The sequence below is a fragment of the Rhineura floridana genome, chromosome 3 (genome assembly GCF_030035675.1).
Source record: "Rhineura floridana isolate rRhiFlo1 chromosome 3, rRhiFlo1.hap2, whole genome shotgun sequence".
NCBI lineage: Eukaryota > Metazoa > Chordata > Lepidosauria > Squamata > Rhineuridae > Rhineura > Rhineura floridana.
In genome coordinates this window covers 194805802-194877890 of record NC_084482.1, presented here as the reverse complement: position 1 = coordinate 194877890, position 72089 = coordinate 194805802, and the positions used below count along the sequence as shown (strand labels likewise).

Below are 72089 nucleotides of genomic sequence, written 5' to 3'. Positions count from 1 at the left end.
AACCATTGAACTCTGTGCATGTATGGTGGATTTGACAACATGACTCCCTACCTGAGGGACTTTGTAAATATTTAATATGGTTGCCATCTGAAAAAAGGTTTCAAAGTCCCCTCCTTGAATAACAGCCAGGAGATTTTCTTGCCTTCCACACTGGAAATTAGGGACCATCCAATGCCCAGTGGAGAGCAAGTCTACTGTGGCTTCATAGGCTTTCCTGACACTGAAACAGTTTTCATAGATGTTGTAGCCGAGGGTGATATTGGGTAAGAGCTTGGGATTTTCATTGATCTCATTAATAGCAGACAGGATGGCCAGGATGTGCTGGTAGTTCCTCTCCAATATCCTGGATGAAAAGCAATTGGAATATTGACCAGGTAAAATATTATGTTCCAAGTTCTGCTTTTTCCACAAAAATGCCAGTGACTATGGGTTGGCTACTTGATGAAAAAGACCTACAGACATTCTATACCTCTTGTTTAAAGACATTAAGAGTCAGACCAAAGGTCTATCTTCTAAATGTTTCATAGGAAGAAGGGAAAAGCCCTGCCCTGGCTCCAACCCATTGCCATTTGGCTCCTACCCTCCTAGAATTGCCTCCTGCAGTGGCCACAATACCTTAATTTATTTGTCTTACCTTTTTGCTTTTTTACTGAGTCCTTTCAATGCAATAACTGTGAACTACCTTGAATATGTTGGCAGAAAAGTGGCATATAAATGTGACAAACGAAGTACAATCTGCTATAAAGACTTTATATGCCTTTGCTGCAAAAGTGGCTTATAATACATACTAAGTAACACAACATTAAAGAGCAACACCTCTCAGCAGTTCAGTTGCAGCAACAATCCAGTTAATAGACATGATACATAATAATAGAGAAACAATAACAGAACCGTTTCACTACGAGATATCAAAACATTGCACGTTTCGTCTCCCTTCCGCAACCAGATTACAACAAAAGTTGTGTTTAAGTAAGAAGTTAACAAAAGTTATGGGAGTCAAAATTCATTTTAAGTAATCCCAAGCTTCTCAGGTTGCTAATATAAATATGTTTCAGTTGAAATTATAGTTGCCTTTCATAATACTGTATAAAAGTATCACACTTTTAACATAAGAGCATAACGAGAGCCTGCTGGATCAGGCCAGTGACCCATCTAGTCCAGCATCCTGTTCTCACCGTGGTCAACCAGTTGCCCATAGGAAGCCCACAAGCAGGAACTGAGCACAAGAGCACTCTCCCCTCCTGCGGTTTCTAGCAACTCGTATTCGGAAGCATACTGCCTCCACCCATGGAGGCTGAGTGTAACCATCATGGCTAGTAGCCATCGATGGCCTTTTCCTCCATGAATTTGTCTAATTCTCTTTTAAATCCATCCAAGTTGGTGGCCATCACTGCCTCCTGTGGGAGCAAATTCCATACTATGTGCTGTATGAAGAAGTACTTTCATTTGTCTGTCCTGAATCTTCCAACATTCAGCTTCATTAGATGTCCACAAGTTCTAGTGTTATGAGAGAGGGAGAAAAACTTTTCTTTATCCACTTTCTCCATACCATAGTCTTCTAATGTCACCTCTGACTTGACTTTTCTCTAAACTAAAAACCCCCAAATGCTGCAACCTTTCCTCAAAGGGGAGTTGCTCCATCACCTTGACCATTTGGCTGCCCTTTTCTGAACCTTTTCCAACTTGACAATAGCCTTTTTGGGGTGAGCTGACCAGAACTATAGACAGTATTCCAAATGTAGCTGCACCATAGCTTTGTATAAGGGCATTATGAATTTGGTAGTTTTATTTTCAATACCTTTCCTAATGACCCCTAGCATAGAATTTGCCTTTTTCAAAGCTTCTGCACAATGGCTCAACATCTTCATCGAGCTATCCACTATGACCCCAAGGTCTTGTTCCTCGTCACCTCCTACCCACCCACAAGCATGAGGAAAGAGCAACGCTGCACAGAAGCCCAGTTTGAGGCACATGATTTTCATCCACAAATCAGAGGAGCAGAAGACTTCCCCTGCTTCCCCCCACCCCAAGTAATGCCCCAAAGTAATGCTGGAAACATTACAATTACTCCACAAAAGTAATAAAATTACTCCTGGTTCTATTACAATCAAAATGTAAAGGAATTACTCACATCTTCCTCAAAAAAGTAATGAATTACAAGTAATTCATCACTTGTAACGAATTACTTCCAAGCTCTGTATAAAAGACCCAAGAGAGCTCAGCATGGAGGACAGTATGTCACTTGTGAAGGGTGCCGAGATTTTTTAAGAGACCCCTATTCCCCTCACAGAGCTACAATTGCTAGAGTTCTCTGGAAAAAGGGACTGACTGTTAAACCACTGTGGGAAGTGTAGCTCTGTGATGGGAATAAGAGTTTCCTGACAGCTCTCCCTTCACAAACTACACTTCCCAGGATTCTTTGGAGGAAGCCATGACTGTTTAAAATGGAATTATAGTGGAATAAATGTCTGGTGTGAATGTGGCCTGGCTCTAGGGCATGGCCATTGCAGCAGAGGGGTTTCTGGCAACAGAAGGGAGGTGAGTTTCTGTACCTGGCCTTTCTTTCTTTCTTTGTTGTACAGTTTTTTCTCTCCCTCATCAACTGGAAAGGAATGAACCCAGTGTGCTCATTACCTTGTCTGAATCCTCCAAGAATCTCTGCCCCTAGCAGGACTTACGACAATGTGCATTCCCATAAATATAGCTAGAAATAAGATGATCTACTCTCTGCAGAAATGGGACTTACATGTTTGTTTATCTTACGTTATATGCCTCTTATCACCATAGTTTATAGGGATATAGCATAAAATCAACCATGAAGTCAGAAAAAATCACTCAAAATGTCTCTTGAAATAAAACACTATTCACCGAGTGTTCAACAGATACCTGAAGGAGAAAGGTACATGGAGCTACTTGGACTAGCAACAGTTTGAAACACCATCTTCCAAATCTCACCCACAGGCAAAATCACAGGAGCAGTGATTTATCAGGAAAAAGATATTGCAAAGACAGAGCTGTCCACAGAAAATAGGGACCATTGGGGGACATATTATTTGTATTGGCATCCGAGTCACCCTGCAAATCAGTTTTCAGAACTAATCAAATCAGAACTAAGGAGCGTAAGAATCTGCAGCTCACTCAAAATACAAACTATTACAAAGAGGAACAGAATTGCTTGAGAACAGTTAAAAGCCTAACATGCTGGTAACACTTACGGGAAGAAATCACGGACAGGATCAGATGTGTTGGATAGATAGCAGCCCTCATAGGTACAACTCCAGTAATGAGGTAATCTCCTGATCTGTAATAATTATTTGGAGACATTTGTAGGCTTGAGAGATCTGTATGTTGATTCATCACTGCCCCAAAAGGCAAATAAAACCATAGTAGGAGCAGGATCATTTTAGGCATATACAACCAGGAGACACCTTCCTTCAAATGGCTTTATTATACGATTGGGCATTGACAGTAATATCTGCCAGGAAAGAAATACAACACCCTTGCAAGCCTCATCCTGTGTCTGACTTCTCAGAGAAAGAGCCCAAGCTTTATTTCAGTGCTAGAGAATGTATGAGCAAACATCAGATTGCCAAACTACACCCAGGGTGATCATCTAAATCCCACTCCTAGTCTTTAATAGCCCAGTATGTATATTTCTATTGCTCTCTTTCCAAACTGGTACAAAATATGATTAGTGATTCTTCATTCCAGTTATTATTACCATTGCTATCATTATCAATATTATCCCGGGGGGGGACCCTATGGGACTTAGGTCACAGGAATGCAGATCAATCACAATGCTTTTGATAATTGCAGGGGACATAAAATTACCTTCTTGAAGTTGTACACTCTCTTTCGAATACATGGGCAGGTGAACATCAGGAGAAAACACGTTTGCAAAATTTCATCCAAACTATGTCATGCTTTCCTATGGGACAACTGAAAGGACTGTGAACTTGGATGAAAGTTTAATAGAGTTGTGAGCAACTTGTGGCCATTCAGGTATTGCTGGACTACAACTCCCATAATCTCTGACCATTGACCAGGCTGTCTGGGGCTAATGAGAACTGAAGTCTAACCACATCTGGAGGGCCAGTTTCACCATCTCTGCCTTAGTGGGGAAAATATCTCAGAGGAGTCAGGATCATGTTTGTCATGTATGCTCCTGCATTACCTGTCCAGGCCTTTCCCCTCATGTGGTTAATGATAGAATTGGAGTTCTTTAAGACATGCTGTTTATTTAAAATGCACTCTGATTTAGTCAAAGAGTATGTCTGCTCTTTATTGAGCATTCAGCCTGATTTACTTGTGGGGTGTTGATGTCTTCCCATTAAGCATTTCCTTATCCTACACTTTTCACTACATTTCCCTGTCACTTGCCTAACTGCAAAAAGCCCATTTTTAAAGTAGTGAATTTGTTGCATTAGAGCAACAGAGTATTGTACTCCACTTTAATTGCAAAACCTAAATTTAAACCCTTTCTGCAAATGCTGACAGTCTGGAGGCACTAATGACAGCAGGACCAGCATTGCCCCACTCTCCTCATGAAATTATTAATCCTATCAGGGGAATACCCAAATAATGTTTGGATCAGGAAGGATATAATCTGGATGCTTTGGGCAGAGTCTAGTCTCTGCAGGAAGCGGTCGCTTTATGCACACTTGGGGATGGCATTAAAAACACTGGTCCCAGCCTCCAGAGTCCATGGCTTCCAAGAGAAGATATCAAAAAACAAAAGCAGGGAGAAGCCTGCATGTGTTAGATGACTGTCTTGCCAGAATATTGCCTCAGTCTGGTAGAGTGTGGCTGCTTCCTGCAGAGTTCCTCCTGCTGTGAAAGGTCCACTGCCCTGTTTCCCAGCTTCGCTCAAGGACCATTGGCTGCTGGAGCAGCTCAAGGAAAGCTCATTCACTCCTCTCTTCCTGCTATTCCAGCACCTCTTTGTGAAGGGAGGGACTGTTTAACCTTGTGGACCTGAAAGTTCCTCCCTCCCTGACATATCCTTCTGGATCTATCAAATTTGCGCTTTCTGAAGCAATATGAGAACGAAAACAAACCCATCTTTTGGCTGGGGGGCCCGAGACTGCCATTGTTGTTTGAAGAGGACTAATTAATTTTAATGTTGTTTGTTCGGTGTGTGTGTGCGTTACTGTTGGGTGAATGATTGTATGATTGCTTGTCTGTGTGAGTTTGTGTATTTTTAACATGTGCCTGGGAGAAAAGATTCCATCCTTCGTGGGGGGGCTTTCGGGGGCCCCAATTAACGTAGTGACGGGTAATGGGAGGTATGGCGTTAGGAGGAGAACAGGCCAGGTAAGGGGAACTCGTCCCAGACAAATTGTGTCTGTGCCTTGTTCCGGTTCTCCTCATACCCACAGGTTTGTTGGTTGTCCTATCAGCCAGCTCTCGGATCTCCAAGTGCTGCTTTTGAATGCCAGGTCGGTACATAATAAAACCTCACTTGTCCATGATTTAATTCTGGAGGAGAGTGCCGACCTGGCATGTATAACTGAAACCTGGGTGGTTGATCAGGGAGGAGTTGCTCTTTCCCAGCTTTGTCCACCCGGGTATTTGGTTCAGCACTGTGGTAGATCTGAGGGCCAGGGAGGGGGGGTCGCTGTGGTCTATAGGAGTTCTTTCCCTCTCACCAAGCACCCTGTCCAGATGGCGACTGGTCTGGAATGTCTCCACCTTGTATTGGGCCAGGGAGACACACTAGGAATACTGTTGGTGTACCGTCCACCTTGCTGCCCAACAGCTTCCTTAGCTGAGCTGACAGAGATAGTCTCGGAGGTGCTCTTGAGATCCCCTAGACTTTTGGTACTGGGGGATTTCAACGTCCATGCCGAGGCTGTCTTATCTGGCGCAGCTCAAGACTTCATTGCCTCCATGACAACAATGGGGCTGTCTCAATTTTCTACCGGCCCAACGCATGTGTCGGGACATACTCTTGATTTGATCTTCGCCACTGGACATGGAGATGGTGATCTGGCGGTGGGGTGTTTTTCATCTACCCCATTGTCATGGACAGATCACCGCTTGCTGAGATTTAGACTTACAGCGGCTCTTTCCCTCTGCAAAGGTGGAGGATCTATTAAGTTGATCCGCTCCCGGAGCCGGATGGATCTCGCAGGTTTTCAGAGGGCTCTGGGAGATTTTCCGGCTGATAGGACTGGTGCTCCTGTCGAGGCCCTGGTCGCACTGTGGAATACGGAAATGACCCGGGCTATTGACATGATCGCTCCCGCGCGCCCCCTCCGCTGTAGAGCTCATACAGCTCCATGGTATACCCCGGAGCTGAGAGCGATGAAACATGAGAGGAGGAGGCTGGAGTGCAGATGGAGGAAAACTCCCAGTGGATACAATCATGCCTTGGTAAGTGCCACCAATAAGTTGTATACAAAAGCGGTAAGGACAGCAAAGAAGCTTTATTTTGCTGCCTCTATTAGATCATCCCTATGCCGCCCAGCGGAGCTTTTTAAAGTCGTGCGTGGGCTCTTACACTCTGGCCCCCACGATACTACGGAAACATCGGAAGCCCGCTACAACGAAATTGCTGGACACTTTCAAGATAAGATTGCATGTATCCGCAGGTATCTTGACTCCGATGTTGCGACAGATGAATCCATTGAAGTGTCCGGAACACGGCCTTGTCCTTCATTATTGGATGAGTTTCAGATGGTGCAGCTCGAGGAAGTGGACAAGGTGCTTGGAATGGTTCGGGCAACCACATCTGTTCTGGATCCTTGCCCGTCTTGGCTAGTGAAAGCTAGCAGGGCTGGGACCACCGGTTGGGCCAAGGAAGTGGTTAATGCTTCCTTGAGGGAGGGAGTAGTCCCTGGTAGCCTCAAGGAGGCAGTAGTGAGACCTCTTTTAAAGAAACCCTCCTTGGACCCAGATAACTTGAACAACTATAGACCGGTGGCGAATGTCCCTTTTTTGGGCAAGGTTTTGGAGCGGGTGGTTGCCGGCCAGCTCCAGGCGCTCTTGGATGAAACCGATTATCTAGATCCGTTTCAATCCGGTTTTAGGCCCGGTTTTGGCACCGAAACAGCCTTGGTCGCCCTGTATGATGACCTTTGTCGGGAGAGGGACAGGGGGAGTGTGACTCTGTTGATTCTCCTTGATCTCTCAGCGGTGTTTGATACCATCGACCATGGTATCCTTCTGGGGAGACTCGCGGAGTTGGGTGTCTGGGGCACTGCTTGGCAGTGGTTCCGCTCCTACTTGGCGGACCGTCACCAGAAGGTAGTGCTTGGGGAACATCACTCGACACCATGGACTCTCCATTGTGGAGTCCCTCAGGGGTTGGTCTTGTCCCCCATGCTTTTCAACATCTACATGCAGCCGCTGGGTGCGGTCATCAGGAGTTTTGGAGTGCGTTGCCATCAATATGCTGATGACACGCAGCTCTATTTCTCCTTTTCATCTTCTTCAGGTGAGTCTGTTGATGTGCTGAACCGTTGCCTGACTGCGATAATGGACTGGATGAGAGCTAATAAACTGAGACTCAATCCAGACAAGACCGAGACACTGCTGGTGAATGCCTTCCCTGCTCAGATGGTGGACGTTCACCCTGTTCTGGATGGGGTTACACTCCCCCTGAAAGAACAGGTACGTAGTTTGGGGGTTCTTTTCGATTCTTCCTTGTCTCTCGAGGCCCAAGTGGCCTCGGTGGCACGGAATGCATTTTACCATCTTCGTCTGGTAGCCCAACTACGCCCCTAACTGGACAGGGACGACCTTGCCTCCGTTGTTCATGCTCTGGTAACTTCAAGATTGGATTACTGTAATGCGCTCTACGTAGGGCTGCCCTTGAAGACAGTTCGGAAGCTTCAGCTGGTGCAGAACGCGGCTGCCAGAATATTGATGAGGACCAGTCGGTCTTCGCATATAACACCTATTCTGGCGTGTCTGCACTGGCTCCCTATTTGCTTCCGGGCGAGATTCAAGGTGCTGGTTTTGACCTATAAAGCTTTACACGGCGTGGGACCTCAATACCTTGTGGAACGCCTCTCTCGCTATGAACCTACCCGCTCACTTCGTTCAGAATCTAAGGCCCTCCTCCAGGTACCAGCTCATCGGGAAGCCCGGAGGGTGGTTACTAGATCTAGGGCCTTTTCTGTGGTGGCCCCTGAGTTGTGGAACAGCCTCCCCAAAGAGGTACGCCTAGCGCCTACACTTCTATCTTTCCGGCGCCAGGTAAAGACCTTTTTATGCTCCCAGGCATTTTAATCTTTTAATTTTCTTAATCTTTCTACTTTTAACATGTATCCTTCTTAATTTGTGTTGTATTTCGTTTTTGTTGTGCTTTCTGTTGTTTGTTTGTACATGTTTTTGTGATTTTTTACTATGATATATTGTATTTTATCTTGTTTGTTCACCGCCCTGAGAGCTATTCTGCTAAGGGTGGTATATAAATTGAAATAATAAAATAAAATAAATAAAATCTTTCCAAATGCACACATATCTGAATGTTGCAATGCCATTCTCCAACCAAAGCATGTTTACAAACATGCATATATTAGTGGAAAGTGTACATAAACAGGAATGTGTTCGTGAAAACAGCATACAAACATCTATTATATTGGGGGAAACTGCTTGCAAAAAGGTGTTCATTAGTCAAAATTAGATAAAAACGTGTTTATTAGGAGAACTGAGAATTTTCATGAGGATTTTTTTTAAAAAAAATACAAATTGCTGCTGAAATGTGGAGAACTGAATTTAAGAATGGAAAATTATAAACAGAGTACTGAAATTGACAGATCATTCCATTCCTGCCTGCCATCCAACCCTTAACACCAGTGTTGCTATTTGACTTGCATTTGTTTCTGACTACAGAGCAATGCTTGAGTGTCCACAATATTATTGCAAAGGAGGAGGATGGAGAGAAAACCAAAAGAATAACATATAACTTTCTCCTACAGAAAGTGGAAGAAGGAACTAGAGCATCAGCTATCCTTGACTTGATTCTAACCAACAAAGATCACTAAGTGGATGAAGTGCCAATTACGGGAAAGTGACCATATTATACTTGAGTTCTTGATTTTAAAGGAAGCAAAAGCTGGGAGTAGCCATAAATGTATCCTGGACTTCAGAAAAGCTGATTTTAATAAATTCAGCGCAATGAGTAAGGTTCTGTGGCAACCAATCCCCATGAGAAAAGGAGTCCAAGACGGGTGGGGTTTCCTAAAAAAGGAAATTCTAAAGGCACAATTTGGAAACAATTTCAACAAGGAAGAAAAGGCGGAAGACAGCAGAAGAAGCCAATGTGGCTGTACAAAAGCCTTAGAGACAGTGGTGTGCTGCAGCCGGCTCCTACCAGCTCTGAGCCGATAGTTAAATTTACAGACATTTTGCGAGCCGGTTGTTAAACACAGCCAGCCCCGGGGAGGCAGCGGCGGGGGAGGCGGAGGTGAGAGCTTTGTCCAAGCACCGCCTCTTTGCCAGGCCCCCTCACAGGCAGCCTCGCTTGCAGGCTTGGCTGCAGTTGTCCGGGTGGGGCTTCCATTCGCCTCCCCCCCAGGGCCCACATGCAGGGGGGGGGCTTAGGCAATTTCCCAGGTGGGGTCACCTCCTTTTTCTCCCCTCCCTGGGCAAAATCTGACAGGTAGTGGGTAAGACCTCCACCCCGCATCACCTCAAGATCATTGAAGGGCAGTGGGGGTGCCTTTCACCAGGGCCCACTTTCTTTAAACCTGGGAGAAACAGTGGGTAAAGTGCCTAGGTTTAGGAAGGAGGGAAATGTCATGGATTTCCAAGTTTACTTGCTTTCTTTGACGTACAACTGACAGTGCATCTCAGTGCACGTCTACTCAGAAGTAAGCTCCATTGAGTTCGACGAGACTTACTCCCAGGTAAATGTGTGCAGGACTGCAGTCAGGTGAGAACGCTAATCCCACCCCAAATATGGGGCCTGTTAGAACTACAATTGTGTGTGTGTATTGCAGAGCAGAACTGTTGTGTTCTGAAAAAAGGCTCTGGCTCATGCATTAAATCTTGTCTATTTAAAAAGACTTCTCAGTGTCCTTAGGAATATGAGAATGTCTGTAGCTCTTTTCCTGTCCTGTCTAATTTCTCATTTCCCATTGCCCACGTTTTTAGGGTACCTAAGCATTGAAAATAAGCCCCTGTCATTTTGGAGTGCATTAGAAGCTCAACTGGAGTGCATACCGCAGATCAGAAAAGGTACCGCCAGGGCCAAGAAGATGCCAGCATGGTTAACAAGCAAAGTCAAGGAAGCTCTTAGAGGCAAAAAGTCTTCCTTCAAAAAATGGAAGTCTTGTCCGAATGAAGAAAATAAAAAGGAACACAAACTCTGGCAAAAGAAATGCAAGAAGACAATAAGGGATGCTAAAAAAGAATTTGAGGAGCACATTGCGAAGAACATAAAAACCAACAACAAAAAATTCTATAAATACATTCAAAGCAGGAGACCATCCAGGGAGGCGATTGGACCCTTGGATGATAAGGGAGTCAAAGGTGTACTAAAGAATGATAAGGAGATTGTAGAGAAGCTAAATGGATTCTTTGCATCTGTCTTCACAGTGGAAGATATAGGGCAGATCCCTGAACCTGAACTAACATTTGCAGGAAGGGATTCTGAGGAACTGAGACAAATAGTGGTAACGAGAGAGGAAGTTCTAGGCTTAATGGACAATATAAAACTGACAAATCACCAAGCCCGGATGGCATCCACCCAAGAGTTCTCAAAGAACTCAGATGTGAAATTGCTGATCTGCTAACTAAAATATGTAACTTGTCCCTCGGGTCCTCCTCCGTGCCTGAGGACTGGAAAGTGGCAAATGTAACGCCAATCTTCAAAAAGGGATCCAGAGGGGATCCCGGAAATTACAGGCCAGTTAGCTTAACTTCTGTCCCTGGAAAACTAGTAGAAAGTATTATTAAAGCTAGATTAACTAAGCACATAGAAGAACAAGCCTTGCTGAAGCAGAGCCAGCATGGCTTCTGCAAGGGAAAGTCCTGTCTCAGTAACCTATTAGAATTCTTTGAGAGTGTCAAAAAGCATATAGATAGAGGTGATCCAGTGGACATAGTGTACTTAGACTTTCAAAAAGTGTTTGACAAGCTACCTCACCAAAGACTTCTGAGGAAGCTTAGCAGTCATGGAATAAGAGGAGAGGTCCTCTTGTGGATAAGGAATTGGTTAAGAAGCAGAAAGCAGAGAGTAGGAATAAATGGACAGTTCTCCCAATCAGGGGCATCACTAGGGTGGTGTGGCAGGTGCGCACCGCAATAGGTGACACCCTGAGACGGGGTGACACATGAGCCGCCCCCCCAACCGGCAAGAACTCCTGTCCTCCTCCGTCCCAGTAAGCAGAGTAAGCGACTCCTCCCCAACCCAGCCGCTTAGCTGGTCGGCGGTCTAGCTCCGGGGGAGTCCGGGGCTAAGGAGGAGCCGGCCTGGGCTGGCCTGGCCTGGGCTGGCCTCCACCACCACCGCCTCTTGATGGCTCCTGCTGAGGCTGCCATGCAGCTTGGGCGCCTTCTCAGGAGCGGGCGGGGCCAGGCGAGGTTGCTAGGTTTCCCCTGCTCCGGAAAGGACACCCGCTTCACCCCTCATGCTGTGGGCGCCACTGGGCGGGAGCGGCCGCGATGGGGCTGAGCAGTGGTGGCTGCTGCCGCAGCGTCTCTACCTGGGGGCCCCCATCGCCTCCACTGCCACCGTCGGAGTGACCAAGGTCCCGTAATCTGGTGCAGCTAAGAGACGCCTTGGTATCTTCTTTCTGATGGCGGGGGATGCTAGATAGGGACCATTTAATGTAATAGACCCATGCCCAAGAAGGGTCACTCATGCCCTAATAGCACGCGTGTGTGTGTTTGAGACACTAGTTGGTAGCCCCGTACTTTAAATTTGGCCACCTGTATTCTGAGACTGAGTTTAGTCATGATTGGTCTTGTCTACTTAAGCCCACAGAGCCGAGGATTTGGGAAAACTTCTACTGAAATGCAACGTCAAGAAAAAGTCTTGAGGCCGCCCTTAAAAGCACAGTTTCTCTCATATTTTCAAATGACGTTGATGCACAGGCTGAAGCTTCATTCAGACTTACTTTTCCATGTTCATTTTCAGAAAGACAAAGCGGCAATACAATGGTCAGGGCTACCTAACTTTGTGTGAACCCTTAGTGAGATTGTAGCTAAATGTGAAACAGAAACATGTTTTGCAAAGCCCTCAGGATATTTTCGACCATTCCCATGTTACATAGCTATGTCAGCAGACATTTTATGGGTTTTTTTCTGCATATGTCTTCAACTTGGACAGTTGTAAAGTGGAAGCAGTAGTGTAGTGGCAAATTCAAAAGTGCAGGGTCTCTTCATGATAGTGACTCCATGCCCTCTCACAGCTATGCCCACTTTCCACCTTCTCTCATCTTCCTTGTTCTCCTTGTCATCTCCAAGTCCATACTTCACTACAATAGATGTCACTTGGAGCTAATCAGGGGGGGCTGTATGTCAGCCACTGAGAAGAGTCTTCTCAGGGCCTGGCTCACTTTCTTTCACTCTGTTGGCTCCAATCATCATAAAAGGACAATGACTCGACTCAGTGGCTAATGTGCCCCCCTTTCATGCTGATTGACACATATATAGGAATCTGGCTGGGACCCTGGTCCCAAAAAAGTAAGGGGTCTATAATCCCCCCACAACCCTGGATGACTACATCTCTGGTTAGAAGTAGAAAGAAAATAAAGTATCTTTTTGTACAACATGCAATCAAGTTAAGGAATTCAGGGCTGGATGGCCACTAATTTGGATGGCTTAAAAAAAAAGATGCATCTATGAAGGATTATGTGTATCAAGCACATGATAGCTAAATGGAATCTACATTCAGAGGCTGTATACTTCTGGTTGGCACATCCTGATTTGCTTATGGGCATTTGAAGTAATTTGTTGGGCTGCTGTTGAAGACAGAGTAGCTATGTTCAGATGTAATGCTAAACCATGGTGGCATATTGTGTGAATGAACAGCTACAGGTCACATACTCTCTCGTCCCATGCAATCAGAAGCAAGGGACACATTTGGGAGCTATTTGGGAGCTATTTGTTGTTGTTATGTGTCTCCAAGTTGACTACGACTTATGGCGACCCTACGAATCAGTGACCTCCAAGAGCATCTGTCATGAACCACCCTGTTCAGATCTTGTAAGTTCAGGTCTGTGGCTTCCTTTACGGAATCAATCCATCTCTTGTTTGGCCTTCCTCTTTTTCTACTTCCTTCTGTTTTTCCAAGCATTATTATCTTTTCTAATGAATCATGTCTTCTCATTATGTGTCCAAAGTATGATAACCTCAGTTTCATCATTTTAGCTTCTAGTGATAGTTCTGGTTTAATTTGTTCTACCACCCAATTATTTGTCTTTTTCACAGTCCATGGTATGCGCAAAGCTCTCCTCCAACACCACATTTCAAATGTTGATTTTTCTCTTATCCGCTTTTTTCACTGTTCAACTTTCACATCCATACATAGAGATGGGGAATACCATGGTCTGAATGATCCTGACTTTAGTGTTCAGTGATACATATTTGCATGTGAGTTCTCCAATAGCTGCCCTCCCCAGTCCTAGCCTAATTTCTTGACTATTGTCTCCATTTTGGTTAATGACTGTGCCAAGGTATTGATAATCCTTGACAAGTTCAGTGTCCTCATTGTCAACTTTAAAGTAGGGAAGGGCTAAGGTGGGGTTGAGGGAGGGGGGATTTGCTGCTCCGCCCCACCTTGCAATCCTGTGCATGTTTACTCAGAAGTAAATCCCACCCTGTTGAATGGGGCTTACCCACTAGGACTGGCGTCAGTTTTGCAGAGACGGCACCTCGGCATTGCACCTGCACTCTTTGCCCACTCACTTCTCCCTGCCTCCCATCACATCTGTAGTTCCCACTGGCCCTCAGAATTATCCCCAGGCCAGCAGAACAGTGAGTGCTTTTCTACCCTATATCTCAGTGGTAGGCTGAGCATGTGCTTTGCATGCAGAAGGTCCTGGGTTCAATCTTTTGCATGTCCTTGTGAAAGGGAAAAAATGTTCTAGGTTGTTTGTGTGACGATCCCACAGCTGGGTCTGTGTGTGTGTGCTATTACATTCAGTGATATACGGGAATTACAATTTACGAGTAACATTAGTAGAAAAAACATTACTAAGGGTTCTGTTTGGTCTGGTATGGGAGGAGGTCCATGGGGGTGACACCATGAGTTACTGCACCGGGTGACACCAACCCTAGTGACGCCACTGAACTTTCTACAGCTTAATGGACAGAGAGGTGCTGCTGTGACTAGTCACTTAATCACTGCAAGGGAATTGGCTATAACTTGAGCCTGCTTGGGGATGTGCTGTGAAATATTACTTTAGGCACATTGTTCTTCTGAAATTAAAACACAAGTACTAAAAAGTAACATTTAAATGTGTTGTGAAAAAAAATCTTGAAATTCTGGAACTCAGATTTGCAAAGAATGAGTTCAGATCTCCAGGGCCTGATGAACTGCATCGAGTATTGAAGGAACCGGCTGAAGAACTCCTGGAACCACTGTCTATTATCTTTGAAAAATCATGGAGGATGGGTGAAGTGCTGGATGAATGGAGGCGGGTTAATGTTGTCCCTATCTTCAAAAAGGGCAAAAGGGAGGAACCTGGGAACTACAGATCAGTCAGCCTGACATTGATCCCTGGGAAAATTCTGGAGCAGATTATAAAGTGGTCAGATTGTAAGCACCTTGAGAACAGTGCAGTGATTACTAGAAGTCAACATGAATTTATCAAGAACAAATCCTGCGAGGCTAATCTTATCTCATTTTTTGATCAGCTAATCTCTATGGTAGACGGTTGGAATATGTGGACATAATATATCTCGACTTCAGCAAAGCTTTTGACAAAGTGCCCCATGATATTCTGATTAGCAAACTAGCTAAATGTGGGCTGGATAGATTAAAAGTTGGCTACAGAAACATAATCAAAGAGTGCTTATCAATGGTTCCTTCTCAAAGTGGGAGGAGGTAACCAGTGGAGTACTGCATGGCTTGGTCTGTAGAGCTCAGAAATATCTTTTCACTATGATATCGAAACATTGCATGTTTCTTTTCCCCTCCCCAACTAAATTACAACAAAAGTTGTGTTTAAGTAAGAAGTTAACAAACACTATGGGAATCAACATTCATTTTAAGTAATCCCAAGCTTTTCAGGTTGCTAATATAAATATGTTTCAATTGAAATTACACTTGCCTTTCATAATAATGTATAACACTTTTAACACAAGAGCATAATGAGAGCCTGCTGGATCCAGTCAATGACCCATCTAGTCCAGCATCCTGTTCTCACTGTGGTCAACCAGTTGCCCATGAGAAACCTGCAAGCAGGAACTGAGTGCAAAGAGCACTCTCCCCTCCTGTGGTTTCCAGCAACTGCTATTAGGAAGCATACTGCCTCCACCCATGGAGGCTGAGTGTAACCATCATGGCTAGTAGCCATTGATGGCCTTTTCCTCCATGAATTTGTCTAATTCTTCTTTAAATCCATCCAAGTTGGTGGCCATCACTGCCTCCTGTGGGAGCAAATTCCATAGTTTAACTATGCACTATGGAATAGTGTCTATCCTGAATCTTCCAACATTCAGCTTCACTGGATGTCCCCAGGTTTTGGTGTTGTGAGAGAGGGAGAAAATTATCCACTTTCTCCATACCGTAGTCTTCTATCATGTCACCTCTAACTTGACTTTTCTCTAACTAAAATAACCCAACCTTTCCTCAAAGGGGAGTCACTCCATCCCCTTGACCATTTGGCTGCCCTTTTCTGAACCTTTTCCAACTCTACAATATCCTTTTGAGGTGAGCTGACCAGAACTATAGACAGTATTCCAAATGCGGCCACACTATAGATTTGTATAATGGCATTATGAATGTGGTAGTTTTATTTTCAATACCTTTCCTAATGATCCCTAGCATAGAATTTGCTGCACAATGGCTCAACATCTTCATTGACCTATCCACATGACCCCAAGGTCTTGTTCCTGGTTAGTTACTGCCAGTTCAGACCTCATGAACATCTATGTGAAATTAAGTTTTTTTGCTCCAATTTGTATAACTTTATAGTTCTGTGTTAAATGTTCCCAGAGGGCAAAGAGATATGTTGTTTTATAATTCAGCATGATATAATTACAGTATATCTCTGTTTAACCATCTCCCATTGAACAAGTCTCAATCAGCAAGCAAGTAATATGCAATACTGTGCATATGAAGAGTAATGTTCACTAGACCATCCCTTTAAATCCATTGATGTCTACAAGGGTGCATTCAGGTATAAACAATCAGATACAAACAATCCATATATGATTTATTCCCAGGTATTTAATAGGATTTACAGACCAGATGGGAATCATATTGATATAAAACATCTCTTTTGCACTGAATCATTAATATCCAACAATTCAAGTTTCTTTCTGTTCTTCTTATACACAGAATGCTTTCCATTTAAATCTGTATAAATCAGTACTACTAAAGCTGCAGTGCTAGGGACACTTACTTGGATTAAGTCCCACTGAGCACAATGAGATTTACTTCCAAATAAGTAAACATGCACAGTGACTTTTCTTTAAATATTGATGTTTACAAGTGAGACCTGCAACAAAATGTTGCAGTATGGAGTGCTTCTCTTCAGAACTCCTATCAGCCAGCCATGCCACTTTTCTGGGTGCTCCATCTCACAAACACTTGTTTTATTTATTTATAAAAATATTTATAGAGCATCTTGATATTAAAAAATCAGGCTGGTGTTTTTGTGTCTCTCTCCACTTCCCCACGAGGCATGCAGTCTGCACACATTCTGTGTCTACTGAGTAAGCCCATTTTTTTCTTTTCATTGAAGTTTTATGGTCCCTCCAAGACTGCTGAGACTTCGATGCATGGATGTGGTTGTTTTTCTATGTAAAGGTCCACACTCAGAGGAGTTCACTGTTAGTATGATGTCATGGGGCCCCCTGTAATTTTGAGGAGTTAGTGTGGTGAGGTGCAATCATTTCCTTGAGAGCCTCTTTCTCCTTGCTGTTTTCTGCGGACCTGAACTTTCCCATGGTGCCCAGTTACAATTACATGGCCCAAATACAGTTACAATTACATGGCCCAAAAAAGTAGTAATTACCATTACAATAACAATCACTCTGAAAGCAACTGATTACTTTTTCTCAAAAGTAATCACTACAATTACATTTCAGTTACTTTTTTAAAAAAAACCCCACACGGTGCTGGCTTTGGCTGCTGCCCATCTAAGTAACATTCTAAAATAACATTAAAAATAAACATACATATACAGAGGTAATAGAATAATTCTTTTTATCCATAAGAGAGCAGTGGTGGTCTCTCCACTGGTAAGGGAGATGGAGAGGGAGGCAGAGGCCACTACTCAGAGCTTTGCACATCAAACCAAGTGCAACCCCCCCCACGCAGCCAGCAAGCATAATTTCTCTCACTTAACCACCTCTCGGACCCTGCCCTGCCCTCAACTAAGGGACACTCACCTAAGCAAACACTTTCCCCTGAGATGCAAAAAAGTTAAAATACTGCAAATGCAGCACAGTAGCCAGACAGGGTGGGGGAGGCCACTTTGTGTGCCAAGTGCAAACACAGTATTCACACACACACACACGTTATCCATGTTCTTGCCCTCTAGCTCCTTTTCCCCTCCACTCCGTTCTTCACCCCCCCCATTTTTTTAAACAATTGTTTTATTTATTTATTTAATTTATATCCTACCCTTCCTCCCAGCAGGAGCTCCACCCCTGTCTCACTCTCCACCTCCTCCTTTGTCGCCTCCTACCCACCCACAGAGCATGAGGGAAGAGCGACGCTACACAGAAGCCCAGTTTGAGGCACATGATTTTCATCCACAAATCAGAGGAGCAGAAGATTTCCCCTGCTTCCCCCCCCCCAAGTAATACCTGAAAGAAATGCTGGAAACATAACAATTACTCCACAAAAGTAATAAAATTACTCCTAGTTCTATTACAATTAAAATGTAAAGGAATTACCCAAGTAATTCGTTACTTGTAATTAATTATACAGCCACAAGAGTGGCTGTATACTACAGCCAGCATGGATTTTTCACATTTGCAATGTTAAATTGAAAATACCCCCCATGCCATTCTGCTGTTTCCCATAAACTCATTTCAAAACAAAACCTTACAAAACTTATAGTCTTGAACTCAGAAATGCTTACTTAAAAACCCTTTAAATTTTCATTTAAGAATGTATCTATAGCCCACAGATATTTCTATCACATTAAAAAGCAGGGAAATTGGGCAATTATAGTGAATGCACCAGGGGAGCAGGAGACCTGACCTCCTCTCTGAGATATTGTACTGCCCAACAAATTGGTCAAAATGCAAACACAATTTGGGTTGGTCTTTCACAGTCCAATCTACTTGCTGTGTAGCTTGGAAGAATTTGGTAACATGTGCCTCTGAGCATATGATGAGTGGTGGAGAATTATATTTTTGTATGTTTGTTGGTGTTCTTTGTACTTTGCTTCTTTCCTGTGTTACTAATGTTTCTACAGAGAATCTAATCTAGAAAATTTTATTTCCCTCATTATTCATCCTAGATATCTGTGTCAAATTTATTTTTAATAATTTCAAAGCCTTTTTATTTTCAAAGCCTTTTTCAATGTCATACGATGGTGAAGACAGCCTTTTGTGTTTCAAACTGAAGGTTATGGTATTATTGTTGTTGCTGCTGCTATTGTTATTATAGCTTATTTCTATCCCGCCTTTTGGCCACAAGGCCCTCAAGGTGGCTTACAAAAAATAAACACAAATATAGAAATATATATCAATAAAACTGTACAATTTACAAAAATCAAATAACAAGGTAATAACATTATTAAAAAGCAATAATAACAGCTTGGAGACCCAGTGCCTGGAGAAGGAAGAGGACCACCACCGCCCAGGGAAGACGGAGAGCCGTTTGCTGCTCCTGCCTGCCTGCCTGCCCGCCTGCTTGCTTGCTTGCTGCTGCTGTTCGGCCCTCTCCCTGTTGGACTTCTGCTCTGCAGGGGTCACGCCTTGCAGGACCAGGCCCCCAGGTACTCAGCCAGCTGTTGCTGATATCGTCTACCTGTTCCATCCCTGGAGGGGATACATAAGGAGGCTGGCTGAGGTGGCTCCTGCTTTGCAGATTGCCTGGCTTTTTGTGGGTCTTGAGTCATGTGCCTGGGAGAGAGGACTCAGAGCCAAGTGGGGAGACTTGAGGGGCCCTCAATCAGTGTAGTGACGGGTAGAGGGAGATATGACATTGTGAGGAGGACTTGCCAGGTAAGGGGAACGCAGCCTAGGCAGTTAACAACTGTGCCTTGTTGGGGTCGTCCCCACACCCACAGGTTTGTTGGTTGCCCTATCAGCCAGCTCTCAGACCTCCGGATGCTGCTCCTAAATGCCAGATCGGTGCACAATAAGGTATCTCTCATTCACAATTTAATTGTGGATGAGGCAGCCAATCTGGCATGTATAACCGAGACCTGGGTGGGTGAGCAGGGAGGAGTCAGTCTCTCCCATCTATGCCCACCAGGGTACCTGGTTCAGCATCAGGGTAGACCTGAGGGGAGTGGAGGGGGGTTGCTGTGGTCTATAGGAGCTCCATCTCCCTCTACAAGCACCCTGTCCATGTGACTACTGGTCTGGAGTGTTTGCACCTTGTGTTGGGTCAGCGGGACAGACTGGGGATTCTGTTGGTGTACCACCCACCCTGCTGCCCAACAGAAACCCTAGCTGAGCTGACGGAGGTGGTCTCAGGTGTACTGTTGAGATCCCCCAGACTGTTGGTTCTGAGGGATGTCAGCATCCATGCTGAGGCCACCTATCTGGGGTGTCTCAGGATTTCATGGTCTCCATGACAACCATGGGACTGTCCTAATATGCCATTGGCCCAACACATGTAGCAGGGCATACTCTAGACTTGGTTTTTGCAACTGGACATGGAGATGGTGATCTGAATGTGGGGGGCCTTACATCAGTCCCTCTGTCATGAACAGATCACTGCTTCCTGAAGTTTAGACTTACACTGGCTTTCCCCCTCTACAAGGGTGGGGGACCTATTAAGTTGGTCCACCCCCAGAGACTAATGGATCCGGATGGTTTCCAAAGGGCTCTGGGGAGTTTTCCGGCTGATAGGGCTGGCGCTCCTGTCAAAATCCTGGTTGAACTGTGGAATACAGAAATGACCCGGGCGGTTGACACGATTGCTCCTGAGCGCCCTCTCCTGTGTAGAGCTCATACAGCTCCATGGTATACCCCAGAGCTGAGAGTAATGAAACAACATAGGAGACGGCTTGAGTGCAGATGGAGGCGAACTCCTGGTGGATGCAATTACACACTGGTAAGTGCCTATGGTAAGCTGTATTTAGGGGCAGTGAGGGCAGCAGAAAAACAATATTTTGCTGCCACTATCAAATCATCAATCTGCCGCCCAGTGGAGCTCTTCAGAATTGTCCAGGGACTATTACACGCTGGCCCCAAGGACATGGTAGATCCATCTGAGGCCCGCTGTAATGAATTTGCTAGGCACTTCCAGGATAAAATCTTTAGCATCCGCCGGGACTTAGACTCCAGTGTTATAGCAGGTGAATCCAGCCTTGTCCCGATTTCTTGGATGAGTTTCATTTTTTTACAATAATTTTTATTCAAATTTTCATAAAACAAACAAAACAAAATCATAAAACATTCAAAGACAAAAAACAAAACAAAACAAAAATGATTAAACAAAAAAATAAAATGTTGACTTCCCATTTGTCGCAGATCAGTTATAGGTCTACAATATATAACAATCCTGTCTCTTAAATTATATTATAAAATCACTTTCCTCCAGTAGTTATCTTAATTAATCATCAAATCTCATAGATATTACTTTATTCTATCCACAAAAAGTCAAAGAGAGGTTTCAATTCTTTAAGAAATATATCTATCAATTTTTCTCCAAATAAACATGTCGATTAATCCATCTCGTTAATAATAATAATAATCTTATTGTCATAACCATAGTCCAAATAAACGTATCGATTAATCCATCTCATCAAATCTGTTAAGTCCAATAATTTCAATAGCCATTATTCCATTATCCCTATTAATGCCATCTTCCATTTTCAATAGTCCTGTTAAGTCCAGTAATTTCAGTGTCCAATCTTCCATTATCAGTATTCCATAATAATCTTGCTGTCATAGCCATAGTCATATAATAAGAGTCTGATGGGAATTTCCTCTATCCCAAATATTTTCTTGCCATCGATTCTGAATAAGTTGCTGAAATATTGTTGTAAAGTCATATCTCTGTTCTTCTTTTTTACAAAATGCACTGGCTCATCTCTTGAGAGTTTTTCCATTGTCACATGGCTGCAGTTAATTCCATAGATTTTCTCTATATCAAGCTCCATCACGTCATTCCAGTCCAGAAAATTATCCATGCCATTGATAACTTTATCTCTAATATCTTCATTAATTTCTTCAGAGATAACATTAAATTCCAAACAGTAGATTTTATTTCTAATATCCATAAACTCCAGATCTTTTTCCAATTCCACATTTGTTCCAATCTCCAGGGCTTGTATCTTCCCTTTATTTTTATTTTTTTCTCATTTCTGATCTCATTCTCCTCTCTCACAGGATCCCCTATTTCTTTAAGCTCCTGCGTCATTTTGCTCAGTTCAATTTTCAGCTCCTTACTGCCCTGTCACAGGGTTTGTTTCGTTATCTCAATCTCATCCATTATTTTCTGAAACATAATTACTTCCAGATTCTCAGCCACTTTCTTGATTGCCATTTTTAAAACCACGAAAACAAAACAAAACAAAAATAAAGAAGAACCACTTCTTATTTCAGCAACAATTGGGTTAATATTCCAGGCTTGATGACATCACAGTATAAACAGAGCAGCCTGCCTTATCTCTCTATGTTCAAGAATACAAAACAAATTTAATTCCCAGCATCAAAACAGTTAGTGGCGTCGTGAAGAAGCAGATTCGTCAAAATAAAATAGACCAAAAAGAGAATAGTCCCAGACAATATAATGTTCCAAAGTTCATATTTTTTATTTTTTTCTCCTCGGAATAGTAATCCCTCTTCTGTTTATATCTTTAGAATGCACTTCCAGGACAGCTTTTTGCAATAGAAACAGAGATAAGCTGTTAATTTCGTGAATAACAGAGAAGAGTTATAGCTCACCCAGAAGTTCTTTAAAGCTGATTCATTTGACAAATCTCTTTTTGCTGCAACAAATTAAACCAAGTAGAAAAAAAAATAGAAAGAAGGGTGCTTGCCTGTTAGTCCATTTTCTCTTTGAAGAAAAGATAAATGTATCGCATTAATCAGATAGAGCTTGTTCGGAAGTCCGTCCGGCATTGCTGGCTGGACCTTTTCTCATAAATTAATGAAATCCAGTCCTCCCAACAAAAACAGGCTTTTGAGGTTGATCTCTACGTTTCTCCCTGCCCGGGAGAAATTTCATCAGTCAAAAAAAAAAATGTTCTGACTGATTTATATCTGAATAAGCTTCTTCTGAGGCGGGAGCCCGTCTCAAAAGCAGGCACAAGCGAAGTCACCCTTCCCGGAAGTCTCGATTTCTTGGATGAGTTTCAGTTGGTACAGCTTGAGGACATTGACAAGGTGTTTGGACAGGTTCGTGCAACGACTTCTGTGCTGGATCCTTGCCCTTCTTGGCTAATAAAAGCTAGCAGGGATGGAACAGCCGGCTGGGCCAGGGAAGTGATTAATGCCTCTCTGCGAGAGGGGGTGGTCCCTGGCTGCTTGAAAGAGGCAGTAGTGAGACCACTCCTGAAGAGACCCTCCCTGGACCCAGAAAATCTTAATAACTATAGGCCGGTGGCAAATGTTCCATTCTTGGGCAAGGTTCTTCAACGAGTGGTTGTGGGCCAGCTCCAGACACTCTTGGATGAGACCGATTATCTGGCTCCATTTCAGTCAGGTTTCAGGCCTGGTTTTGGCATCTTCATCAGGTGAGGCTGTCAATGTGCTAAACCAGTGCCTGGCTGTGACAATGGACTGGATGAGGGCTAATAAACTGAGGCTCAATCCAGACAAGACTGAGATGCTGCTAGTGGGTAGTTCTTCTGACCAGATGGTGGATGTTCAACCTGTCCTGGATGGGGTTGCACTCCCCCTGAAGGAGCAGGTTTGTAGCTTAGGGGTTCTCCAAGAACCATCTTTGTCACTTGAGGCTCAGGTAGCCTTGGTGGCACAGCGTGCCTTCTACCAACTTTGGTTGGTGGCCCACCTACGCTTGTATCTGGACAAGGATAACCTGGCTTCAGTTGTCCATGCTCTGGTAACCTCCAAGTTAGATTACTGCAATGCACTCTATGTGGGGCTGCCTTTGAAGACGGTTCAGAAACTGCAGCTTGTGCAAAATGCAGCAGCCAGATTGGTAACGGTGACCAGACGGTCCGAACATATGAAACCGATTCTGGCCCGCCTGCATTGGTTGCCTGTATGTTTCCGAGCTTGATTCAAGGTGCTGGTTTTAACCTATAAAGCCTTACATGGCTTGGGACCACAATACCTGGTGGAGTCCTCTCCTGACACGAACCCACCCATACACTACGCTCAACATCCAAGGCCCTCCTCCGGGTGCCTACTCAGGGGGAAGCTGGGAGTCTGGCAACAAGGGAGAGGGTTTTCTCAGTGGTGGCCCCCAAATTATGGAATGATATCGCTGACAAAGTGCGCCTGGTGCCAACACTGTTATCTTTTTGGTGCCAGGTCAAGACTTTCCTCTTCCCCCAGGCATTTTAGGATGTGTTTTTAAATTATTATTTTTAAAAGTGTTTTTAAATTTGTATATTTGTATATTTGTTTTTAATGTTTTTAATTGTTGTAAACCGCCCAGAGATGGCTTCAGCTATGGGGCGGTATACAAATGTAATAAATAAGAATAAGAATAACTTTCAATAAAAATACAGTTACAGTTAGAATTACATCTGTGCAGGAATTTCTTACACTTCCATCTTGCTAACTGCATTGATGATAAACTGTCACAGGAAGATGAGCCCACAGTGGCTAGAATCTTTCCAGCACTTTACAAAATTCCAGTTAGCTATGAATGCAGACGTGGATAGACAGGAATTTCCCCCAGGGAACCATTCTAATTTTGCCAAATGCTCACCCAAGGTTTGGAAGATTCTGAAAGTACATTGCAAGGTCTTTTGGATCAATCAATGTGGTTATGAGACTCATAGATAGGCTCAACCCACAGCCGTTGACTTCTGTATCTCAAAGTACCAAAAGCCACTTCAAAGCACAATAAGAAGTGCCAGGAAGTGAGTCAACCTTTAGTTTAGCCCTCAGAGGTAAAACAGGATGCTAGCTCTATGCAGTAACCACAAGGCAGAACTTGAAGTGACAATTAATCGCTTAGCCACAATGTTATGAGGCAGAAGATGCATTTTAAAGAATAGAAATCATATAAGAAAATCCAAGTAGCTTTTGTAGCTCATGGTATAAGATATGCTCCTAAAATCCAATAATTGCTTAATAGGAACTCATCCAGGATTGTTAGTATAAGATAGTAGTTTGGGGGAAGTATATGTTTCATTGTAAGGCAAGGCATACATTGCTTAATTTCACCACGCAACCCGGAAGATGGTTCAGCATACTAAACAGCTCATTTAGTGAGGCTTCTTCCTGAATGAGTTCAAAGGACCACTGAGTAAAGTTGAGTGGTAACCTGAGATTCATTTTAGTAAAATTATACATTTTATCTATAGATGTATGACATCATAAAATAGGTATAAATACAAGTACCCTAGACTGTAAGGGTTGCTTGTGATCAAAACCTTGGCTGCGTCCAAGAGATCGAATCCCAGGCTTGGTAAGACATACTCTAGTATTGTAAGACCTGATCAATGCTCTTTTAATCATTTTTAGGGAAAGTATTTTCTGTATTAGGGATAGATAAATAAAAGAGAGTCGTAATATTCATGGTTGTTCTTGCTGGCTCTTCTTCAAAATAAGTTGTCTCTCCTATAATACTAAGAAAGGTATTGGAGGCTCTTTTATAAGGCCTTGCTTACTCACAAAGGGAACCATTGTTTATTATTATTTTTATTTATTTATTTATTTATTTATTTATTTATATCCCGCCATCCTTCCAACACTGGAACTCGTGGTGGCTTCCAGATAAAAACACATATAATTAAAACATACAAAATCTACATTAAAATAGAATTAAACTATATCCAATATTAGAACCATTCAAACTGATAGCTAAAAGAGAATCAAAGCCAATTTAAAATAATGATATTTGGCATTAGCAGTGCAGGTCCCGGCAGTCCTATCTTTAGTATCCATCAGTACCAAAAGCTTGTTGAAATAGGAAAGTCTTTGCTTGATGCTGGAAGGACTGCAGGGGAGGGGTCATTCTTATATCCCTAGGGAGAGAATTCCACAGCCTAGGGGCCGCCACCGAGAAGGCTCTATCCCGTGTCCCCACCAGTTGAACTTGAGAGGAGGTGGGTATGGAGAGAAGGGCCTCTCCTGAAGATCTCAGGGCCTGGGCAGGTTCATACAGGGAGATATGGTCTGATAAATAGCCTGGACCTAAGCCGTATAGGGCTTTATAGGTCATCACCAGCACTTTGAATTGTGTTCGGAAACAGACTGGCAACCAGTGGAGCGTTTTCAACAGGGGAGTTGTATGGTCCCTGTAACCAGCCCCAGTTAACAACCTGGCTGCAGCACGTTGAACCAGCTGAAGTTTCTGAACAGTCTTTAGAGACAGCCCCACGTAGAGCACATTACAGTAATCTAAGTGGGATGTAACTAAGGCATGTGTCACAGTGGCCATGTCCGATGGTTCAAGGAATGGGCGCAGTTGGCGCACTAGTCTCAACTGTGCAAAAGTGCTCCTGGCCACCGCAGAAACCTGGGAATCCAGGTTTAAAGCTGAGTCCAGGAGCACACCCAAACTGCGGACCTGTGTCTTCAGGGGGAGTATAACCCCATCCAGCACCAGCTGTATCTCTATTCCCTGATTCACCTTATGACTGACCAGGAGCACCTCTGTCTTATCTGGATTAAGCTTCAATTTGTTCGCCCCCATCCAGTCAACCACTGATGCCAGGCACTGGTTTAAAACCGAGACAGCTTCCTTGGAAGTAGGTGGAAAGGAGAAATAGAGTTGGGTGTCATCAGCATATTGATGGCACTGAACCCCAAACCCCCGGACAACCTCTCCCAGCAGTTTCATGTAGATGTTAGATAGCATAGGGGACAAAACTGAATCTTGAGGGACCCTGCAGGTGAGCGGCCAAGGGGTCGAACAGGAATCCCCCAGCACCACCTTCTGGGTTCGTCCCTCCAGGAAGGAACGGAGCCACTGCAGAACTGCCCCCGAGTCCCATCCCCGCAAGGCGACCCAGAAGAATACCATGGTCGATGGTATCGAAAGCTGCTGAGAGGTCCAAGAGAACCAACAGGGACACACTCCACCTGTCCAGCTCTCTGCATAGGTCGTCCACCAAGGTGACCAAAGCTGTCTCCATCCCATAACCAGGCCTGAAACCAGACTGAAATGGATCTACATACTCTGTTTCATCCAAGAATCCCTGGAGCTGGGAGGCCACCTTCCCCAAGAATGGAATATTAGACACTGGCTGGTAATTGTCCATTATAGAGGGGTCACTAAAATTGCAAAGTAAATCAGACATATTTAAAGTGACCATCTAAACTATATTAATTGTCTTAATAATGTTGCTCCCTCCCTGCTAAAACAAGAACAGCACAGCACATGTCTTCTTTCTATTATTTGTGCTGATTGCAGGTGTTGCCACCACTCACCATATGCTCAGAGGCACATGTTACCAAATTCTTCTAAGCTACACAGGAAGTGGATTGGACTGTGAAAGACTAACCCCAATTCTGATTGCATTTTGACAAATTTGTAGGGCAGTACAGTACAATATCTCAGAGAGGAGTTCAGGTCTCCTGCTCCCCTGGTGCATTCACTATAGCTGCCCAATTTCCCTGCTTTTTAAAGTTGGATAGAAATATCTGTGGGCTATAGGTATGTTCTTAAATCGCAAGGTGTTTTGCCTATGGATATGTTTTCTCACAATGATACAAACATTACATGAACAGAGAAATCTGTAATCATATCATTCCGTGTTGATTAATACATTAAGAATTTCTGACAAGTTATCTTTGTGGCATTGAAAGATCAGAAAGAGAGAAAAAGTCCCAAGTCATGTTCATAGTAATAATGCTGGTATTCCTACAGATATTATACAGATAATATTGCTCTCTCTCTCTGTGTATATGTGTGTGAATAATCAGCTATCTTCCATAAAGCTGTGCTAAAAATCTCTCCCCACCTGCATTCCCTGTAAAGGGGGAATTGAGAAGATCTGATATTTCCAGTGAGTGCAAAAATGCAGCACTTGCAGATGGAGGTGGTATCTTTTTGACTGGCATTCATACAAGGTGATGAAGGTTCCCTTGTCCTTCACTTATAAAACACAATAAAGTTAGTTGGCAGAAATCAGTGCCTGGTAGCTGCCCTGGGAATAATGGTACATGGTGACACAGGATGTTCTCAAAGGCATTCCTGGAGAAAAGACAGCTCTCTCAGGGTAAGTAAAGTTTTTTAAAAAAACAAACAAACAAACCTGAGTATTCACTCCCCATGCATGCCTCTGAAATTTAGCTCATACACTTCAAATAACCCTAAACTTTCCTCTTCATCATTAGGTGCACCTTTGTATTCAGATCAGGCCTCAGTACAAGGATGTAGCATTTGGGAAAGAAGATGCAACCCAGCACTGGAAGCCAAAATGGAGAAGATCTGCACAGCTACCATGTATTTCCCCTTGGTGCTCAGGTACGTTGGCACAAAGGACACCCAAACACTGCAAAACACCAGCATGCTGAAGGTGATAAACTTGGCTTCATTGAAACCCCCGGGTAGTTTCCTGGCTAAGAAAGCCACAGTAAAAGAGATGGCAGCCAGAAGACCCATATAGCCAAGGGCAAAGTAAAACATGGTGACGGACCCTTCATTGCATTGCAGTATTATCTGTCTGACATGGGAATTCATGTCAAATTCTGGAAAAGGGGGAGAGTTTACAATCCAGATAATGCTGGTGCCAAACTGAATGAGGGAACAGAAAAGGACAATGGCATTTGCCAAACATTTCCCCACCCATTTCCTGATCCTGTTCCCTGGTTTTGTGGCCATGAATGCCAGCACTACAGTAGTTGTTTTGGCCAGCACGGAAGAGATGCCAGTGGAAAAGACGATGCTGAAAGCTGTTTGACGGAGAAGGCAGGTGACCTTTTGAGGCTGGCCAATGAATAGAAAGGAGGCCAAAAAGGAAAGCAGGAGGGCAATGAGGAGGATGTAAGTGAGGTTCCGGTTGTTGGATTTCACTACTGGAGTGTTTTGGTATTTAATGAAGATTCCTAAAACAGAACCTGTGGTTAGGCACAGGAATAGGGCAAAGAAAAGAAAGGTAATCCCAAGAGGTTCTTCGTAGGAGAGGAAGGTTATAGTCTTAGGGAGACATAGATCTCTGTCACTGTTTGAGTATTGATCTTCTGGACACTCATGACAATGATCTGCGTCTGCAAGAAAAATGATTTCACTATGTGAAATTTCAAGATTTTTCCTTATGATCAAGACATAAATGTGTCATTTTTTTCTTGTTAGTAGTTTTACTCAGTGTTCTGCCTTTTATTCCAGTTCCTAAACATCTCCAACAAATCTAGCATAGGAGCAGGCTATAAAAGCCCATCTTATCTAGGGAATCAGGAGCACATCTGAAGTGCTGAGATAATAGTTACTCAGCTGATAATGGACTGGTGTAGAGATGAATAAGGCCAAGATATATAGTGCATGTCTAATTCAGAGCTCAGACAATGTGGGGGACTAAAGTGAATTCTTCAGCCAATAGTCTTGAAGGCCCAGTCTTGTGATGTGTTTTGTTTTGGTTGCCAAGAACTGGATAGTACTAGAAGCCAGACTGTGAAGCCATTGCAATATTGTGAGTGGCAGTGTGGCACCATTGTAAGAACTCATGACAATTGCATGACATCATGGGTTGGCAAATGACCAAAGAGTCTTTCCAAACTGACAGAAGATGACAACCATAAAAACCAAGTACTGGCAAGCATTGCATTGGACAAAAAGAGTGCTCTTAAACTGATTCACAATTAACATGTAATTAACATTTAAGTATTTTGTGATAAATCTGCATCTTTACACCATATTCTATTTGCAACATTTCTTTTCAGATCTAAAATGGCTACTTCCATCCTGAACCTGCCTGTCATCTCTCAGCGCCTACTGTTTCTTCAAAGCCATTTACCTGTGTGAGTAGAAGTGGTCCCTTCTATGCACCGGGTACAATTATAGCAGCAAACTGGCTGTCCTTCTGGCACCACCTTGCTGTATCCAGGTTGGCAGCTTTCTGTACAAGTAGAACGGGGTCTTGTCTGAAGGGCATCAAGAAAACAGATAGTGTTAGATTGTCATCTGTTTGGAGAAAGGAACTAAACTATTCTGATGGGTCTATGCCGTGTGTAACAACTGAAATCTCTCTCTCTTTTGCTCTTCTGGTCAAAGAATATGGCCTGTTGAAGAGATTTTGCTGCCTAAGGTGAAGGACTAGATGGCAAACACACACAAACAAATGTAGTCAAGGTGAACATAATGTATTTCTTTAACATATATATGCAAAAATTTAAAACTTTGCCAAAATGTGATCTATGTTATGGTCTTACATTGTTTTACAATATTCTCACATGAAATGATTTTGAGCTCTAGTTGTGCTGACAAAACATGTCTTATTGTTCCCAGTGACATCACAGCAGTGGAACACCAAGATATTGTTGTCCGAAGCCATGAAATAAATGATAATAACTTATTACACAAAATACATTCCAAATGAGTTTTGACTTTCACAAGTCTTCTTCAGTGGCATCTATTTGGAAGGCTTCTCCCAGTTTGTGGACTTAAATATTCAAGGCGTATTATTTATATTGCTGCTGCAGATTCTAAGTTATAATTTAAAATCCCTCTGCAGTGGAGCACTATGCAAGCCCCAATGAGCTCTTGATTTTCACTCTTATCCATACATATTCTTCCACACACACTCCCCATTACACAATGGCAGTTGCCTTTTCCTTCAAGTTTTATTACGAGACAGTGTCTACCACCACAGCTGAGGGCAGCAGACTAGCTTAGGAGATTGTAGGGAAGTCCACATGGCACACACAATTCTGTCCCCCCATACCTTGATGTCATTCTGTGCCCCTGAGCCACTGCCTGAGTATCTTGTTTTGAGTAATGGTAGGGCCAGCCCTGTCAGATCACTTTCTCCAGAGTGTTACAGGTTAGCATATGTATTATGGCACAAGCTAAGTGCATTCTAGTCCAGCCTTTCTGAACCTTTGGGTCCCCAGATGTTGCTGGACTACAACTCCCATCAGCCCCAGCCAGCATGGCCAGTATGGCCAGTGGTCAGGAATTATGGGAACTGTAGTCCAGCAACATCTGAGGATCCAAAGGTTGGGAAAGGCTGCTCTAGCCCATTAAAGCTTATGTGATAATTAGTTTGTTAGCTTTTCATGTGCTGTAAAGTGGTTCTTCTAAATATAGATATGATCTCATAACCTGGTATTGTTGTAGCCCAAGGATGTAGATAAGATGCTTGCAGCAGTGAGGCCAACTACGTGCCCTCTCTATCCGTGCCCATCATGGCTGGTAAAATTTAGTTGGAGGGGATGGACTGGATGGGTCCACAGAGTTGGTCAATGCTTCACTATGGGAGGGAATTATGCCCACCACCTTGAAAGAGGAAGTGATGTGGTGGTCCTTCTTGAGGAGGTCCTCCTTGAATACACAGGGTTTAGAAAACTACTATCCAGTCTCTAATATCCCCTTCCTGGGCAAAGTGTTTATGAAGGTGGTGGCTGAGCAACTGCAGGCTTAATTGGAGGAAGAGATTATCTACATCCATTCCAGTCTGGTTTCCGGCTTACCATTGGCACTAAAACCACTTGGTCACCCTGACTGATGACCGTTATCAGGAAAGAGATGGGGAGATGTGATCCTGTTGATTCCTTGACCTCTCAGTGGCTTTTGACACCATTGACCATGGCGTTTTTCTGAAGCGACTCAAGGAGGCGAGAGTTGGAGGTACTCTATTAAAATGGTTCCATTCCTATCTGCAAGGTTACTACCAATATGTAATACTAGAAGATGGTTGCTTAGCTCTATGGCTTTTGAGCTATGGGATCCCACAATGGTCCATTCTGTCTCCTATGCTATTTAACATCTCTATGAAACATCACCTTCCCTAGTAGTAATCATCTCAGATACTATGATGGGCAGGTGAAATGGTGGTGGTGGTGCCACCACTGGGGCTGCCTAGTTAGCAATGACCCATGACAGGGCCTTTTCAGTGTCAGCTTCCACTTGTGGAATGCCCTCCCCAGTGAGGTGTGTCTGTCTCTCTAATTATTGACCTTCAGGAGGAATTTGAAAACATTCTTGTTTACTCAGGCATTTGATGACTGAAGAACACTGTTCTGATAACATCACTGGATCAAATAAACTATAAATACATTTCCCACCTGATTAAACCAGTTCGGCCACATGGTGGTCTCCTCATAAATATTCAGCTGTAGACCTGAGGACGCCTGGGTCTCCAGTGTCCCAACTTTCACTCTTACAGCAGATTGGTTAGGAAATGTGACCAAGTTCACAACATCATAGTTAGCCACCAGTTCCCTGTCCTCACCAAAATACACCTCGCCCATGGTGGTACTATTAAAGCTGACACTTCTCAGAAAAGGGTGAAGCTAGAAAGAGAGAGATAAAATGCCAAACATTTACCAGATGAGTAAATGAATTAGGTGCATCAGTCTTCCTCTCAATCTTCATTCCCCCATCCCATTTTTTGACAGAAACTGATGCAGTACTTGAATGGGGGGGATTATCTGATGTACGGCAGAGATTTAGGGGAAGACATTATGAAAACCACTGTTTTGTTCAGTTCCACAGCTCTATAACCTTCACTGTAGCTAGAACAGTGATTCATGAAGAAGTGTGTGTAGAAACTAGACTTTTATGAGGTAGACTTTAAATGACAGAATATTGTTAAGAACTTAAACAGGAGTGCCAACAGGATTTCCTGAGCTTTGTTCACTGAATGTGGATTGGGCCTCCTATGTTCCCTCCTTCCACCCCCACCCCATTGCCTGGCAGTCTTGGCTTATGCACATATATTACAAAAATGGAGAGTTATTCTGAATGCACAGTCTTGATTTAAGATGTATTTATTTGACAGATTTTTAACCTGCCTTTCAGAGAGCCTGCCCTCACAAGGCATTTTAGAACAGTAAAACTGCTGCTTGGAGCTCCTTCTGGGAGGAAGGGTGGGACATATATTTAAATAATAATAGTTATAAATACTTCAAAACCCATAATGAAATAATCAATAATTATTAAGTAACATGGGGACTTCCGGGAAGGGTGACTTCGCTTGTGCCTGCTTTTGAGACGGGCTCCCGCCTCAAAAGAAGCTTATTCAGATATAAATCAGTCAGAACATTTTTTATTTTGACTGATGAAATTTCTCCCGGGCAGGGAGAAACGTAGAGATCAACCTCAAAAGCCTGTTTTTGTTGGGAGGACTGGATTTCATTAATTTATGAGAAAAGGTCCAGCCAGCAATGCCGGACGGACTTCCGAACAAGCTCTATCTGATTAATGCGATACGTTTATCTTTTCTTCAAAGAGAAAACAGACTAACAGGCAAGCACCCTTCTTTCTATTATTTTTTTTACTTGGTTTAAATTGTTGCAGCAAAAAGAGATTTGTCAAATTAATCAGCTTTAAAGAGCTTCTGGGTGAGCTATAACTCTTCTCTGTTATTCACGAAATTAATAGCTTATCTCTGTTTCTATTGCAAAAAGCTGTCCTGGAAGTGCATTCTAAAGATATAAACAGAAGAGGGATTTCTATTCCGAGGAACATTATATTGTCTGGGACTATTCTCTTTTTGGTCTATTTTATTTTGACGAATCTGCTTCTTCACGACGCCGCTAACTGTTTTGATGCTGGGAATTAAATTTGTTTTGTATTCTTGAACATAGAGAGATAAGGCAGGCTGCTCTGTTTATACTGTGATGTCATCAAGCCTGGAATATTAACCCAATTGTTGCTGAAATAAGAAGTGGTTCTTCTTTATTTTTGTTTTGTTTTGTTTTCGTGGTTTTAAAAATGGCAATCAAGAAAGTGGCTGAGAATCTGGAAGTAATTATGTTTCAGAAAATAATGGATGAGATTGAGATAACGAAACAAACCCTGCGACAGGGCAGTAAGGAGCTGAAAATTGAACTGAGCAAAATGACGCAGGAGCTTAAAGAAATAGGGGATCCTGTGAGAGAGGAGAATGAGATCAGAGATGAGAAAAGAAAAAATAAAGGGAAGATACAAGCCCTGGAGATTGGAACAAATGTGGAATTGGAAAAAGATCTGGAGTTTATGGATTTTAGAAATAAAATCTACTGTTTGGAATTTAACGTTATCTCTGAAGAAATTAATGAAGATATTAGAGATAAAGTTAACAATGGCTTGGATAATCTTCTGGACTGGAATGACGTGATGGAGCTTGATATAGAGAAAATCTATGGAATTAACTGCAGCCATGTGACAATGGAAAAACTCTCAAGAGATGAGCCAGTGCATTTTGTAAAAAAGAAGAACAGAGATATGACTTTACAACAATATTTCAGCAACTTATTCAGAATTGATGGCAAGAAAATATTTGGGATAGAGGAAATTCCCATCAGACTATGGCTATGACAGCAAGATTATTATGGAATACTGATAATGGAAGATTGGACACTGAAATTACTGGACTTAACAGGACTATTGAAAATGGAAGATGGAATTAATAGGGATAATGGAATAATGGCTATTGAAATTATTGGACCTAACAGATTTTGATGAGATGGATTAATCGATATGTTTATTCGGACTATGGTTATGACAATAAGATTATTATTATTATTAACGAGATGGATTAATCGACATGTTTATTTGGAGAAAAATTGATAGATATATTTCTTAAAGAATTGAAACCTCTCTTTGACTTTTTGTGGAAAGAATAAAGTAATGTTTATGAGATTTGATGATTAATTAAGATAACTACTGGAGGAAAGTGATTTTATAATATAATTTAAGAGACAGGATTGTTATATATTGTAGACCTATAACTGATTTGATCTGCGACAAATGGGAAGTCAACATTTTATTTTTTTGTTTAATCATTTTTGTTTTGTTTTGTTTTTTGTCTTTGAATGTTTTATGATTTTGTTTTGTATGTTTTATGAAAATTTCAATAAAAATTATTGTAAAAAAAAATAATTATTAAGTAACATTTAAACATTAAAATAGTATTAAAAAATAGGAGCAGGTAAAAAACATTTCAAACAGCGGAAATAAATCATTCAAGTATCATAATCATTAAATAATGTTAGAACATTAAAATATGTTGCTCTCTTCAAATTTGGTGCAAGAAATGATGAATGATTCTCCACTCCAGTTATCACCACCACCACCACTATTATCATTATTATTATCATTTATCTCAAAAGTATCATAATCATTAAATAATGTAAGAACATTAAAATAACATTAAAAGATAGCAGCAACTAAACATTTCAAACAGATTTCAAACAGGGAACTAAAAAACTCTAAGTTGTTTATGAAAATGACAGTATTTGCAATACCCACATCTTTCTGAAACACAGCAGTATCTAAGTGGTAGCTTCACAACTTTGGTGACAGAACCAATAATAAATAATATTTGAGCATTAAAATAACATTAAAAGATAGCAGTAGCTAAAAACACACACATTTCAAACAGGAAAATAAACAACCTTAAGTTCTTTATGAAAAGAACGGTATTCACAATACCCGCATCTTTCTGAAACAGAGCAATATCTAAGTGGCAGTGTCGCAGCTTTCGTGACAGAACCAACTCTCAGCCTAACCTACCTCACAGGGTTGCTGTAAAGATAAAAGGAGGAGGAAGGGCCCAGGAAGAAAAGGGAGGTGCAAATATATAGACTCCTGGCTGCACTGGGCTCTGCTGGCAGCAGCCCCCTGCCACAGCAGAGATGTGGCTCTGCTAGGAGGCTGCTGGCAGTGCCAGAGGTCTGCTGGAGACACCCAGTCTGGTGGATGGAGGGCCGGCAGAAGCCCCGAATGCGAAGTTCTAGAGGCGTGGTGGGAGCCGAGCCATGGGGGGGGGACTTACACGAGTTCCTTCTCATCTCCAGACCCCTCCGCTGTGTCCTGATCCCCCTTCAAACTCTGCCTGCCAAAAGGCCGGCGCAGTAAAATGTGTTGTTTAAAATTCCTACTGAGGCCTACAGGGAGTGTTTACTCCCCGGGAGGCCTGTTTGTTGGAGCTGGTGCTTCCCAGCCAGCTCTTGTGTGCAGCTCCTAACAGAGCTGGCGTTCAGCTGGGCCAGCAGCGGGAGAAGGATCCCGTGGCGCTTTCTGCTGTCCCGCTTCTGCCGGTCCCCCAGCACTTGGATTGCTCTGTTATTATCAAAACCAGTTAGTAGTAGTAGTAATAGCAGTTGTTGATGCTAATTATTATTATTATTATTACTATTACTATTTAATTTGATTACATTTACATCCTACCCTTCCTCCCAGAAAGAGCCCAGGGCAGCAAACAAAAACACTAAAAACATCTTCCTCTTTTGACAAGCCTTTTAAATAGGGACCTTATCCTAGTCTGTGGTGGAATTGTTTTTTAATATGTTTTTAAAGCTTTTTTTTTAAAAAAAAGATGATTTTAAAGATGTTTTGTTTTAAACAAAGACAATTTCACCTGTAATTACAGTGAATCTCTCTCTTACCTGCCATGGGTCTATATTCAAAAGATCCAGTCTGCCGCCTTCTACAGTCATCATACGGCTAGATACAGATGTGATCAGAGCATGGAAGGCATGTGCCAAGACATAGACAGCGCTATAAATGTTGTAGCTCTCAGCAGACAGATCTTTCCCAAGCCAAGCTGCAGGAAGACTTTCCAACTTTCTCCTCTCCATGCACCTTTTCCAGGTTTTCCTAGACCATCTGCTGTTGGAATTAGAGCACTCAAAGGTTTCTGACCAAACAGGATCGAAAGAATCCCCATCTTGACTCAAGGAAAGGTCCTGGGATTTTGACCTCTTGTTCATTTGGATGCTGAAGAACAATGCACCATGGAAGAATTTGACATCCCAGTATGCAAAAGATGTGCTTAAGGTGAAGCCCCACAGAGCTGTGGAGATCCAAACTTTCCCTACAGGGGCACTGTTTTCTTCTTCAATTTTGTTTAGTATGTGAGGTAAAACAAACATTGAGTCAGAATCCCCATAATAAATTATCACATTAGATTTTCTCTGTGTAAGGTATTTATGATAATATGACATTCGATTTGAAACACGAATGCCAGAAGAAATTATTTGTGGAATCCCGAATGTGAAGGCTACGCAAATACCACTGCCAAAGACCATTGCCTTCATGGTTCTCACAAAGAGGTCTCCACCATCATTGTCTGGAGCAATGAGACCAACCCACGTCCATCTGAAATGCAGGAGCAGCTTAACTATCCCCAAGTACTGTGGAGTTTCCTTGGGGCTCATCCAGTACGAGGAGGAGAACTGACTTTTGTCACTCAGAATATCATTGACAAAACCATAAGTCAGCTAGTAAAGAAGGGAATCAAAGCTTAGCATTGGAAATAATGACCAGATATTGCTAGCCTAAAATGGTTTCCACTTAGCAACACAATCGTACACATCTACTTAGCTGTAAGTCTTACTGAATTCAGTAAGTATAGGATGGTTGCAGCCTTGTTCATGTTGTAAGCCATCTTGGTGTAATTCTATGGAAAATGTGGCTTATAAATACTTAAATAACATTTTCTTCAATGACATATAATCGGGGAGTTGCAAAGCAGTTTGCCCCCCCCTCAAATGTGCAGTTAACGCCTAGGTGTTTTCTACCTTTTCATTCCAGCAAAGGCTTGCTCAAAGATCAACAAAGGCAAGTTTGTCCCTCTTTTCCCGGTAATTGTCTACTGAAAAAGAGGGTAGGCTGGCATCATCACCTGGCAACTTTGGACAGCTGCTGATGCCCCAGTGCTCCCACTGGGCCAACTGCTGGAGCCTACCTGGGCAGCCTTCCCAGGGCTCCTATAAGCTCCAAGGTTGAATGAAGCCAACGTTTGCACTTCCTACAATGCCCTGGAGTGACTTGATGTAGCATCACTGTGAGACACTGTAGGAAATTAAAATGGCAGCTCCCCCATTATTTTTCCCAAATGCCCTAGAACAATACTATGTTGGGGGTACTCCAGGGTACAGTCGGAAATGTAAATAGTGGCTCCAGCCTACTCTGGTGCAGATAACAACACCACTGCTACCATCTATTGCTGCCCACTGCCAGCTAAGCCCAACAGTGCCAGGACTCATGGGGATACTATGCCAAGGGAACTCTTAGACCTGGATGTGACCCTGAGAAGAAGATAACCCATAGATCTCTTTACACGTCTGGTGGGGTTGGCAACATGACTCCATACCTGAGGGATCTTGTACACATTTAGCATAGTTGCCATCTGAAAAAAGGTTTCAAAGTCCCCTCCTTGAACAACAGCCAGGAGCTTTTCTTGCCTTCCACATTTGAAATTAGGGACCATCCAATGTCCAGTGGAGACCAAGTCTACTGTGGCTTCATAGGTTATCCTGACACTGAAACAGTTTTCATAGATGCTGTAGCCGAGGGTAATATTGGGTAAGAGTTTGGGATTTTCATTGATCTCATTAATGGCAAACAAGATGGCTAGGATGTGCTGGTAGTTCGTCTCTAATATCCTGGAATGAAAAGCAAATGGAATATTGATAAGAATATTGATCAGGTAAAATATGTTTTTATTGTCCTTTAAAGTCCTGCTTTTTCCACTAAAATGCCAGTGACTATGGGTTGGCTCCTTGGGGAAAAGTCGTACAGACGTGTCTTTTCCTTTTGTTCAAAGACCATGGGTCTATATGACCAGAGGTCTATCTTCTAAATGTTTTATAGGAGGAAGGGAAAAGCCCTGCCCTGGCTCAGACTGATTGCCATTTGGCTCCTCCTCTCCCAGAACGCCTCTCCCAGAACGCCTTGCAGTGTCCACAGTACCTTAATTTGCTTCTCATCATGTCCCTTTTCCCTTTTACAATGATAAAATACAGTACAGTACAATATAGTACTTTGAATATGTTGGCAGAAAAGTGGCATATAAATATAGCAAACTACAATCTACTATAACAAATGCATATGCATTTGCTACAAAAGCAGCTTATTATTAGGAATGGAATGATCTGTGAATTTCTCAAAAATGAGAACATTTTTCTAATCTTAAATTTGCTTCTCCAAATTCCTGCAGCAAATTGCATTTTTTTAAAAAAAAAATCCTCATGAAAATTCTTCAGCATTTTAGTGCAAGTTTCTCCTAATAGATATATTTTTGTATGCAGTTTTGACTAATGGACATATTTTTCCAGCATATTATCCCAATGTAATGCATTTTTAATGTTATTCTAACATACAATATATATATGTTGTTCATATATATTCATTTTGTTCACACTTTCCCCTAGTAAAAATATTTTCGTAAACATTGTTTGGTTGGTGAACTGCATCGTAAAATTCAGAAAAGTGCAATTTCAACGGATGATTGTGTTTCAGTTCTCATATTGTTTGGGTTCCTGCTGCTTTAGCCTGCTGCTTGCAAAAGTGAGGGAATAGCAATGCAAACTCAGAGAGGAGCCAATGCAGACTGCAAATGCATGCATCTGTTTGGCTCAGATTGCAATGCATTGGGGACGCTCTTCATAATCCTGCCCTAATGTTATGAAACTTCTAACACATTTCTGAGGGACTCTTCCTGATTGGTTAGAGCTTATTCTATGGGAAGTAAAATCAATATGAAGGCCCTGGAGGTGCTGAGGGGACCCCCGCCCTCCCTAAACCACTCCTACTAGAATTTTACCCCTGGAGATAGAGGTGAGACCATAGCAATGATTGTGATTAGCTGTGCTATCCAGAGATGATTGGCTAGAACTGAAGATGGACAGAGTGTCTCTAAATGTGAGGTACTGTATTGAATATGAATGTAAGGAACAGAGAAAGGGCACTGGGCAATAGGTAATGTATTGAATATGAATGTAAGGAACTGAAAAGGGACTGGGCTATAGGTCTGGAGCTTTAGGATGGTTAGGCTGGGCAGTGCCCCACCTGCTCTTTATGAGGGGCCTCCACTGATACATAAATATAAAATATATAATGATGAATTGCATCCGTGCTGAGATAAATTTGTGATTGGTTACTGTATTTATATGCAGTAGAGTCAATGCTGCCGTATTTCTTCGCTGCAGGGCATGTCATCTATGCACAGCATGGGTCCTACTACTTGAAAACTCTGCAAAAACTTGATCGACAGCTATTTATGAAGTTCATGGCAGGTGAACACATAGTCAGGCACAAGAAATGTATTTGGAATGGACTATTGACCACTCAGTTTATCAAGACAATAGCGAAGCGATACAGCCATGGCCTTGGAGGCATAATTGGATTCACTCTAAAACCAAAGACTTTGGCTGTCTGGGCTCTAACACCTTTTTTGGTCAGATTTTCAATCATCTGGAAGAGATGAAGGAAGGGAATATTGAGAATGTCATGACTTATCACAAGAGGCTGATCCACATATCAAGGCTGACCGTGCAGATCACAAGAAGATCCGGGATTATTTAACGTGTATCAGTCCACTTAATGATAGCAGTCACCCAGGGAAAAGTTTAATAAACATAGTCGGTGGCCAAATTCTGAAAGATTGCTCAATAAATATGCATGATGCAGTAGTGGTAGGGAGTAGTACAGTGAATTTGTGAGCACCTGGCCCTCCGGTTTTCATGGAAAATTAGAACAATAACAGCAGTCACCAAAGCTGTGAAGCTGGATGCAGGAGGTAGTTGTGCAGTGAATGTGGATCATACTCTGATTTATGCTCACACAATGGGATTGGTCACTTCATCTTGAAACATCAACATGGATGATGTACTTAGTCATGAACTTGCCCCAGTGCCTACTGCTCTCTTCCATGAAGATGACGATAAGGAAAAGTTGCTGTCATGAGAAGTGCTGTACCCCACACAATTATTCTTGATGGCTGGGCCATGCTCTGGTGTGTGGAAATGTTTGTGAGTGCATACAAAGCAATGGTAGAACGAGAACTGAAACAAACTCCTCTCGTGCATGTAATGTTTGACAGATGCTATGAGAAAAGTATCAAAGCTCCTACATGAAAGAAATGACAGGTACTAAATTCCAGGCAATACCAACTCTCTCTGGCTTCTCCAGTAACCAAAAATAGAAGTGGTACTGAACCACAGGAAGACAAAAACACAATTTATTACATTGATTGTTGATGACTAATGAATGTTGATGCCAGCAAAATCCACAGATTGATTTTAATTGATCCAGAGCCAATCACCAGAGGAAGTTAATGATGGGTTACGGGGCCATCGACAACACACGAGGAAGCTGACTAGCATATTGTGTAAATAACTGTGTGGGAGGTGACAAATGAATAATTCGTATTCAGTACGAATAGGGTGTGATGACACTGACATCTTGCTGCTGCTGGTGGCATATCAAGAATATACCCAGCGCATAGCAACACTGATTACAATGGGAAAAGGTTGTGTGTCCTTATCAGTAATGGACATAAGTGATGTTATCACAGCTCACAACCCATATATAACATATATAACAGATATGCTAACTGCCCACACTCTAACTGGTTGTGACACAACCTCATCTCTTGCTGGAATTGTTAAAGGCAGCATGCTGAATGTTCTCCAAAAGTTTAAAGGGACGCTTAAAGCTGTCAGTGACCCTGCTTCAGAAGAAACCGTTGTAATGAAACAGTGTGACACCTTTGTTGCTGAGCTATACAGCTGAGGGGAGATCTCAACAGAAGGCTTGAGTGCTTGTTTGTTGAGGAAACATTTGGCCAGCGAAACAGTAACAAACATACCAACATTCTCTAAGCTGTCTCCAACAGCCGGTGCACTGCAGCAACAGTATAAATGAGCACACCTCTAAACAGCACTACGGAAGTTTGCCCATCAAATTAGTTCACCTCCAGTGGACCCTCTGGATTACACACCTTGCAAATTACCATGAGATACCCCTCCAGTACCTGAAAAGTGCCCCTCCCCAACAGCATCCTTGGATCTGTCACTGATCAGTGTTCTTAGACTTCTTCAACAATTTTGAAATGCTTATAATCCAGATTAGATGAGTTTCATGCAGTTGAATAAAAGAAAAAGGATAGGTTTCTACAACCACTCATAGATGGTTGGGGCAGCTTCAACAGGGGCTTTAAAGGGTGCCTATTCAGCACCCACCCACTCCCACTCCTTCTCCCTTCCCTCCTCCTCCTCCTCCTCCTCTTCCTCCTCTGTATCATATTGGATCCTTCCCTCCCCAACCCTGGGAGAAAGCAAGATATCTCTTTAATGCAAAGCATACACACAGGCTTGTCAGTTTCACCCTAGCAAAGCAAAGACATAGGGCTGTCAGTTTATTGACAGCAAAGCAAAGACACAGGCTGGTCAGTTTCACTTTAAAGCAAAGGCACAGACTTTATCCATGGCAAAGTTAGTCAGTTTCGCCTTAAGAAAGCCTTCCTTAAAAGGAGCTTCATTCCTGGAGGATTCTTTAAAAGAGGTATTACTGTTAACATGCACAGTAACTTTTCTTACAAGTAACTTTTTCTTTACAAGTGAGATCTGCAATAAAATGTTGCAGTGTGGAGTGTTCCTGTTCAGGATTCCAGTCAGCCAGCCATGCCCCCTTTCTGGATACTTCATTCCATCCCCCAAAACATCTATTTATTTATAAAAATATTTATAGACAACCCCTCACATAAAATATTGGCGGTGTTTCTGTCGGCCTGCCTCTCCTTGAGTCTGCTTGCATTTTGTGTCCACTGAGCACACTGAGCCCATTTTCTTCTTGAATTTTTATGGTGATCCTTCAAGACTGTTGAGACCTCCTTCAAGTATGGATGTTTTTTTTCCTTTGTAAGATCCACACTCAGGAGAAGTTCACTGTTAGCAGGTGAACAAATGTGACATATATTTGTTTATTTGTTTGCTTGTTTATTGTGATAAGTTTATAGTCCTTAACACCATAATTTCTACGCAGTGTACAATAGTATGGATACAGCATAAAATTAGTTAAGATTAACCATGAAATCAGAAAAAAATCACTTAAAATGCCTGCTGAAATAAAACACCAAGTGATGTTCGACAGATACATGAAGGAGAAATCTAAATCAAGCTACTTGGACTGACAACCGTTTGAAACATCATCTCCCAAATCTTGGCAAAAGGCAAAACAGGGGTAGTGATTTACCAGGAAAAATATGTTGAAAAATGAGGCCTGTCCACAGAAAACTGGGACCACTGAGACACATGGCATTGGCATTGGCATCCCAGTCCCTTGCAAATCATTGTTCAAAACTAAGAGCCTAGGAGACTATAGGTCACTTGGAATACAGACTGTTGCAGGGAAGATCAGAATTGGCTGAGAACAATTAAAAACTAACAGCAAGTAACACTTACGAGAGGAAATCACCAACGGGATCAGACTTGAAAGCATGTGTAGGATACATAGCTGCCCTCATAGGTATAATTCCAGCAACGAGGTAATCTCCTGATCTGTAATAATTATTTGGAGATATCTGTAGGCTTGAGAGATCTATATCTTCATTCATCGCTACCCCAAAGGGCAAATGAAACAATATCAGCAGCAGGATCATTATAGGCATAAACTACCAAGAACCACCTTCCTTCAATTGGCTTTATCACACCAATTTCGAACACTGACAGCAATATCTGCCAGAACTGAAATACAAAACCCTTGCAAGTCTCATCCTGTATCTGACTTCTCAGAGGAAGAGACAAAGCTTGTCTTCAATGCTAAAGAATATATGAGCTAACTTCAGGCTGACAAACTACACCCCAGTATATATACTTATGTGGCTCTCTTTTCAAATTTGGTGCAAGAAATGATCAATGATTCTCCACTCCAGTTACCACCATCACCACCACCACCACTATTATCATTATTATTATCATTTATGTCAAAAGCAACCTTGGGGGGGGACTCTGTGGGATTTTGGTCATAGCAACACAAAAAAATCACATGATTTTGATAATTGCAGGGAGGATATAATCACCTCCCCAAAGTTGTACACTCTCTTTGCAGCTACATGCACGGGTACACAAAAGGAGAAAACATATTTGCGAAAGATCACCCAACAAGCCAAGTCATGCTTTCCCATGGGATAATTGAAAAGACAGCAAACTTGGACGAATATGTAGTGGAGTTCTGGGCAACTCATGGTAATTCAGGTATTGCTGGACTACAACCCCCATAATAACTGAACATTGACCAGCCTGTCTGGGGCTGATAAGAATTAGGGTCTAACAGCCTTTCCCAACCAGTGTGCCTCCAGATGTTGTTGGACCACAACCCCCATCTTTCCTGACCATTGGCAATGCTGGCTGAGGCTGATGGGAGTTGTGGTCCAACAACATCTGGAGGCACACTGGTTGGGAAAGGCTGGTCTAACAACATCTGGAGGTCCAGTTGCACCACCACTGGCTTAGTGGGGAAAATATCTCAAAGAGCCAGGAACATGTTTTTTATCGATGTTCCTACATTGCCTGGAGAGTAGAATCCTGTCCAGGCCTTTCCCCTCATGTGAGTAATGATTGGGGGGGGGGCAATTAAGAGTTTTTCAAGACAAACTGTTTATTTGACATGCATCCTGATTTCCCTAGTCAAAAGCTTATTTTTGCACTTTATTCAGCCTTCAGCCTGATTTGCTTGTGGGTTATTGATATATCTTCCCGTTTATTATTTCCTTATCCTACACTTTTCAGTGCATTTCCCTGTCACTTTCCTAACGGCAAAAAGTAGTGAATTTGTTGCATTACAGCAACAGAGCACTACAATCCACTTTAATTGCACAAACCTAAATTTCCAGTCTGGGCTTGAAACCTTCCTGCAAATGCTGACAGTCTGGGCACCCTAAGAATGGCAGGAGGGCCACCATCACCCAACTCTCCTCATGAAATTCTTAATTCTATGAGAAGGAACACTGAAATAGTGTTTGGATCAGGAAGGATATAATCTGGATGCTTTGGGCAGAGTCTAGTCTCTGCAAAAAGTGGTCACTTAATGCAAATTTTGAGGATGGTAAAAAAACACTGGTCCCAGTCTGCAGAGGCCACAGCTTCCAGGAGAAGGTTTCAACAAGCAAAAGCAGGGAGAAGCCTGCACCTATTAGATGTCTGCCTGGCCAGAATATTGCCTCACCCTGGCATTCCTTCAGGGGTGCTGTAGGAAGTTGCAGCTCAGTCTGGTCGAGTGTGGCTGCTTCCTGCAGAGTTCCTCTTGCTGTGAAAGGTCTCCTGGTCCACTGCCCCATTTCCCAGCTTGGCTCAGTGGCCAATGACCCATTGAGCAGCTCAAGGAAAGCTCATCCACTCCTCTCTTCCGGCCACATCACCACCTCTTGGTGAAGAGAGGGACGATTTAATCTTGCTGACCTGAAAGTCCCCCCCCCACATATACTGTTCAAGTGTTTGCATTCAAAGACATATCTATCAAATTTGCACTTTCTGAAACAATATGAGAACTAAAACACAGCCATCTTTCAAACTCCACACATATCTAAATTTTGCAGTGCCATTCTCCAACCAAAGAATGTTTACAAAAATGCATATATTAGGGGAAAGTGTGCATAAAAATGAATATATTAGTATTAGCATACAAGCATCTATTATATTAGGAGAAATTGTTTGCAAAAATGTGTTCGTTATAAAACTACTTACAAAAATGTGTTTATTAGGAGAAATTCACACTTCACTGAAGAATTTTCATGAGGATTTTTTTTAAAAAAATCACAAATTGCTGCTGAAATAAGAACTGAATCTAAGAATGGGAAAAAAGAGAAACAGAATACTGTAATCAACAGATCCTTCCATCCCTACTTGCCACCCAAACCTTAACACTGCTGTTGCTCTTTGCCCTGCATTGGTTTCCGACTGCAGATCAATGCTTGAGCGTCCACAGTATCTTTGCAAGGGAAGAGGATGGGGAGAAAACCAAAAGACCTTGGTCCTGTGTATGTGATCTTCTTGGCCATCAAGCCGCCCCAGCAGAATCAGGGCCCAAAAGCTGCCATTGGCACTGTGACAGCTGTGAGAGGCTGTTGCTCTTCAGGGCAAGTCAGGTTTGGCATTCCTCAGAGCTCTGCCTTTCATCATTTGCAGTAGGGGGGGAAGGGAATGGATCTCACCCTCCCTGCCATGGCCCCAGTCCACATGACACCCGCCCCCAACTCTGCAGCTGATTTAGGGGAAAGATGTCACACCAGAAGACCCAGTCTTGAATCCTCCATGTACAACCCAGGCTGGCCATCACTGGGAGCTTCCTTTGCAGGCCTTTTGAGGTTTATTTGGTTCTAACCTCTGCAAGGAGCTTCCTCCATCACACCAATGTAAGGCTGCCAATTCTCCCCCCTCATAAGTACTATTATTAGACAAAGCTGCCATTTTGTGTGCTTGGTGCTTCTTTCTGTCCCCAATCTTCCCTCAAGAAAATTTTGAAATAGTTTGGGTGTCACTTTTTTGGAACAACTTAACCACTATTTCCGGCCTCGCAATCCTGCTTTGGGCTTTGTCATCTGTGTCAACTAAACAGAAATGTAAAAGAAATGTTGCATTTCGTTAAGGAACCTGCAAATTATTCTCCTGTCTCTTTCACTCATAGAAGTTCCTCATATCTGTGGGGTATTTTCTGCAAAACAAGGTTTTTGGTCTGAATTAGGGTTGCCAGGTCCATGGTCTGAGACTAATCCTGTACCTTTAGGAGAAGAGAAAGTCAGCCAAGTGCAGGTGTTCTTGCAAAGCTGTAATGGAAAAAACCACAAGGTGGAATTCTCCCTTTCTCCTGCACAACTTTTAAAGATACAGAAGACCTCTTGGTTGCCAGGCCCGGCCTTCAAGAGGTCTACTGTATCTTTAAAAGTTGTGCAGGGGAAAGAATTCCACCTTGTGGTTTTTCCCATTGCAGAGTTGCAAGAACACCTGCACTTGGATGACTTTCTTTTCTGAAGATACAGGATCAGTCTCAGGCCATGGACCTGGCAACCCTAGTCTATGAATGTATTACCGGCCTAGCTGTAAGATCCATTATCCCAGAAAACTCCTTTTAAAAAGGTAATTGACTTCTGTTCTATTCTTTCTTGGAGTGTAGAATCTATCTAAACAGATTTGAATCCACTTCACTCTCATAGCTTCAATTTAAACTTTTGGGGATTTTTCCAAGAAGATGAGAGCCTGTGCCTTTATCAGTCCTTACTGATTCATTGATTGCTAGGATTACTACCTGAACAGAAAAATCCTGTACTAGCAACTAAAAGGTAACACCTTCAAATGGTTAAAATATAGGGGTGATCCAAAGGATCTCATAAGAGAACATTTGACTCAAAATTTCGGAGACAGAGAAAGAAAAGTAGTGTTTATTTCCAAGCTAATCTGAATGCACCCTCCCTTATGAAAACCCTATCCACCTCTTTCTCTCAAACCTCCAAACCCCTCCCTTCCCCCCTTAATAACCAGTAGCTGACTTGTGGGCACTAGGAAGTGTTGGAAGCGATGGAAGCCTCAGGGCCAGCCCTGCCAGTTGGCACAGTCAGACAGTCTCCTCAGTTGGCAAATGTTGGGGAGCCCCTCCTGGCTGTTCCTGAGCCCCCTAGCTGTACCCTTCTGTTGGAAGACAGAGCTGTGTGTGCCATGTGGCTTGTCCTACAATCTGGTAATTACCTGGCTGCCCCTCAAGTGTGATGAAGGACACTCGGCTGTTACCAGGACAGTTGGCTTGTATACATGGAATGCTGGAGGCGCCATTTTGCCCTCTGCAAAATGCCTTTGGCCAGCTCCATGAAGCCTCTGTATTTCTCTCCTCTGACACCTAAGAAAGGAGGTAGCCATTGTGCAGCTAGGCAAACTGCCTCTCGCCTCTCGTCACAATTCCATCAATATTGTCTTTAGCCTGTAGGAGAGGACGGAGCTGAAAGAGCAAGGGGAAGAGTGAGTTCACTAGGGCTGTGTCCTCGCAGGAAGGGCCAATCATTCCTGCCTGACCAAGGGACCACCTGGCCCATCCCGGATCCATCTAGGGTTTTTTTTACACCCTATCTTCACTTAAAATAGGGTTTAAAAATATGGTCCGGGGGAGATTGCTGGATCTCCTCTCTCCCCCTGACTGAGAGTTGGCGGGTACAACCAGCACTCAGAAGGAGGGAATTCTCCTGCTTACCAGCTGAAGGAGTCCATCTGGGGGTGGGGGGCACTCCTTCACAAATGGCTTCTCTGCATGCAGGGAGTCCATTTGCAAATGAGCAGCAACTGGCACCAGATGGGGCTAGAGGAGGCCTGACAAGAAGAAGGAAAGGTGGGGCTGTCTCAACCCGACTTGGCTGAGGCCCAAATGACTCCAAATAGGCCTGATTTGGCCTCAGCCGAACCTGGTGCACAGCCCTAGAGTACACTGAGCCTCAAGTGTGAGAACAGTATGTGAGACTGTACTATATCTTTACTTCTTATATGTGTGGAATTCTTACAGTCTACAATTTGGAGTAGAGGGTATGGCTAAATTTGAAGCGCCTCACATTTTAATTAATGGTTATTTTCTTTTAAAATCATGAGATGTATAAAGCAGCAACACTGTGGAATTCAACCACCACAACACACCGGTGCCCGCTCCACAGGATCTTCCAGTCTAATTTGTTATATGGACATGGTTTCTCACAATGATACAAACATTAGACAGACAGAGAAAGTTGTAGTCACATTGCTTCTCATTGATTAATCCACTGAGAATTTCTGATCAGTTTTCTTTGTGGCATTGAAAGGTCAGAAAGAAAGAGTCCCAAGTCATATCCATAGTAATAAAGTTGGTATTCCTATAGATATTATACGGAGAATATCATGGGGTGTGTGTTTATGTTTATGAAGAAGCAGTTCTCTTTCATACACCTGTGCTGAATATCTCTCCCCATTGCATTTCCTGTGAAGGGGAGTAGAAAAGTTCTGCTATTTCCAGTGGGTACAAAAATGCAACCCTTTTAGGTGGAGGTGGTATCTTGTTGGCTGGCATTTATACAAGGTGATGCATGTTCCCTCATCCTTCACTTATAAAACACAATAAAGTTAGTTAGCAGAGATCAGCATGTGGCAGCTACCTCTGGGAACAATGGTACAGGGTGATGCAGGATGTTCTCAAAGGCATTCCTGGGGAAATGACAGCAGCATCATGGTAAGTAAAAAGTTTTTTAAAAAACAAAGAAAACCAAAACCTGAATATTCACTTCACATAATACCTCTGAAATTTGGTTGAGGCATACATTTGAAATCACTCTTAACTTTCCTCTTCATCATAAGGTGCTCCTTTGTATTCAGATCAGGCCTCAGTACAATGATGTAGCATTTGGGAAGGAACACGCCAGCTAGGAGCCCAGCACCAGAAGCCAAGATGGAGAAAGTCTGTGCAGCTGCTATATATTTCCCCTTGCTGTTCTGGTAGGTTGGCACAAAGGACACCCCATAACTGCAAAACACCAGCACTGTGATGGTGATAAATTTGGCTTCGTTGAAACCTCTGGGTAGCTTCCTGGCCAAAAAAGCCACAATAAATGAAATGGCAGCCAAAAGGCCCATGTAGCCCAGGACATAGGGAACCATGGTGACAGACAGTTCATTGCATTGCAGCTTTATCTGTCCAACCTGAGAATCCATGTCAACTTCTAGAAAGGGGGGAGAGATTACCATACAGACAACACTGCTGCCAAACTGAATGATGGAACAGAAAAAGACCATGGCGTTTCCCACATTCTTTCCTACCCATTTGCTGACCTTGTTCCCAGGCTTTGTGGCCATGAATGACAACACCACAGTAATTGTTTTGGCCAGCAGAGAAGAGATGGCCACCGAGAAGATGATGCTGATGGCTGTTTGGCGGAGGAGGCAGGTGACATTTTGAGGTTGGCCAATGAATAGAAAGGAGGCCAAAAAGGAAAGCAGGAGGGCAATGAGGAGGATGTAAGAGAGGTTTCGGTTATTGGCTTTAACTATTGGAGTGTTTTGGTATTTAACAAAGATTCCCAAAACAGAACCTGTGATTAGGCAGAAGAAAAGGGCAAAGACAATAAAGGTAATCCCCAGAGGTTCTTCATAGGAGAGGAAGTCTATTGTCTTGGGGATACATTGATCTCTCTCACTGTTTGAGTATTGATCTCGTGGACACTCATGACAATGATCTGCATCTGCAAGAAAAAAAACCCATTTCACTACATCAAATTTCAAGATTTTTCTTTTCTTTTTTCCCAACGTTCTGTATGTTACTGCACTTCCTGAGAGCCAGTGTGGTGAAGTGGTTGGAGTGTTGGACTACGAATCCCCAAACAGCCACAAAACTCACTGGGTGACCTTGGGCCAGTCACTGCCTCTCAGCCTCAGAGGGAGGCAATGGTAAACCCCCTCTGAATACCGCTTACCATGAAAACCCTCCTCATTGGGTCGCCATAAGTCGGGATCGACTTGAAGGCAGTCCACTTCCATAGGACTAATGTATTTGGCCCTCTTCCCCCATGTCGGCTAATATTGGAATTCCTCTCCCCCTCCCCCATAGGGAAATTCAGTCTTCCTTTTACCGACTGCTGAGTGGAGTTTCCAGTCCTGCTGGTTGGAGGGTGCTCCTTCACAAGCACTTTCCTTGCAGGGAAGGTGTTTGTGAAGCAGCACCCAGCAAGACTGACTCCTCTCACTAGTTGGAGGGCAGAGAATTCAGCCCTGCTGGCTACAGGAATCTGCTTGGTTGGATGATGCTGAAGTGGCATCCAGTAGGACTACCTCTACTGCTCCCAGTTGGACGAAGGGGGGAGGAGATGCAGCATCACCTTCCCCCTTCCCCCTTCCCCACCTATGTTTAATGAAATGTTTTAATGACCCTAATTAAACATTGGCCCCTCCCCCAGATTTATTCAGGACTTAATCCAGGAAGTGCACAGACCTATACCGTACATCATGGGCAATAGCCTGCACAGGCCACAGGATGCTCAGTGGTTTGTTTGGGTGAAAGTTATGCAGTGGAGGTTCTCTGCAAGCAACTAATTGGGAAGCAGGCTATAACTTGAGCCTCCTTGGGGCTCTATTCTCAAGAAGTGCATTAGGCCAATTGTTTTCCCGAAATTGATTCACAAGAACTGAAAAGTAAAATTTTAATGTGAAAAATCTACATCTTGAAATTCTGGATCTGAATTTTGCAAAGATGGCCATACCTTCTGTGCAAAATTTCTTTTCAGGCCTAACATGGCTACTTTCATCCTGAACCTGCTTTTCATCTCTCACTGCCTGCTGTTTCTTCAAAGACATTTACCTGTGTGAGTAGAAATGGTCCCTTTCATGCATGGGGTACAATGGTAGCAGCAGATTGGCTGTCCTTCTGGCACCACCTTGCTGTATCCAGGTTGGCAGCTTTCTGTACAGGCAGAATGGGGCTTTGTCTGATGGGCATCAAGAAAACAAAGAGGTTTTGAATTTTGAGGAGCTTGTGATTTGTCTGTAGAAACAGAGTATGATGGTAGTGTTCTGTCCTGATGGGTTGCAGAACAACTGAATCAGGTTCCCCATCCCTGCCTTAAAACTTAAAACATATATTATGGCATAAAAGCGTGTGCCATATGTTTTTTAGTCTGCATGGTGCTGTTAACTGCATCTTACACATGATCACAGTAGTGTCTTACAATGACCAACATTATTATGTCCAAATAACAAATGGCAGGCTGAGACTTGCTAATTTGTTCATCATCTTGAGGCTCACACTCTTAGCTGCTACCTTACACCAGCTTGTAAAACATGAATACATTCCTCACCTGGTTAAACCAATTGGGCCACACAATGGCCTCTTCGTGAACAGTCAGCTCTAGGCCTGATGATGCCTGGGTCTCCAACGTCCCAACTTTCACTCTTACAGCAGATTGGTTTGGGAATGTGACCAAATTCACAATATCATAATCAGCCACCAATTCCCCATCTTCATCAAAATGCACCTCATCCATGGCATTACTGTTGAAGCGGACACTTCTCAGAAAAGGGTGGAGCTAGAAAGAGAGGTAAAAAGCTAACATTTGCAGGATAGGTAAATGAATTGGAGTGGATCCATTCTTTCCCAATATTCCGGTTTTCCATTTCTTTGGCAGAAACTGATGCAGTCCTTGAATGTGGGAACGAGTGTCTGATCTAGGAGATGGAGTCTCAAGAGGCAGCTCTTTAGGATAGCTTCAAGTCAAAGTGATAGTAGCTGACAGATGGATTCATGAAGACTTCAGAGTGGGTAACTGTGGCTTTGTGGTCCTGGCCTTCTAGTACCTGACTAGAAGACAGGGATGACCTTAGGATAAATAGTGCCCTGGATGAGGAGTGCCTTTGGCCTCCCCCCCCCATAGTCACCTTTGTAAGAGGGTTTATGTGGCCCTATGCAGGTGTGATGTTGGTGGCCCTCCTGCTGTCCGCTACAATGATCTATGCATGTGTGTACAAAGCTAGGGGCCACATGTGAGAATTATTGGGTGCACATATTACTGCTCTTCCCTTAGCTTCTCTTTGCCCTGAGATCAAGCTGAATGATGGATGTGCTTCATTTTTTCTTACATGGGGCAAGAGAATAGAGATCAGATTGTCCTTCTTTTGAGTACCTCCTCCAAGTTCCAGGCCCCTTCTGGCAGAGTTTTTTCTGCTTCTTGGGGCTCAGTCTCACAGGTCTTCTGCTTCTCGCCTGCTGCTGACCTTCTGCATTACCGACTCAGGAAGGATTCCTCCCTTAAGGTCTGGCATCTCACCACTCCTTCACCTTTCCCTGTGGTAATTGCCACAGAAAATTACTTTTCAGTGGCACTTTGCATGCAAATCTTAGGTGGTGTTCACTTACCTACCCACTACTTGAACTCTTTCCCTGGCGGGCCTGGAGTCCATCCTGTGACAAGAACGGGCTGCTTGCTCTGCCCCAGAATCCTTCCTTAAAGCTGTTCCTCTTTCTTCTCTCTTTACAACAAACTCTGTAACCAGGTCAATTTGGTCTGGGCCAATCATACATCTGCCTGACCAGTCTTATCTCTATTGCTGCCCAGACATATAGATTTTACTGTACTGTGATTGGTTTAGACTTCTTTACAGTTGGGCTGCAGACCTAGCTAATAAGCAGGGCCCTACCTTCCAGCCTCCCAAGGACACAATAGTCAGCTTAAGCCTTGAATTAGCATCTTTTTTTTTCATGCACAACTACAGTATGTAAAATATTTACTTCATCATGGCAGGGGAGAATGGTGGTTAGTTTGAAACCCAAACCTTTCATTATTCAATTACTTTATCTCTCATGGCATATCAATGGCAATTTGATGCCCCAGTACATTACTGACTTAGGGTGCTATCTAACTGCTGTGTTGGCCGGGCTGAGGGGAGTTGGACATGGTGTCCCCCTGCTGAACTGGCTCTCCTGGCTCTGCCAGGCTCTGCCATTATAAGCCCCTCATCCCAGCTCAGCCACAGCTGAGCCAGGACCAGCGGAGAAGCCCAGCCTAGCAAAAGGGGAGCCAGTGGAAGCTGGCAGAAGGCCTGCAAAAGGGGTGTTCTGGGGGTATGTCAGAGGAGTGGCTGAGGGGAGGGGTTTACATGATATCCAGGTCCCATCTGGCTCCTTCTAGTGCCCTCCGTCCCAGCAGCCGGTACGCCAGGAAAAGGGATGGTGGAAGGAAACATGTATTTTGTTTCCTTCCACCATGCCCTGCTGGCACAGCTGGTGTTCTCCCCTCCAAGAGGCAGGTGGATGTGGGGGCCTCTTCCGCCAGCTCCCCCTTGCCAGCTTCAGTCCCGCTGGCCTCCCACAAGTTGAATTGCTCTGCCCAGCAGGTATTATTAGGTCAGGCAATTTCTCCATCTAGTCCTTTCCTCCCCTTTCTTCTTAGTCTCACAGGTATTGCTTCTTCGGGATCTTACGCCAAAACACTTTCCCATCACCTGCTTCTCTGGATCCTTTTAACTGGAAATGCCAAGAATTGAACCTTGGACCTTCTGCACGCAGAGCAGATACTCCACTACTGAGCTGCGGTCCCTCACTATAGCTAGCAGTGGCAAGCTGCTTAAGGGACTCCTGGAGTCTAAGAAGGGCTGCTGAGAGGAGTGTTGCTTGTCAACACTGTGGTGTAATTTATTATTACACATTAAACCATAAAATGGTTAAACCAGAGTGGTTTAACAATCAACCCATTTCCCAGAAAATTCTGGGAATTGTAACTCTGTGCGGGGAACAGGAGTTTCCTAACAGCTCTCAGCACCCTTAACAAATCAAAATCCCCAGCATTCATTGGAGGAAGCCATGACTGTTCAAGTGGTGTGATACTACTTTAAACGTATGGTGCAGATGTGTCTTATTAAAAAAATGATGTGTGGTAACAACAGACACATACTTTCCATTTCAGTTGCAATTTCAATGGATTTCTCTCCTTCTCTCTCTTTCTTACCTGCCATGGCTCTATGTTCAGAAGGTCCAGTCTGCCTTCTTCTGCAGTCTTCATGCGGCTAGATATGGATGTGATCAGAGCATGGAAGGCATGCGCCACAACATAGACAGCACGATAAACATTGTCACTCTCAGCAGACATCCCTTTCCCAAGCCAAGCTGGGGGAAGACCTTCCAGCTTTCCCCTCTCCCTGCATCTTTTCCAGGTTTTCCTTGTCCATCTGTGGTTTGAATGAGCGCAGTCAAATGTTTCCGACTGAGCAGAATCAAGGGAATATTCATCTTGAGTCAAGAAAAGGTCCTGGGATTTGGACCTCTTATTTGTTTGAATGCTGAAGGCCAATGACCCATGGAAGAATTTGATATTCCAGTATGTAAAAAACGTGCTTAAGGTGAAGCCCCACAAAGCTGTGGAGATCCAAACTTTCCCTATAGAGGCATTATTTATTCTTTCAATTTCATTTAGTCCATATGGCAACAGTAACATTGAATCAGAGTCCCCATAACAGATCATCACATTGGCTTTCCTCTGTGTAAGATGTGTTAAACAACTTAAAAGTGTTTGTTTTAGAACATTAATGTCAAAAGAAAATACTTGTGGGATCCTGTATGTGAAGGCTACACAAATATCACTTCTGATGAATGTTGAGTTCAAGGTTCTCACAAAGAGTTCTCCACCATCATTGTCTGGAGCAATGAGACCGACCCACGTCCACCCAAAATACTGCAGCAACTTAAGTATCCCCTTGTACTGCAGAGTTGCCTTGGGACTCATCCAGTAGGAAGAGGGGAATGGAGTTTTGTCACTCAGAATGTGGTTGACAAAACCATAAGTCAGCTAGTAAAAACAAAGAAAAAGGCATCAATGCACAGTGCTGGAAACAATGCACAGACATAGCTAGCCTAAAATAGCTTCTGCTTAACAGCACAATTCTGTACATATCTACTCACATGTAAGTTCCACTCAGCTGGGACTTACTCTCAGCATCCCTGGTAAATGCATTTGGGATTGCTGACTTTTTGTGCAATTATTGTACGTTTGGCTCCCTTGCAGAGCTGTCTCAAAATACAAATATTTCAACGTTGTGGTATAAACATTTCCGAACTGAAATCCTGTTGTTCTATTTTCCACTTTTTTTTCATTTCCTGAAACTGGGCTTCATTTTACCATTGCCATGGAAATTATTACCAGATTTCTCATCTTTTATTGGAGTTGACTACTTTAACATTCTGACAGAATCTTACTACACATAAGATCTATTGAACCAAGTGGTGCTTGTTGACTTCTGACTGCATAAGTTGTTTATCTGATTTATTACCCACCTTTCACTATAAGGTCCCAGAGTGAGTTACAACATGAAAAACAGTTTAAAACAAGCTAATATTGTAAAACAAATTGAAATTTAACATGAGATTTTCCATCAGCTGAAATACAAGCTTTAGATTTTAATTAGAAATGCAAGAGCTTTTGCAAAGAAGTATTCCTGTTCAAACTGCTAACCTGAAACAGGAACTCCCTCCAAGAAACAGTATCCAGCCTTGATGGATTATTTTCCACATTCTCTGACTTCCTTTATGCTAATCTGTCACAAACAAACAGGAAATCCTCCTTATCTCCTCATTCACCTGCCACAGCAGGGACAGTTTTATCAATTACCCTGATACTCTGGCAATGGCATCTTTACTCCTGCTCTGATAAAAATCTCATTCTCTTGGATTTACCTTCAGCAGTGGAGGTTGGTCCATTAGGGTTACCAGGGCACTGCCCACCAACTTCAGTCTGCTCTCAGCCAGCCCTCACTTGCCTGCCTCCTTACTTAAAACCAGACGTGTGTGTGTATAACACTTATATATAACACTGCCTGGCAACTTCCTTAATCTCAGTCTCAGTGTTGGCCTTGTAGAACTCAGCAGGAAGAATGATGAGGACAAAGCTATAATTTGTTGGCTCTGCCTCCACCTACCGTTGGGCTCTCTACCTGCTGCCCAATAGTTCCAGTGGGCATCAGCCACCAGTGCCTTCCAGGACATCACTGCTCCTCATCTTGCCTCTCCAGCTTTCTCCCAAACCTTTGAAATGTTTGGTCCCTTATGGGCTTCAGGGAAGGAGAACAACAACTTGAAGTGCTTCTGGTGAGATTTTAAAGTTTCTTTTAGACAAGTTTCATCTTGCTCCTTGTGGTGCAGAGCCACAAAAGCAGAGCTTGGAAAAGTTACTTTTTTGAACTACAACTCCCATCAGCCCCAGCCAGCGTGGCCAGTGGATTGGGCTGATGGGAGTTGTAGTTCAAAAAAGTAACTTTTCCAAGCTCTGCACAAAAGGCAAATACTGTGAGTTCACATGGTTATCACAACTCTTCCTGAGGCACATTATTAACAGAAAAATCCCAAACTGAGAGAAAGGTTACACCCTCTTCAATCCCCATGACCCAGTTTCAATTACAAACGTTTGGTCTGAGATGTGCTCATTCCAATCCCTATTGTTCTGCATACCTGAGGGACCTTGTACACATCTAACATAGTTGCCATCTGAAAAAAGGTTTCAAAGTCCCCTCCTTGAATAACAGCCAGGAGCTTTTCTTGCCTTCCACACTTGAAATTAGGGACCATCCAATGTCCAGTGGAGAGGAGATCTGCTGTGGCTTCACAGGTTATCCTGACACTGAAACAGTTTTCATAGATGCTGTAGCCGAGGGTGATATTGGGTAAGAGCTTGGGATTTTCACTGATCTCTTTAATGGCAAACAAGATGGCTAGGACATGCTGGTAGTTCATCTCCCATATCCTGAAATGAAAAGCAAGTGGAATATTGACCAGGTTAAAAAAAATGTGTCCAAATCCTGCTTTTCCTATTCAAAATGCCAGTGACATTAAGATCCCAGTGGGTTGGCTAGTTGGGAAAAAGTCTTAAAAACATGTATATTCCTGACTGTTAAAACCTAAATATCAGATCAGAGGTCCATCTTGTCAATGTCTCAGAGCACGAAGGGAAAGTCCTGCCCTCTCTAGGACCCATTGCCATTTGGCTCCTCCCCTGCTAGAACTGCCTCCTGCAGTGGCCATCATACCTTATTTTGTTTATTTTCCTCTTTCCATCCCGTTAATTTTCCCTTTCATACTGTGCCGTCTGAATACAATAACTCTGAACCTCATTGAATGTGTTGGCAGAAAAGTGGTGTCAAATGTAGCAAAGAAACACTCATTTACTATATAGAATTTATATGCCTTTTTTCAAGATTGCTGCAAAAGCAGCTTATAATACATACAACAATGCAGATCAAGAGTTCAGGTACAGTAGCAATTCAGGCAATAGACCATCAAGAATTCAAGAACATTTCATTAAAATATTTCAAAAGTGTGCATGTTTCTTCTCTCTTGACCCCAGCTGAACTTGCCTACATCACGTGATTATGTAAGAGGTTAACAAATATTGTGGGAGTCAAAGCTCATTTTCATCTATCCCCAGCTTTTCGGGTTGCTCATATAAAAAATGGTACTGAGCTGACATTGTATGTAGAAGTCCGAAAGATATGCATTAGCCCCCATCTTCAGCAGCCTTGAAAACTGCGAAAATCAATAGAAAAAGAACAATAACAAGATCATGGCTTTGAAATTAGTTCCTTCAAACAGAGCCTGTTGTAGCAATTGTGATTTGCTAGATGCTGTATGATTTGTAATTGTATTTTGGTTGTTTCTGTTATTTCTTATATATTGTATTTTATTGTATCAGTTTGAATTCCATAGAATTCAAATTGTAATACAATAAAATACAGTATAAGAAATAAAAGAAGCAATAGAAAGGCAAACTCAATATGAATATTTCATGCAATAGACTTCCTGTCTCCCATCTTCAGCCACAAATCCACAGAAATCCACCACCTGAATGAAGCTTGTGGACCACTGGAGGTCCTTGAACCACCGTTTGGGACCCCCTGCTTTGAACTATCCCTATATCTTAACGGTTGGTTTTTGTTGTTCACGTGGTCATTTTTCCCTGAGAAGAGAAGACGGAATAACATGATTTAGTTATAAGATGTGTAAATAAGATTACTCAATTGTCAAAAAGTATACATGGTTGTATTAAGACCAGGAGCAACAATTTAAGTGTCTGGCTGTAGAATTTATAATTTTCTTTTTCTTTTAAATTTTTATTTCAATTTTTTGTTTTTGTTTGTGCATATAATAAACCTAATAAAACATTCTGGTTTTTTTAAATGCCATTGACAGTAATAGTAAGAGCCCAATGGATTGGCTACTAGGGGAAAAAAAGACATTCATTTGCATATTCCTTCCCTTTATGAAACAATATGAAACCTGAAACTGACACACATCCTTTGATATTTGCACTTATTTGAATGTTGTGATGTAGTTCAGCGCTAATATATTCATTTTTATGCAAACTTTAGTATATGCATTTTTGTAGATATTGTTTGGTTGGTGAACTGCATTGCAAAATTTGGATAAACACAAATTTTGAAGAATCCTGTGTTTTGGTTCTTGTATTTTTTTGAATGTGAATCTGATATATGTGAATTGCATCAAATTTCTCCCCATCCTTAATTTTAAGCTATGAAAACAAAAGCTTAAAACAAAGGCCCTGAATACAATTACTGTGAACCACCTTGAATGCATTGTCAGAAAAGTGGGGTAAAATTGTAGCAAACAAACTAATATACTATTGTAGACAATGTGTATGTCTTTTCTGCAGGTTTGCTATAAAAGCGGCTTACCTTTCAGCAACAACAATTGAACAGACAGTAGGAATACAGTGCAATTGCTCAGTTGCCGTCCAATTCATTTAATAGACAAGATGTCAACGGATTAAAATATTTCAAAATTTTGTATTTCTTCTTTCTTTCCCAGACTGCACTACAATACAACTTGGGATTTATTATGCAAGAAGTTGGCAAATATTTTGGGAGTCAAAGCTCACTTGAATGTATCCCAGGTGTTTCAGGTTGCTAATATAAAAACTTTTCATGTGCGATTATAGCTGCCAGATGCATTATAATACTATGTTAAATGTTTCTGAGGGATAAAAAGAAATATTGTCCTATAATTCACCATGATTTGCTTATATCTCCAGTTAACCATCTACGATTAATCAAATTTCAACCAGCAAGCAATATGTAATAATGCACATATGTAAAGTAATATGCCATACAAATACAGAGCTCCTTTACCATCTAGTGTTTGCAATGTTGTTAATGACAACTGTGTCAGTTTCCTAGAAATGTTAGCATGCGTTGCTCCTTCTTCAAATCAGTATTAATTCTAAGTTGTATGGGGACATTTATAAAAACAAACAACATTATCTGGAGGATTTTTTTTCATATGGCAATCCTACCAGCCAAAAAGTAGTTAATTTGACAATTTTTAAAAATCCATTGATGTCTGCAAGTATGCAGGCATTTGTACAAGCAGTCTGTATTTTATACACTCTGTATTTGATACAATTCAGGGTATTTAATATAATTTTCAGACCATCTGGGAATAATGGTGATATAAAACACCTTTCTTTGCACTGTATGATAAGTATCCAGCAATTCAACCTTTTTTCTTTTTTGAATGCCTCCGGTGTCAGAGAGCCCACTACCTCTCTAGGTAATTGGTTCCATTGTCCTTTCTTTCTGTTCATCTTAATCCCAGAAACCTTTCCATTTTGACCTCTATAAATCAGTACTACTGAAATCCTAGGTGCACTTATTAGGAATTAAGTTCTTCTGAACACAGTGGGATTTATTTCCAAGGAAGCTGTAGCCTAAGGAGCCTCTGTGGCTTCTCTTCAAATACCAGTGTGTTTACAGGTGGGATCTGCAACAACATGTTGCAGTATGGGGGAGTGCCCTGTTCAGAATTGCAGCCTGCCAGCCATGCCCTTTTCCTAGCTACTCCATTACATTCCACCAGCACCCCTAGTTTCCATTTCCCCTCCCCAACAGACAGACAGCATCCTGTGTCTGCTGAGCAAACTCAGCTCACACTCAGCAGTTTGTCTCCCTTCCCTTTCAAGTTTTGTTTCCTAAAGGTTTTTGGTACTTTAAACTTTGGGGTTCCTCCAGCTCTGCTGATAGCTCACTGTTTTGTGCAGATGATGTTATTTGATTACAAAAGGATTGACACTTAGATGTCTGAAAACCATGTCTGTCACCAGAAAAGAAAGACCATAAAGGCATATCTCATTCATATCTCCACGTACATCCTCTACTTTCCCAGTCTTCTTGCAAATCATTTTTCAGAATGCAGAAGAATCTGCTGCTCACTCAGTCAGAAAGAATATACTGTAGTTTCTTTTTTTTAGGGAAGATCAGAATTGGCTGACAACAAACATGAATAGCAAGTAATACTTACATGAGGGAGTCATGGGCAGGGTCAGACAAGAAAGCATATTCTGGATACTTAGCTGTCTTCACTGGTATAACTCCAGTAATGAGATAATCTCCTGGACTATAATAATTATTTAGAGACATTTGTGGGCTTGAGAGATCTTCATTCATTGCTATCCCAAAGAGCAAATGAAACGATAGTAGCAGCAGGATCATTTTAGGCATAAGCAAGCAAGAATTACCTTCCTTCAATGGGCTTTATTATATAGCTGGTCAGTGCACTGGCAGTGATATCTGCCAGGAAAGAAATGCAGCAGCCTTGCAAGCCTCATCCTGCATCTAACTTCACAGAGGAAGAGCCAAGCCGGGCTTCAGCGCTAACAGAGATGCAGTCAAACATCTGACTGGCAGACCACCTCTGATTTTCTAAATCCCAGCCCTCATCCTTATTAGCCCAGGAAGTTCATTTATGTTGCTCTCTTTTCAAATTTGGAACAAGGAATTATCAGTGAATCTGGGTTCCAATGATTACTATTGTTACTGATCTTAAAAGTGACCTCCATAAAAATACACCCTATGGGACTTTGGCCACAGGAACATGAAGGAATCACAATGATTTTGATAATTGTAGGGGACATAACAGCATCTCTTTGTACACTCTCTTTGTGGCACTGGTACAGAGCAGGAGAAAACATGTTGGCAAACGTTGAAAGGGCAGTGAACTTGGACTAATGTTTAGTGAGGGTACAGGCAACCTGTGGTCCTTCAGATGCTGCTGGGCTACAACTCTCATCATCCCTGACTATTGGTCAGGTTGTCTGAGGCTGATGGGCATTGAAGTCTAACAACAATGGGAAGCCACCTCTTCCCCACTTCAGTTTAGTGGAACAATTGCTCAGAAGAGCCAGGAACATGATTTTTACGTATGTTCGTACATCACCTGGACAGGCAAACCTTGGCCAGTTTCTTGAAAGTTTGGAGGGAAACCCACAGCAGATTCCACTGCTCCACTGACATGAATCCACCACAGGTAGAATCCGATTCAGACCTTCCCCCTCATGTCATTAACCCGTTTATTGTACATGTAGCCTGCTTTGCTGGTATAGCACAGTGGGGAGGAGAGCCTGGCTGGGAGTTTGTGAGTTCAAATCTCCGCTTGTGTCTCTTGGGTGTCAAGGGCCAGCTAAAGATCACCTCACAGTGAGTGGCTCAGGGGTTACGTGCCCTGCCACCTGTGCAGCTGTGGGCAAGCTGCATAGTCCCAAGGAGCCCAGTTGCCCCCCAGCTGGCAGTTGCAGACAAGGAAGGGGCTGGCTTGTGCAGCTGTGGCAGGTCCTAGCCAGCTGGGGAGGACTAACCTCAGAGGGAGGCAATGGTAAACCCCCTCTGCTTACCATGAAAATCCTATTCATAGGGTAGCCATAAGTCGGGATTGACTTGAAGGCAGTCCATTTCCATTTTTGGTTGCACAAAGCCTATGCAGAAGTTAAATTATGTTAAGTTTTTCTTGGGCATTTGTTCTCATTTGTTTGCAGGGCTGTTATATGACAACAAGCCTTCATCCTTTTTTGCTTGCTCAGAGTTGTATTCACTGAAGAATTACTGAGAATAAACCCACTGAAATTAATGGACCTAAATTAGTCATGCCTGTCAAGGTCCACAGGTCCCAGACTAGGAGCCAATGTCCTTGTTGGTGTAGCAGATGCCAAACAACCAGGGTAAAACCAACCCTGTAATGTTGAGATTCACTGGAACAAGAGCTAACCAAGAGAGGAGGTGCAGCTGACCAAGAGAGGAGGCGGAGCTCTGGTGAGGCTCGGCGGCACTCACTGCGAGCGAGAAGGGACTCGAGATTCCTGACCCTGAAAGACCTGAGAGACTTGGGAGGCAGCTGACCAAGAGAGGAGGCGGAGCTCTGGGAGGCTCGGCGGCACTCACTGCGAGGGAGAAGGGACTCGGGATTCCTGACCCTGAAAGACCTGAGAGACTTGGGAGGCAGCTGACCAAGAGAGGAGGCGGAGCTCTGGTGAGGTAAGCAGCTCATCTGCATACTTTCTTTCCCATCAGGCTCGGCGGCACTCACTGCGAGGAGAAGGGACTCGGGATTCCTGACCCTGAAAGACCTGAGAGACTTGGGAGGCAGCTGACCAAGAGAATTTAAAAAAAATGGAGAAGGATCAAACAGTTGTTGTCACCTGCAACATGTGTGCTATGTTCGTCCTCTTAACGGAAACCAGATGCGATTACACTTGCAGCAAGTGCAGATTGGTGGCGCTCCTAGAAGAAAAGGTCAGGGGGCTGCAGCAATGCATAGACACCCTGCGACTTATCAGAGAAGATGGGGACTTCCTCGATAGAACACAAGAGGAATTAAGGGAGCAACACAAAGTACAGGAAGAAAGTGACAAGGAAGAACAGGACTGCAACAGCTACAAATCCCCATGGAGGACTGTCACTGTAAGGGCAAGGAAAAACAGGAGGGAGTCAGAACTGCTGCAACTAACAAATGGCTTTCAGCATCTCTTGGCAGACAGCACTCCTGAAGAGCCTCAACAAACTCAACTGCATCAAGAGACACTGACTGCAAAGGAAGACTCTACATCCCAGAAGAAGGAGGCTGATGCAACCACCGCTCACGGCAAAAAGAGGAGGGTGCTGGTGGTTGGAGACTCGTTGCTCAGGGGGGTAGAGGCGCCGGTATGCCAGCCGGACAAAATGAATCGGGAAGTCTGTTGTCTCCCTGGGGTGCACATCCGGAACGTCGCTGACAACCTGCCGAGGCTCATTGGGAAACAAGATAGGTACCCCTTTCTCCTCATCCATGTGGGCACAAACGACACGGCCAGAAACACCTTGGAACAGATCATCTCGGACTATGAGGCTCTGGGTAGGAAGGTCAAGCATTTGGGGGCGCAGGTGGTCTTCTCATCAATTCTTCCCGTGAAGGATAGAGGACTACAAAGGGAAAGGAAGATACTGCAGGTCAACGACTGGTTATGCAGATGGTGTCAACGGGAAAGGTTTGGATTCTGGGACCATGGTCTAAGCTTCTTGGAGGGGGGACTGTTGGCAGGAGATGGGCTGCACCTCACGAGGACTGGGAAGAATCTCTTTGGCAGAAGTATGGCAAAACTCATCAAGAGGGCTTTAAACTAAAGCCTCTGGGGGATGGAGATGATAGCTTAAATACCGATCCAAAGACAGCGGGTTGTAAACGCCATGATTTGAAGGGTACAGCAGACACTGGGAGGGAGAAAGGGATGCACGGCAAAGCTCACGGTATATTAATGGAGGAATCCATTCGGGACAAAAGAGACTTCTGCTGTCTATATACCAACGCGCGGAGATTGGGAAACAAGCAAGGGGAGCTTGAAGTCTTAGTGCATCAAGGCAAATATGACTTCATAGGGATAACAGAAACTTGGTGGGATGACTCCCATGATTGGAATATAGCCATTCAAGGATATAAACTCTACAGAAAGAATAGAAGCAACAGAAAAGGAGGGGGAGTAGCGTTATATGTCAAAGACAAATACACCTCTATGGAAATCCAACAGAGCGAACAAAGGGGTCAGGTAGAGACCATTTGGGTAAAAATAAATGGAGAAACAAATAAAACCGACATGGTAGTAGGTGTCTACTACAGACCCCCTGGCCAGGAAGAGGTGGTAGACGAGGCCTTTCTCAAACAAATCTCTGAAATCTCAAGGAGGCAAGAAGTAGTAGCGATGGGGGACTTCAACTACCCGGATATCTGCTGGGAGACAAACTCTGCGAAGCACAAAGCCTCCAACAAATTCCTGATGGGCCTTGCTGATAATTTCCTCTTTCAAAAAGTAGAAGAAGGAACAAGGGGATCGGCAATCCTGGACCTGATCTTAACTAACACGGACGAATTGGTCACGGGAATTAAAGCGGTCGGTACCTTGGGGGAAAGTGACCACATAATGCTGGAATTCGGGATTCTGGGGAAAGCCAAAGAAGAATATAGTCAAACATGGACCTTGGATTTCAGGAAAGCCGATTTTAGCAAGCTCAGGGAAATGATGGGTAGGATCCCGTGGCTAGATAGACTAAAGAAAAAAGGAGCCCAAGACGCGTGGGAGTTCATGAAGAACATATTACAAAAAGCGCAATCGCAAACAATTCCAAAGAGGAAGAAAAATGGAAGACATCGGAAAAAGCCAATGTGGCTACACGGAAGACTGGTGGAGGAGGTAAAAGTAAAAAAGAGCATGTATAAAGAATGGAAGGAAGGACGCATCACCAAGGAAGAGTACCGACGAGCGGCTCGGACGTGCAGGAATAGCGTAAGGAAAGCTAAAACCCAGAATGAGCTGAGGCTGGCGAGGGAAGCGAAGAACAACAAAAGGGGGTTTTTCAGATATGTTCGAAGCAAGAGAAAAACCAAGCAAACGGTGGGACTGCTGCTCAATGAGAATGGCAAAATGTTGACAGATAACGAGGAAAAGGCAGAACTGCTCAACACCTATTTTGTCTCCGTTTTCTCCCAAAAAGGGAACAGTGTGCAACCTTGCATCGGTAGCAACCTCAGTAAGGGGTCAGGACTGCAGTTCGAGATTGATAAGGAGATAGTCAGGAAATACCTAGTTAACCTAAATGAGTTCAAATCTCCAGGGCCTCATGAACTGCATCCCAGAGTATTGAAGGAACTAGCGGATGTACTCTCGGAACCTCTTGCCATCATCTTTGAGAAATCCTGGAGAACGGGAGAGGTGCCGGAGGATTGGAGATGGGCAAACATCATCCCGCTCTTTAAAAAGGGTAAAAAAGAAGATCCGAGGAATTACAGGCCGGTCAGTCTGACTTCAATACCGGGAAAGATATTAGAATGGATAATAAAAGAGTCCATTGGCAACTATCTAGATGACAATGCTGTGATCAGAAGGAGCCAGCATGGGTTTGTCAAGAAAAAATCCTGTCAAACTAATCTCATCTCTTTTTTTGATTGGGTCACTAGCTTAGTAGATGGTGGAAATGCTGTAGATGTCATCTATCTAGATTTCAGCAAAGCGTTTGACAAAGTCCCCCACGACCTTTTGATTAGCAAACTAGTCAAATGCGGACTACATGGAAATACTGTCAGGTGGATTCACAACTGGTTGGAAAACCATACTCAAAGAGTGGTCGTCAGCGGCTCTGCTTCGGACTGGAAGGAGGTCTCGAGTGGAGTGCCACAAGGTTCTGTCCTGGGGCCGATACTCTTCAACATTTTTATCAATGATTTAGACGATGGGGTGGAGGGAAGCCTTATGAAGTTTGCGGATGATACGAAACTGGGAGGGATAGCTAACACAATGGAAGACAGGAATAAAATCCAAAGGGACCTGGATAAACTAGAAAATTGGGCTGAAATTAATAAAATGACATTCAATAAAGACAAATGCAGGATTCTGCATTTAGGCCACAAAAACAAAATGCACGGGTACAGGATGGGAAATACCCGGCTTAGCAGTAGTGCGTGTGAGAAGGACCTTGGAATTGTAGTGGATCGCAAGTTGAACATGACCCAGCAGTGTGATGCTGCGGCAAAAAAGGCAAATGCGATTTTGGGCTGCATAAACAGAGCTATAGTTTCTAGGTCGAGGGAAGTAATAGTCCCACTATATTCTGCATTGGTCAGGCCTCATCAGGAATACTGCGTTCAGTTCTGGGCGCCTCATTTTAAGAAAGATATAAACAAGTTAGAGCGGGTCCAGAAGAGGGCGACGAGGATGATAGCCAGTATGGAGAACAAGTCTTATGAGGAAAGGTTGAAGGAACTTGGCATGTTCAGTCTGGTGAAGAGAAGGCTGAGGGGTGGACATGATTGCACTCTTTAAGTACCTGAAGGGCTGTCACATAGAGGAGGGTACAGATTTGTTCTCTGCTGCCCCAGAGGGTAGGACTAGGTCTAATGGTTTTAAGTTGCAGGAGCGTAGATTCAGATTGGACATTAGAAGGAACTTCTTGACAGTAAGGGCGGTTCAACAATGGAACCGACTGCCTAGGGAGGCGGTGGGATCCCCTTCGCTGGATGTCTTCAAGCAGAGTCTGGACAGCTATCTGCGGGAGATGCTGTAGCTGTGGATTTTCTGCTGTGAGCAGGGGGTTGGACTCGATGGCCTACAAGACCCCTTCCAACTCTATGATTCTATGATTCTAAAAAGCAGACTCTCTGTCCCTTGATTCTCAAGTCTCAAAAGTTACTCAGTAGCCATTAGCCAAACAGCTAGGACTGGACTTAGAACCAAACTGTTATCCAGTAAATGGCACAGATTTATGGGAGGTAGATGTATTAATAATTATTTAAAAATGTAGCAGCATAAAATAAGAACCTGCATACCAGTGAAAATTTAGAGATAAAAAGTTGTTAAGAAATACCACAGTGCATTTAAGAAAAATTAGAGAACAAGAACAGTAAAATGACAATGCTAACTTGCCTACTCTAATACAAACGACTTTACAGCATTTGACCCCACTGACCTGGCAAGTAGCATTAGGATCTTCACAGGTGTCAGCATCCAAGTCAGGAATCAAGATATGGGGCAGGGAAGTAGGAACCTAAAGCACTTTTGCAGAAAAGGCCTAGCAACTGCCAGGGAGATCCCTTGACCAATCAGGGGGGCAGTTGGCTGGAACCTTCTAGTCCAAGGTGTATGTGTCATCTCACCCCAAAGGTATGTGATTCCAAAGAGGAGAGCCACCATAACAGCCTTCAAGTGCAGCCCGTACCAGAGATAACAGAGGTGCAAAGGATGAGCTCACAGCCAATTAGTGGGAAAACTTGGGAAATCACTTTTTTTCATCCAGACTGACTCTTTACCCAGATGTGTGAGTGCAGGGCCATTTTTGTGAACCAAGAAATAGTTACTTGACAATGTCCATTAATTTCCATGGGTCTACTGTGATTAGGACTGAAAGCGGATGCAACCCACAAGGTTTACACATCTTCCCATTAATTATTTGTTCTTCCCATACTTTTCAGTACATTTCCCAGTCACTTTCCTAATTGCCAAAACTCCATTTCTTTTTTGATGTGAAGAGCACAGAGCACTTTAATCTCCTTTTATTGTGCAAACCTACATTAGCAGTAGGTGCTTGGATCCCTCTCACAAAACAGCAACAGTGTAAAGAGACCCTACGAATTACAGTAGGATCACCATCCCCTCCCACCTCTCCTCATGCAGCTCTTAATTACACGATGAGGAACACCCAAACAGGGTTTGGATAAGGATCTGGATTCCTTAAAAGGGTGATGTTAGGCTTTTCCTCAGGCCTTGGGTGGAGTGTAGTCCCTGCAGGAAGGGGTCACTTAATTTGCACTTGGGGGTGGTAGTAAAAATACTTGACTTAGGTGCCAGATCACATTCCCTGTCTTCCAAGAGTCATAGCTTCCAGGAGAGGGTGATATATACAGCAGAGAGAAGTTTGCACCTGTTAGATGCTTGCCTTGCTAGAATGTTGCCTCACCTTGGCATTTCTTCAGGGGTGTTGTAGAAGGCAGCAGCTCCAACTGGTAGGGTGGTGCTGCTTCCTGGAGAGTAACCTCTGCTGTGAAAGGTCTACCTTGCAGGCACACTGCTTGGTGATATCCCAGCATGGCTGAGTGGCCACTGCTGTCCTGGGCCCTGGGGCAGCTCGAAAGAAGGCTCATTCCTTCTTCTGCAGCTGCCATAACACTACCTTTGTGTGAAGGGAGAGACACTTTTACATTGCTGACCTGAGAGTCCCCTCACCCTTTTGCCTAGCCCTTACTGAATGTCCTTCATGTCTTAGATAGTCCATTAGACACATGGATGGGTTATTCCAGCAAAGTATGAATTTGTTTTGTGCTCTTGATAGTTTGTAAGGATTATAGTTAAACTGATAAGTAAAATACTCCCCCCCCAATTCCATCCAATGTATTTTAAGTTCAAAGGGTTATGTTGTGATTTGGTTTTCTCCTTTGGTTATTTGTGTTTTTGCGTACAGTGTTGTGTGTGGTATCTTCTCATAAAGCAAATTTATGTTAAAAAAAGAAACAAGAACATGAGAACGAAAGGCTATGTGGATCTGAGTGCCTTTGCCCATCTTTTCTGATTGCCCTGTCACTAAGGGTGCCAACAGACCAGAAAAAGGCCCAGACGGGATGAAAAGTACTGCTTATTTGCAAGCTAATTTGAATGCATCCTTCTTTGTGAACCCCTAGCCTCATTCTCCCAATCCTCTAAACTTTCCCTCTACACTAATAAGCTGCTGTTGACTCTCTGGACGCAGCAAATGTTGGAAGGGGTGGAAGGCTCAGGGCCAGCTTTACCACTGGACGCGTTAAGGCAGCCTTCCCTTCAGAGAGGGATCATTATCACAGTCCCAAATCATATCCATAGCAGAAATATTATACAGAGAGAGTGTGTGTGTTAATAATAAACTATCTTTCCTGAAACTGTACAGAAAACTTCTTCCCCTCTGGATTCCCTTTTGTGAAGTGGGAGTAGAGAAGTTCTGCAGTTTTCAGTGAGTGCAAAAACTGCAGCATTTTCAGGTGGGGATGGTGACATTTTGATTGGAACATATGGGGTGATGAAAATTCCCTCCATCTTCATTTATAAAACAAAGTAGATTGGCAGAGATCAGTAGCCTGCTTGCTGTCCACTTTGAAACTATACCAGAAATATCCCTGGAAACAATGGTACATTATGATAATGCATGATCTCAGGGGCCTTCATAAGGGGGAAAGATGGGTGACCCATGCTAACATGGTAAGTAAAATATAAACATACAAATAAAGTATAAATCTGACTGAGCTATACATTCGACACAACCCTAAACTTTTCTCTTCATCATTAGGTCCACCTTTGTATTCAAATCAGGCCTTAATACAATGATGTAGCATTTGGGGAGGAAAATGCAACCCAGGAGCCCAGCACTGGAAGCCAAGATGGAGAAGATCTGCACAGCTACCATGTATTTCCCCTCGGTGCTCAAGTAGGTTGGCACAAAGGACACCCAAACACTACAAAACACCAGCATGCTTAAGGTGATAAACTTGGTTTCATTGAAACCCCCAGGTAGCTTCCTGGCTAAGAAAGCCACAGCAAAAGAGATGGCAGCCAGAAGACCCATGTAGCCAAGTGCACAGTAAAACATGGCGATGGATCCTTTGTTGCATTGCAGTATTATCTGTCTGACCTGGGAATCCATGTCTCGTTCTGGGAAGGGGGGAGAGATAATGCAGATAACAAACTGAATGATGGAACGGAAAATGACAGTGGCATTTGCCAAGTGCTTTCCCACCCATTTCCTGACCCCCTTCCCAGGCTTTGTGGCTATGAATGCCAATACCACAGTAGTTGTTTTGGCCAGCACAGAAGAGATAGCACCTGAGAAGATGATGCTGAAGGCAGTTTGGCGAAGAAGGCAGGTGACCTTTTGAGGCTGGCCAAAGAATAGAAAGGGGATAAATAGGAAAACAGGAGGGAAACAAGCAGGATGTAAGTGAGGTTTCAGTTGTTGGCTTTAACTATTGGGATGTTTTGGTATTTAATGAAGATTCCTAAAACTGAACCTGTGATTAGGCACAAAAAACAGGGAAAAGGAAACAAAGATAATTCCCAGAAGTTCTTCATAGGAGAGGAAGACTATAGTTTTAGGGACACAGCTATCTCTGTCGCTGTGTGAGTATCGATCTTCTGGACACTCGTGACAATGATCTGCATCTGCAAGAAAAATTTTACAACATCAGATTTCAAGATTTTTTGGAAGCCTCGGGGCTAGCCCTACCATTTGGCACTGTCAGACAGTCTCCTCAGTTGTCGCGCCCAGGTTCGGATTCAATAACCAAAGTCGATGGTGTAAGAAATTCTTTCTTTATTAAGGAGATCTCAACTTTATATTTACTGCGTCTCATGCAAACACCTGTTCTAAATCACTAAATTCCCTAACTATCTAATCCTGCAGCGTTGAATGAAAGTTGACAGAGCAAAGTTTTCCCGCCTCTCCGCCACTTATGAAAGAGGGAGGCGCGCACGTAGTCTTGTGCGTCTCCTGAGAGATCCCCCCCTTCTTCCGCTTTCTGCTCCTTTCTCCTTTGCCTTCCCCTGGCTCGCGGAGACGGGGGATCCTTGGCCCCCTCCCCTTCTGAATTACTGACGTCCTTCCTCAGCACGGGGGGAACGGAGGAGGGAGAACTGGGCACCGATTTCTTCCCAGGACTGGAGGGCTGAGGAGGAGTTAGGATCCCTCTTTGCTCCAGCTCCTCCTCTGACTCTCCTCCCTGCAGCGCGGAGGGGTGTGTGAGAACTGGCAGGGATGAGTCTTCGGCCGTTAGAATCTCAAGGTCTCTTCCTGTTGGCATCTCTCTCTCACCCTCCTCCTCTTCACCACCCATCTGCAACTCCTGGAATCCCAAATCCCCCTCCCCACTCTCTGCTACAGCACTTTTAGGGTCCCGATCCAACATCCCGACATCAGTTGGCAAATGTTGGGGAGCAGCTCCTGGCTGTTCCTGAGCCCCCTAGCTGTACCCTTCTGTTGGAAGACAGAGCTGTGTGTGCCATGTGGGTTGTCCTACAACCTGGTAATTACCTGGCTGCCCTCAGGTGTGATGGAGGACACTCGCCTGTTGCCAGGAATGCTGGAGGCACCATTTTGTCCTCTGCAAAATGCCTTTGGCCAGCTCCATGAAGCCTCTATATTTCTCTCCTCTGACACCTAAGAAAGGAGGTAGCCATTGTGCAGCTAGGCAAACTGCCTCTCGCCTATCATCACAATTCCATCAATATTGTCTTTAGCCTGTAGGGGAGGACGGAGCTGAAAGAGCAAGGGAAAGAGTGAGTTCACTAGGGCTGTGTCCTCGCAGGAAGGGCCAATCATTCCTGCCTGACCAAGGGACCACCTGGCCCATCCCGGATCCATCCCCAAATCAATTTGGTGGTGGGTCTAGGGGTTTTTTACACCCTATCTTCACTTAAAATAGGGTTTAAAAATATGGTCGGAAGGAGATGGTTGCATCTCCTCTCTCCCCCTGCCTGAGAGTAGGCGGGTACAACCAGCACTCAGAAGGAGGGAATTCTCCTGCTTACCAGCTGAAGGAGTCCATGGGGGGGCGCTCCTTTGCCCACAAATGAGCAGCAACTGGGACCACACAGGACGAATCCTCCTGCTTACCAGCTGATAAGCAGGAGGATTCCATCTTGCAGGGTGCTGCTACTTTGTGTGCAGCTTCTCTGCATGCAAAGAAGCCCCTCACAAAGCAGCAGCAACTGGCACCACATGGGGCTTGAGGAGGCCTGACAGGAAGAAGGAAAGGCGGGGCCGACTTGGCTGAGGCCCAAATGACTCCAAATAGGCCTGATTTGGCTTGGGCCTCAGCCGAACCTGCTGCACAGCCCTAGAGTACACTGAGCTTGAAGTGTAGGGTTGCCATATTGCCCGGTTAGCTGGGTTTTACCCAGATTCTTTGCATGCCACCTGGTGCCCAGCTAGCCCCTTAGGTGGCCTGGATTCTCAGCTTTAATTTAAAAAAAAATTAAGTTTTTAGGTGGTCCGGTTCTTGAGATATACATAAAAACGTCAGCCGCCCTCGACTGTTAAATCTTTCTTTAAACAGTACTGTACTATAGCACTTCGTAGCTTTAACCCCGCCCTTTCAGATTTGCAGCCAATCAGTGAAGCCAGGATTGTGTTTCAGTTTCATTGACCTGAGGCAGTGTCTAGAAAACAAAATGGTGGTTCCCTCCCTCTTTTATCTGAAAATCTCATAAATTGGGTAAGTATATACATTTCAGTTTCTTTTCCCGTTGTGTGCAGGAGTCAGATCTTGGGCAGTGTTTTGAAAACCTTCCCAATACTTGTTTTTTGTAAAAGCAATGCTAATCCCATATGCCCAGAGTAAATCCCATTGAATTCAATACAACTTACTTTTGAGTAGACATGGTTATGAATGTGCTGAAAATCAATGGGGCTTTGGAGTGAATGTAAAAAAGAATTATGTTTGTGTTCTAACTCTTTCTGCCCCC

At 43.3% G+C, this 72089-nt stretch overlaps 1 protein-coding gene and 1 pseudogene across 1 annotated transcript; both read right to left on the bottom strand.

Annotated features, from left to right (window-relative positions):
* Positions 1-27720: 27720 nt before the first annotated feature.
* Positions 27721-47097, bottom strand: LOC133378843 (vomeronasal type-2 receptor 26-like; annotated as a pseudogene).
* A 91-nt stretch (positions 47098-47188) lies between these two features.
* Positions 47189-60261, bottom strand: LOC133378842 (vomeronasal type-2 receptor 26-like). Its single transcript, XM_061613456.1, has 9 exons — positions 60116-60261; positions 56258-56549; positions 54429-54602; positions 53766-54293; positions 51123-51350; positions 50627-50753; positions 48573-49514; positions 47510-47562; positions 47189-47260 (listed from the first exon to the last, which is right to left on the bottom strand). The coding sequence occupies exons 1-9, from the start codon at positions 60259-60261 to the stop codon at positions 47189-47191; spliced, it is 2562 nt and encodes an 853-aa protein (XP_061469440.1).
* Between the last annotated feature and the right edge of the window lie 11828 nt (positions 60262-72089).

Bases quoted from the DNA above. Each gene is read 5' to 3' on its own strand.
- LOC133378842 (XM_061613456.1), bottom strand. From the start codon at position 60,261: ATGAATGAAGATCTCTCAAGCCCACAAATGTCTCTAAATAATTATTAT. The intron at 54,294-54,428 runs GTGAGAACCTTG...CATCTTACACAG, and splicing joins ATGATGGTGGAGAACTCTTT to AGGAAAGCCAATGTGATGAT. The intron at 47,563-48,572 runs GTATTATGTGAA...CCCTGCATGCAG, and splicing joins GCCTCAACCAAATTTCAGAG to AGAAGCCATTTGTGAAGGAG.